The 72,089-nt window shown below is 47.5% G+C and overlaps 1 protein-coding gene across 2 annotated transcripts; it reads left to right on the top strand.

The window, feature by feature from the left end:
• The first annotated feature begins 38,564 nt into the window (after nucleotides 1-38,564).
• Nucleotides 38,565-57,835, top strand: LOC125533643 (HMG1/2-like protein). 2 transcript variants are annotated; one of them, XM_048697020.1, is made up of 8 exons: nucleotides 38,565-38,710; nucleotides 38,800-38,853; nucleotides 38,960-39,100; nucleotides 39,188-39,245; nucleotides 39,336-39,380; nucleotides 56,154-56,225; nucleotides 56,462-56,547; nucleotides 57,790-57,835. In XM_048697020.1, exons 1-7 carry the CDS (start codon nucleotides 38,649-38,651, stop codon nucleotides 56,513-56,515), a joined length of 486 nt encoding a protein of 161 aa, XP_048552977.1. In that variant the 5' UTR covers nucleotides 38,565-38,648; the 3' UTR covers nucleotides 56,516-56,547; nucleotides 57,790-57,835. The 2 variants fall into 2 exon arrangements, with proteins under 2 accessions (XP_048552977.1, XP_048552976.1); XM_048697019.1 differs by having other exon boundaries at nucleotides 38,800-38,877; nucleotides 57,790-57,826.
• The last annotated feature ends 14,254 nt before the right edge of the window (nucleotides 57,836-72,089 follow it).

Genomic DNA, 72,089 nt, shown 5'->3' with positions numbered 1-72,089 from the left:
GAGAAGTTGTGTTTCTATTGAAGTGTGTAGTTTTTTTTGTGATCGGTTCTCTTATCGAAGCATTGGTGAAGTATGTATCCAATATGTTATTTAATAAAATAATAGAATAGTGAAGTTTATGTCTTCGGTAAAAAATTGAACTAATTTGGCAAAATGATATTTTACTCCGTTGAACTTAAGGGATCATTTAGGAACGCCCTGTTGGGGAACGTAGTAATTTCAAAAAAATTCCTACGCACACGCAAGATCATGGTGATGCATAGCAACGAGAGGGGAGAGTGTGATCTACGTACCCTTGTAGACCGACAGCGGAAGCGTTAGCACAACGCGGTTGGTGTAGTCGTACGTCTTCACGGCCTGACCGATCAAGCACCGAAACTACGGCACCTCCGAGTTCTAGCACACGTTCAGCTCGATGACGATCCCCGGACTCCGATCCAGCAAAGTGTCGGGGAAGAGTTCCGTCAGCACGACGGCGTGGTGACGATCTTGATGTACTACCGTCGCAAGGCTTCGCCTAAGCACCGCTACAATATTATCGAGGACTATGGTGAAAGGGGGCACCGCACATGGTTAAGAATATGATCACGTGGATCAACTTGTGTGTCTAGGGGTGCCCCCTGCCCCCGTATATAAAGGATCAAGGGGGGAGGTGCGGCCGGCCAGGAGGAGGGCGCGTCAGGAGGAGTCCTACTCCCATCGGGAGTAGGATTCCCCCCCTTTCCTAGTTGGAATAGGATTCGGGAGGGGGAAAGAGGAGAGAGAGAAGGAAGGGGGGGGCGCCCCCTTCTCCTTGTCCTATTCGGACTAGGGGGGAGGGGCGCGCGGCCCAGCCCTGACCACCTCTCCTCTCTTCCACTAAAGCCCACTAAGGCCCATATACCTCCCGGGGGGTTCCGGTAACCTCCCGGTACTCCGGTAAAATCCCGATTTCACCCGGAACACTTTCGATATCCAAATATAGGCTTCCAATATATCAATCTTTATGTCTCGACCATTTCGAGACTCCTCGTCATGTCCGTGATCACATCCGGGACTCCAAACAAACTTCGGTACATCAAAATGCATAAACTCATAATATAACTGTCATCGAAACCTTAAGCGTGCGGACCCTACGGGTTCGAGAACAATGTAGACATGACCGAGACACGTCTCCGGTCAATAACCAATAGCGGAACCTGGATGCTCATATTGGCTCCTACATATTCTACGAAGATCTTTTATCGGTCAGACCGCATAACAACATACGTTGTTCCCTTTGTCATCGGTATGTTACTTGCCCGAGATTCGATCGTCGGTATCTCAATACCTAGTTCAATCTCGTTACCGGCAAGTCTCTTTACTCGTTCCGTAATACATCATCTCACAACTAACTCATTAGTTGCAATGCTTGCAAGGCTTATGTGATGTGCATTACCGAGAGGGCCCAGAGATACCTCTCCGACAATCGGAGTGACAAATCCTAATCTCGAAATACGCCAACCCAACATGTACCTTTGGAGACACCTGTAGAACACCTTTATAATCACCCAGTTACGTTGTGACGTTTGGTAGCACACAAAGTGTTCCTCCGGCAAACAGGAGTTGTATAATCTCATAGTCATAGGAACATGTATAAGTCATGAAGAAAGCAATAGCAACATACTAAACGATCGTGTGCTTAGCTAACGGAATGGGTCATGTCAATCACATCATTCTCCTAATGATGTGATCCCGTTAATCAAATGACAAGAACAATGTAGACATGACCGAGACACGTCTCCGGTCAATAACCAATAGCGGAACCTGGATGCTCATATTGGCTCCTACATATTCTTACGAAGATCTTTTATCGGTCAGACCGCATAACAACATACATTGTTCCCTTTGTCATCGGTATGTTACTTGCCCGAGATTCGATCGTCGGTATCTCAATACCTAGTTCAATCTCATTACCGGCAAGTCTCTTTACTCGTTCCATAATACATCATCTCACAACTAACTCATTAGTTCCAATGCTTACAAGGCTTATGTGATGTGCATTACCGAGAGGGCCCAGAGATACCTCTCCGACAATCGGAGTGACAAATCCTAATCTCGAAATACGCCAACCCAACATGTACCTTTGGAGACACCTGTAGAGCACCTTTATAATCACCCAGTTATGTTGTGACGTTTGGTAGCACACAAAGTGTTCCTCCGGCAAACGGGAGTTGCATAATCTCATAGTCATAGGAACATGTATAAGTCATGAAGAAAGCAATAGCAACATACTAAACGATCGTGTGCTAAGCTAACGGAATGGGTCATGTCAATCACATCATTCTCCTAATGATGTGATCCCGTTAATCAAATGACAACTCATGTCTATGGCTAGGAAACATAACCATCTTCGATTAACGAGCTAGTCAAGTAGAGGCATACTAGTGACACTCTATTTGTCTATGTATTCACACATGTATTATGTTTCCGGTTAATACAATTCTAGCATAATAAACATTTATCATGATATAAGGAAATAAATAATAACTTTATTATTGCCTCTAGGGCATATTTCCTTCAGTCTCCCACTTGCACTAGAGTCAATAATCTAGCTCACATCACCATGTGATTAACATCTATAGTTCACATCATCATGTGATTAACATCCATAGTTCACATCGCCATGTGACCAACACCCAAAGGGTTTACTAGATTCAGTAATCTAGTTCACATGGCTATGTGATTAACACCCAAAGAGTACTAAGGTGTGATCATGTTTTGCTTGTGAGAGAAGTTTAGTCAACGGGTCTGCCACATTCAGATCCGCATGTATTTTGTAAATTTCTATGTCAACAATGCTCTGCTCGGAGCATGGAGCTACTCTAGCTAATTGCTCCCACTTTCAATATGTATCTAGATCGAGACTTAGAGTCATCCAGATCTATGTCAAAACTTGCATCGACGTAACTCTTTACGACGAACCTTTTGTCACCTCCATAATCGAGAAACATATCCTTATTCCACTAAGGATAATTTTGACCGCTGTCCAGTGATCTACTCCTAGATCACTATTGTACTCCCTTGCCAAAATCAGTGTAGGGTATACAATAGATCTGGTACACAGCATGGCATACTTTATAGAACATATGGCCAAGGCATAGGAAATGACTTTCATTCTCTTTCTATCTTCTGCCGTGGTCGTGCTTTGAGTCTTACTCAATTTCACACCTTGTAATACAGGCAAGAACTCTTTTCTTTGACTGTTCCATTTTGAACTACTTCAAAATCTTTTCAAGGTATGTACTCATTGAAAAACTTATCAAGCGTCTTGATCTATCTCTATAGATCTTGATGCTCAATATGTAAGCAGCTTCACTGAGGTCTTTCTTTGAAAAACTCCTTTCAAACACTCCTTTATGCTTTGTAGAATAATTCTACATTATTTCCGATCAACAATATGCCATTCACATATACTTATCAGAAATGATGTAGTGCTCCCACTCACTTTCTAGTAAATACAGGCTTCACCGCAAGTCTGTATAAAACTATATGCTTTGATCAACTTATCAAAGCATGTATTCCAACTCCAAGATGCTTGCACCAGTCTATAGATGGATCGTTGGAGCTTACATATTTTGTTAGCACCTTTAGAATTGACAAAACCTTCTGGTTGCATCATATACAATTCTTCTTTAAGAAATGCAGTTTTGTTATCCATTTGCCAGATTTCATAAAATGCAGCAATTGCTAACATGATTCGGACAGACTTTAAGCATCGATACGAGTGAGAAAATCTCATCGTAGTCAACACCTTGAACTTTGTCAAAAACCTTTTTCGACAAGTCTAGCTTTGTAGATAGTAACACTACTATCAGTGTCCGTCTTCCTCTTAAAGATCCATTTAATCTCAATGGCTCGCCGATCATTGGGCAAGTCAATCAAAGTCCATGCTTTGTTCTCATACATGGATCTCATCTCAGATTTCATGGCCTCAAGCCATTTCGCGGAATCTAGGCTCATCATCGCTTCCTCATAGTTCGCAAGTTCGTCATGGTCTAGTAACATGACTTCCAGAACAGGATTACCGTACCACTTTGGTGTGGATCTCACTCTGGTTTACCTACGAGATTCGGTATTAACTTGATCTGAAGTTACATGATCATCATCATTAGTCTTCCTCACTAATTGGTGTAGTAGTCACAGGAACAGATTTCTTGTGATGAACTACTTTTCAATAAGGGAGAAGGTACAATTACCTTATCAAGTTCTACTTTCCTCCCACTCACTTCTTTCAAGAGAAACTCCTTCTCTAGAAAGGATCCATTCTTAGCAACGAATGTCTTGCCTTCAGATCTGTGATAGAAGGTGTACCCAATAGTCTCCTTTGGGTATCCTATGAAGACATATTTCTCCGATTTGGGTTTGAGCTTATCAGGATGAAACTTTTTCATATAAGCATCACAATCCCAAACTTTAAGAAACGACAACTTTGGTTTCTTGCCAAACCACAGTTCAAATTGTGTCGTCTCAACGGACTTAGATGGTGCCCTTTTAAACGTGAATGCAGCTGTCTTTAATGCATAACCCCAAAACGATAGTGGTAGATCGGTAAGAGACATCATAGATCGCACCATATCTAATAAAGTACGGTTATGATGTTCGGACACACCATTATGCTGTGGTGTTCCAGGTGGCGTGAGTAGTGAAACTATTTCACATTGTTTTAACTGAAGGCCAGACTCGTAACTCAAATATTTTACCCTTGCGATCATATCGTAGAAACTTTTATTTTCTTATTACGATGATTCTCCACTTCACTCTGAAATTCTTTGAACTTTTCAAATATTTCAGACTTGTGTTTCATTAAGTAGATATACCCATATCTGCTCAAATCATCTGTGAAGGTCAGAAAATAATGATACCCGCCACGATCCTTAACACTCATCGGATCTCATACATCAGTATGTATTATTTCCAATAAGTCAGTTGCTCGCTCCATAGTTCCGGAGAACGGCGTTTTAGTCATCTTGCCCATGAGGCATGGTTCGCAAGCATCAACTTATTCATAATCAAGTGATTCCAAAAACCCATTAGCATGGAGTTTCTTCATGCGCTTTACACCAATATGACCTAAACGGCAGTGCCACAAATAAGTTGCACTATCATTATTAACTTTGCATCTTTTGGTTTCAATATTATGATTATGTGTATCACTACGATCGAGATCCAACGAACTATTTTCATTGGGTGTGTAACCATATAAGGTTTTATTCATGTAAACAGAACAACAATTTATTCTCTTACTTAAATGAATAACTGTATTACAATAAACATGATCAAATCATATTCATGCTCAACGCAAACACCAAATAACACTTATTCAGGTTCAACACTAATCCCGAAAGTATAGGGAGTGTGCGATGATGATCATATCAATCTTGGAACCACTTCCAACACACATCGTCACTTCACCCTTAACTAGTCTTTGTTCATTCTGCAACCCCCGTTTTGAGTTACTATTCTTAGCAACTGAACTAGTATCAAATACTGAGGGGTTGCTATAAACACTAGTAAAGTACACATCAATAACATGTATATCAAATATACTTATGTTCACTTTGCCATCCTTCTTATCTGCCAATCACTTGGGTAGTTCCGCTTCCAGTGACCAGTCCCTTTGTAGTAGAAACACTTAGTCTCAGGCTTAGGACCAGACTTGGGCTTCTTCACTTGAGCAGCAACTTGCTTGTTGTTCTTCTTGAAGTTCCCCTTCTTCCCTCTGCCCTTTTCTTGAAACTAGTGGTCTTGTCTACCATCAACACTTGATGTTTTTCTCGATTTCTACCTTCGTCAATTTCCGCATTACAAAGAGCTTGGGAATCGTTTCCGTTATCCCTTGCATATCATAGTTCATCACGAAGTTCTACTAACTTGGTGATGGTGACTAGAGAATTCCGTCAATCACTATCTTATCTGGAAGATTAACTCCCACTTGATTCAAGCGATTGTAGTACTCAGACAATCTGAGCACATGCTCACTAGTTGAGCGATTCTCCTCCATCTTTTAGCTATAGAACTTGTTGGAGACTTCATATCTCTCAACTCGGGTATTTGCTTGAAATATTAACTTCAACTCCTGGAACGTCTCATATGCTCCATGACGTTCAAAATGTCTTTGAAGTCCCGATTCTAAGCCATTAAGCATGGTGCACTAAACTATCAAGTAGTCATCATATTGAGCTAGCCAAACGTTCATAACGTCTGCATCTGCTCGTGCAATAGGTTCGTCACCTAGCGGTGCATCAAGGACATAATTCTTCTGTGCGGCAATGAGGATAAACCTCAGATCACGGATCCAATCCGCATCATTGCTATAACATCTTTCAACACAATTTTCTCTAGGAACATATCAAAATAAACACAGGGAAGCAACAACGCGAGCTATTGATCTACAACATAATTTGCAAACTACTACCAGGACTAAGTTCATGATAAATTTAAGTTCAATTAATCATATTACTTAAGAACTCCCACTTAGATAGACATCCCTCTAATCCTCTAAGTGATTACGTGATCCAAATCAACTAAACCATGTCCGATCATCACGTGAGATGGAGTAGTTTCATTGGTGAACATCGCTATGTTGATCATATCTGCTATATGATTCACGCTCGACCTTTCGGTCTCCGTGTTCCGAGGCCATATCTGTATATGCTTGGCTCGTCAAGTATAACCTGAGTATTCTGCGTGTGCAACTGTTTTGCACCCGTTGTATTTGAACGTAGAGCCTATCACACCCGATCATCACGTGGTGTCTCAGCACGAAGAACTTTCGCAACGGTGCATACTCAGGGAGAACACTTCTTGATAATTAGTGAGAGATCATCTTATAATGCTACCGTCAATCAAAGCAAGATAAGATGCATAAAAGATAAACATCACATGCAATCAATATAAGTGATATGATATGACCACCATCATCTTGTGCTTGTGATCTCCATCTTCGAAGCATCGTCATGATCACCATCGTCACCGGCACGACACCTTGATCTCCATCGTAGCATCGTTGTCGTCTCGCCAATCTTATGCTTCCACGACTATCGCTACTGCTTAGTGATAAAGTAAAGCATTACAACGCGATTGCATTGCATACAATAAAGCGACAACCATATGGCTCCTGCCAGTTGCCGATAACTCGGTTACAAAACATGATCATCTCATACAATAAAATTTAGCATCATGTCTTGATCATATCACATCACAACATGCCCTGCAAAAACAAGTTAGACGTCCTCTACTTTGTTGTTGCAAGTTTTACGTGGCTGCTACGGGCTTAAGCAAGAACCAATCTTACCTACGCATCAAAACCACAACGACAGTTTGTCAAGTTGGTGCTGTTTTAACCTTCGCAAGGACCAGGCGTAGCCACACTCGGTTCAACTAAAGTTGGAGAAACTGTCACCCGCTAGCCACCTTTGTGCAAAGCACGTCGGGAGAACCGGTCTCGCGTAAGCGTACGCGTAATGTCGGTCCGGGCCGCTTCATCCAACAATACCGCCGAACCAAAGTATGACATGCTGGTAAGCAGTATGACTTATATCGCCCACAACTCACTTGTGTTCTACTCGTGCATATAACATCAACACATAAAATCTAGGCTCGGATGCCACTGTTGGGGAACGTAGTAATTTCAAAAAAATTCCTACGCACACGCAAGATCATGGTGATGCATAGCAACGGGAGGGGAGAGTGTGATCTACGTGCCCTTGTAGACCGACAGCGGAAGCGTTAGCACCGAAACTACGGCACCTCCGAGTTCTAGCACACGTTCAGCTCGATGACGATCCCTAGATTCCGATCCAGCAAAGTGTCGGGGAAGAGTTCCGTCAGCATGACGGCATGGTGACGATCTTGATGTACTACCGTCGCAGGGCTTCGCCTAAGCACCGCTACAATATTATCGAGGACTATGGCGGAAGGGGGCACCGCACACGGTTAAGAATATGATCACGTGGATCAACTTGTGTGTCTAGGGGTGCCCCTTGCCCCCGTATATAAAGGATCAAGAGGGGGTGCGGCCGGCCAGGAGGAGGGCACGCCAGGAGGAGTCCTACTCCCACCGGGAGTAGGATCCCCCCCTTTCCTAGTTGGAATAGGATTCGGGAGGGGGAAAGAGGAGAGAGAGAAGGAAGGGGGGCACCGCCCCCTTCTCCTTGTCCTATTCGGACTAGGGGGGAGGGGCACGCGGCCCAGCCCTGGCCACCTCTACTCTCTTCCACTAAAGCCCACTAAGGCCCATATACCTCCCGGGGGGGTCCGGTAACCTCCCGGTACTCCGGTAAAATCCCGATTTCACCCGGAACACTTACGATATCCAAATATAGGCTTCCAATATATCAATCTTTATGTCTCGACCATTTCGAGACTCCTCGTCATGTCCGTGATCACATCCGGGACTCCGAACAAACTTCGGTACATCAAAATGCATAAACTCATAATATAACTGTCATCGAAACCTTAAGCGTGCGGACCCTACGGGTTTGAGAACAATGTAGACATGACCGAGACACGTCTCCGGTCAATAACCAATAGCGGAACCTGGATGCTCATATTGGCTCCTACATATTCTACGAAGATCTTTTATCGGTCAGACCGCATAACAACATACGTTGTTCCCTTTGTCATCGGTATGTTACTTGCCCGAGATTCGATCGTCGGTATCTCAATACCTAGTTCAATCTCGTTACCGGCAAGTCTCTTTACTCGTTCCGTAATACATCATCTCACAACTAACTCATTAGTTGCAATGCTTACAAGGCTTATGTGATGTGCATTACCGAGAGGGCCCAGAGATACCTCTCCGACAATCGGAGTGACAAATCCTAATCTCGAAATACGCCAACCCAACATGTACCTTTGGAGACACCTGTAGAACACCTTTATAATCACCCAGTTACGTTGTGACGTTTGGTAGCACACAAAGTGTTCCTCCGGCAAACAGGAGTTGTATAATCTCATAGTCATAGGAACATGTATAAGTCATGAAGAAAGCAATAGCAACATACTAAACGATCGTGTGCTTAGCTAACGGAATGGGTCATGTCAATCACATCATTCTCCTAATGATGTGATCCCGTTAATCAAATGACAACTCATGTCTATGGCTAGGAAACATAACCATCTTTGATTAACGAGCTAGTCAAGTAGAGGCATACTAGTGACACTCTATTTGTCTATGTATTCACACATGTATTATGTTTCCGGTTAATACAATTCTAGCATGAATAATAAACATTTATCATGATATAAGGAAATAAATAATAACTTTATTATTGCCTCTAGGGCATATTTCCTTCACGACCTTAGGTCTTACATAGTGAAGTTTATCCAATATGTTAAATTGATGTTTATGCCTTTTAGGGACGCAAATATATACTTTTCTAAAGAATACTCGGCCGTATGCTCCTCTATATTATAAGTGATCGGCTAGAGATGCTCTAAGTTAGAATTTGTTTTTAAGTTTCCCTAAAAGAAATTTGTTTTTAAGCTGAGGGCAGTATTTTAGTGATTTTATTATAAGGTTATATATTATTTTATTTTGAAATTAGAATCAAAAATTGAACCGAGCAAAATCAATCAGACTGAAGATAGAAAAGCCCTACATCCTAACAAACACGCCCTTAAACCTTAGCTGCAGCTCGCCTCTGGTCTCCCACGTTTCCTTTCCTCGGAACTCCTCAATTCGGGCGCTCGATTCCTGGCATTGCCTTGCGCCGATCTCATCTGTTGTTCAGACATGACTGCTTCCAAGCAGACTGCATCCACGGGCGCCGCCGCCACGGACGAGGCCGACAGCAAGTAAGAATCAAAATTGAATCTTGTTTCTGTGATGCATAATAGAAACAAGATTCAATTTTGATCTAAGGTTATGGATCGGCGGCTCGACACACCAAAATTGAATCAAAATGAAGACATGTTTCAATATAAAAACAACCTTAAACATACCGATAATCAAGCTTTCAATGGCGTCTAGAACGCGCTCGTTAGGTTTGCGTCGCGTCGGCCGTCGGGTGAAGTGTCTGGTCGAGTGCGTGTGTGTCTCAATCAGGTCGTGCGTGCTCGACCCCATTTTTTTAGGCATAAAAGCCACTTTATTGATCAAAATTCCACAGAATGTGGGATGCAAGCCGGGTCATGTGGCTAGCCAAGCCACACAATGACACCCCTGAGCTAAAGTAAGAGCATATTTAGCTAACCTATGAGCTTCAAAATTAACTTCATAACTTTTAGAAATAAAATTACAGGAAAAAGGAGTTGATCTAGACTTGATTTCCTTGATAATGGCTCCGTACGCTCAATGGTTACCTTTCAAGATATCACTGGCCACTTGTTTTGAATCTGACAATATGATAAAGTTTTGGACCTAAAGATCTTGCGCCAATGAGATAGCCTCTCGACACGCTATAGCCTCCAGAGTTGCGGGATCAAATACCCCGGCAATAATCAAAGCAAAATTCCCCAAGAACATGCCCTGGCTGTCACGGCAGATCACGGCCGCTGAGCCTCCTCTTTATGCTATGACTCTCGCGTCTATATATGTATTTTTGCAAAATTAGCAGGTGGAGCTGGATCGAGACATCGAGTCGTGCTTGGGCGCTCGATCGAGTCGTGCGTGGCCTCGACCGATTCCTGTGCAATTAGCTGGATGCGTCGGCCCATCTCTTTCTTTAGCATAAAACTGCCAGTGGTCAAAACGAACGAGCGAGGCAGCCATAAGATACGTAGGTACATATACAATTTTGTTTTGCTCAAAACTAAGGTATGGCGGCTGCCATACCTTGCCCACCGGAGGCCTCCACCAGTGAGTACATGGATGGATCTGTGTTGTAGGACAAGGCCCCTTATGTAGCCAAGGCCCGTTTGCTCAAAATAGGCAGGGCTCGGATTGCTGACTTCAAGAAGGTTGAGACAAAGACCTAGCGCTTTTACCTATTTTTAGATGACTTTACTGTGCTAAGCTAAGCGTCCTCTGCAGATATAATGCTCTTTCATCAGATATATTATTTCCAATAACAATAGATAATCTCTTCTACTTTACCTTTCATTGGAAGAATAATTAAACTATTTGTGTTTGCACATTTAATTTTCTTTCTTGTTGATCCAGCTTCTCCTTGAACTTTTATGAATTTCTTTCCCTTGTAGAAACTGGTGTTGACGGAGGAGATGACAAACAAGATGGTGAATCTGAAAATGTGAACACACAAGATCTCTAAGATATGTCTGAATTCTGAATAGGTGATTTGCATTTTTTTCATTTTGCTATATATGTATCTTTTTGATTGGTTACTCAATTAGCAGGCAATGCATCTTCTCTTGTTTTGTTTTTTAAGGTGTCTATTGTATGGATTTAATTAATTTCTGAACTAGCTAGTTTTTAGATTTATACATATGGCTATGAGTTAGATACCATACGCTCCTGCTTTCTACTCTGTGAGCCTCTCATATGCATGTTAATACAAAGTCAGGCTCACATAGCTTGATTATCTTGAAAATTCAGTATTTAGTTATTCTCTGATGGAGGCACCCATGGTACCATATGTTGCCAAAAACAAGAGAACATGATTGTCAGCAATACAAGTAGAATGTGTGCTGACATATTAATTTACTTCTATTCTTGTTCATTCAATGTTTCTATTGTTGGTTTTGTCTAGTGATAATGCTGAAATAATTCAGCTTTCGATCGGATAACCTTTTTAATTTCCACAATGAGTTAGATACCATAGCTCTCCTGCTTACTCATCTGTGAGCCTAATTCTCACTTGACTTGAATATCAACCTGAAGCATGGGATCATATGTAGCCAAAAACATGTGAACATGATTGTCAATAAAAGAAGTTGATCTTGTACCAGCATAAATAAAATGATATTCTTCTTTCAGTATCTCTATTGTTGGTTTTGTCCATTAATGCTGAAACGATTCAGCTTTGGGTAAATTTTTTGTTATAATATTCACAATTTTCAAGTTAACTTGTGTTGTTCAAGTTATGCAAAAAATGAGAGATATAACTTCGTCAGCTTTTCCATGAATGGGCAGTAGAAGTTTGTTTTTATTATTTCCACATTGGTTTATGTTGGTGCAATACCGTTGAGCAGTGTCTACCTTATGTGAGGATCATGCAATGGTTTTATAGGTGGCATGCTATTGGAATTGGTATTGTTTTGGCCTTGTAGTTGCCAAGGAAGAAGGAACTAAGCTTAGTACTGGTTAATTTTGTCGTGTTTCTGTTCCATAGAACAAAGCAGTGCTCTTTTGCTATTGCTTACATCTTGTGTCGATAATATCATCCTTTGAACACCATCACACATCACTTATATAGCAGTTTCATTTGCTTTTGACATTTGTTTGTTATTAACTGCCATGGTATTAGACTGTATATGAGAAAGGCAAACTCTTTAAAAATGTAACTGATTGTTTACGTGTTGAAACTTTTACACGTTCCAGCAGAACTATTCATGTGTGAGCACCGGAGTATTGTTTGCTTGCAGAAATGTCTTGTTGGATGGTACAATTACTGCAACCAACTCCACAACCTGATTCTGTCTGGGCCGACACTTGGAGGGTTGAAATGCAGGTGCAGTTGAAGCTGCCATACGGACAATACTAGTACTCCCTCCGTCCCAAAATAGTACAAAGTTGAGACACTTATTTTGGGATGGAGGGAGTATTAAATATGTTTGTGCTCCTAGCTTTAGATGTTTAACTCTTTGTAATGTTTGCTTAGTAAGTACCACCACTATCAAAATGTAAGATGCTTTTTGGTTTTGCATAGGGTATGAGGGAGGGAGTAATTTTTAACGTCTGATAACTTATTTCACTATTAGAAACCCTATGATGACATTGTGAGATTGCAAGGGGATGACTGCTCAAGGTGTTTTTTTGGAGAGAGAAGCAGCTCTGCTGCTCGCTCATCTTCAAGATGTTGCTAACAGGTTGCATCAAAAGATGGGTTCATGTCTTTGAGCTTGTTGATTTGCAGACATGCAGCAATCTATGTACCCTGTAATAACGTTTAGTATAAATAAATTCATTTTCTTTTGATTTTAACAACACTTTCGCACATTTATCTTATAATCAGTAAAAACATGTACCAATGGAAGCGCGCACCAGCTGCCTCTTGTCTCTGCACAAATTACATAGATTGTTTCCAAATAGCCAAACATAGTTGTATAGAAAGGCGACATTGCTCATCTATGAATGTCAGTGACCTGAGGGCCACTATTTTCCTCTTCAGGAAGAAAGCACTTTATTAATCAAGAAATATAGTCTTTACAATAATACCTTGGTAGCTTTGGCAATACATGAAGAACTCTACACTCTTTCTCTGCTACCCTACTGCGCTCATACTTTGGCCAGTAGAGCCTAGAGGCATCAATAATACATTGCTTACAATGAAGTTACATGGGTGGCCGAATGTTAACTATACAATAAATTATAAAGATTAGAATCCAAATTGCCTCATCCAAAACACAAGTTAACTCAAACTTCAGCTGGAAAGAGCCAAGTCGGAAACCAAATCCCCCAACTAGGACCTGACGGTGCAGGTGTCTCCAGCGGCAGCCGCCCCACTGTCTGGTCTCTGATGTTGTACACATGAATTGAGAAAGTCCTCCTCAATATTGTAGGGAATACTTTGTGTGGCTTGCAACATTTTTATATACTACATAGTTCCTGGAATATGTTTACCTCGATATGGAATTTACCGATGCACTTGAATATTGCTTGGAATACATGAATGGAATATAGTTCATGGAAGCCGTTACATATATGCTGGAAACAGTATTTATTAATGCTGGAATATTTATTATACTATATGTATTTTTGCCCGGGCACAACATATTATGGAATGCCAGGTTGTTCATGGGATTGGCTCCATGAATTGGTAAAGCCTGTGAATTTGAAAATTCAAATTCAGCGTGCGACTCACACGTACGTGCTTATGGGACAGTTTGCAGATGAAACTCCTTGCTAGTTACTAATGATCATGGTTGGTTAAGTTAATATGGAGTCTTTGTTTAAACAGATTTTATTTGGACATTTATCTGCAGTTTATACAGTTTGAAATTAACTGGAATAGCATTATATAAAGGTCCCTAACCTCTAGCCTCAATAGATCATTGTGAGTGGAACCATGAAAAAGGATCGAGGAATAGGGGTTAGACCGCGTGCGTATATTTCTTACATTGGCACCAGAGCCGATTAAGGGTTTGACGATTTTGTTAGTCGTCGAATCAATTACGATGTGGATTAGTATTCCGCTGCATACTCTGTCTCTCTTTCCCCAAAAGAAAAGAAAAGGAAAAGAGGGAGGCCCGTACGTACACAAGTCAACCCAGATTAGATCGAATCGCTCGATTCCTCTGGTCCAGCGCCGCCGCTTTGCTCGACTCCGCTCGCCAAGCGCCGCCGCTTTGCCCGACCTCCACCAATCCATGCCGCCGCTTCGCCATCGCCTCCAGGCCAAGCCCCAGCTGCGCCTCCGCCTCCACCTCCCCCATCCACTTCGGGCCAAGCCTGCCACCGCCCGTGACCGACTCCTCCCCGACGTTCACGCCGCTCCCCATCGACGTTCGCCCCGTCAACCTTGCCGAGCCGGAGGGAGCCCGCCGTGTTCGTCGTCAGCTTACTGCTGCCTTGTCAAGCTCGCCCTGACCAAGTCTCGCCGTCCTGCTTCGCGTCAGCGGCAAGGACCTACATCGACAACTGTCGGCCTCCACGACAGGAACTTGAAGGTAACAGAGGAAGCGACTAATTGTTGGATATTGAATTTCAATGGCTTCCAATGGTGTCTTCGCTGAATTACTCCATGCCTACAAACTTGATGGAACAAATTACATGGTTTGGAAAAGGAAGATTATGTTCTTGCTTACGGCTGAGAATATAGATTATGTTTCTGATACCGGGGCGCCTAACGAGCCAGCAGAGGATGCTACAGATGAAAACAAATGGGAATACAGTGATGAACTAAAGCAATGGACCAAGGACAACAAGACTGCCAGAGTTTATATTCTTGGCTCGATGACTGATTCATTGGCTGCAGAATATGAGTCGGATAAAACGGCCTGTGGAATAATGCTCAGGCTGGAATAGGATTTTGGAGAAGTTTCCCTTGTCAAGGTGCTTGGTCTTGTGAACAAATTTCTGACATCAAAGATGGGTGATAAAACAGTCAGTGAACACTTCAATAAGATCTGTGTCTTGGCGGAAGAGTTAAAAACTGCTGGTTATCCGTTCCAGGAGGAAGTCCAAGTCATGGTTGTCCTGAACTCTTTACCACCATCATGGGAACAAATCAAGATTTCTTTTTGTCATTCAGAGCGCACACTCAATATGAGGAACCTAAGGCAACACTTGCTAATGGAGGAGGACCGCAGGCTCAACTCAGGCAAAGATAAAGCTTCTTATCAGCCAAAACTTCACCTTGGTGAGTACAAGAATAGTGGGAATCAGAGGAACTGGAATAAGAGAGGAGGACCAGACCTAAGAGACAAGATCAATTACAAACGTGATAGGGATCAAAGAAACTACAGAGATGACAGGAGGGACAGGGGGCAAAGCTGCAACGACAACTCTTTTCACATAACTGATAAGAGGAACTACAAGTGCCATAATTGTGATAATATGGGCCACTTCAGGTCAGAATGCACCAAGAAGAGGAAGCCAAACAACGAAAGGAATAATTTTCACAAGGATGACAGCCGCAAGGGGAATCAATCCCCTGAAGGTATTACTGATGTTTATGTTTGCACTGAATCCTTATTTACTACTACTTTTCAGAATAGTTGGGTAGTAGATTCTGGTGCAACTTCACACATAGCTAGAGAACTTAGCTCTTTTGCCACACTCAAAACAATTCCAAAAGGAACAAGACATGTCTATTTAGGAACTCAAGCTAAAGCAGACATACTAGGAATTGGAAACTATGTGCTTAAACTCCCTGATGGAGGAAACTTAGTGTTGGAAAATGCACTTTATTCACCCAATATGAGAAGGAACCTTGTTTCGGTGTCCAAGCTAGAGTCAATTGGATATAAAATTCTCTTTGCCGATGGGAAGGTGAAGATTATCTTAAATGGAAGATTAGTACATTGAGGCGATAGACATGATGGTCTCTATTTTCTAAATGACATCATGGAAAATAATTGCTTAGTAGGCGAAGATAACTCCGTTGTGAGGAATATAAATGGACAGAATAATTGTTTAGAATCTTACTTGTGGCATTTGCGTCTTGGACATATATCTAAGAACAGGATTAAGAGACTTATTAGTTCTGGAATTTTGAACTTTAAGTGGGAGGATTATGGTATTTGTGAAGCATGTATTATGGGTAAAATGACAAGGTTGCCTTTTCCCAAAGCAAATAGATCAACAGAACAGCTTGCCATTATTCACTCTGACATTTGTGGGGAATTTTCCACACCCACTTTGGGAGGGCAGAAAATCTACTTTATCACTTTCATAGATGACTATTCAAGATACGGTTATGTGTATTTGCTTAAACACAAATCGGAAGGATTTGATGCTTTTAAAGTGTTCAAAGCGGAAGTGGAAAATCAGCTAAACAAGAAAATTAAAATACTTAGAACTGACCGTGGTGGTGAATACACGTCAGGAATACTAGATGATTTCTACAAAGACCATGGCATTATTCATCACTATACCTTGCCATATACTCCACAACAGAATGGAGTGGCGGAAAGAAGGAATAGGACTTTAATGGATATGGTTAGGTCTATGATGGCTTATCCTGACTTGCCATTGTCTTTTTGGGGAGAGGCACTTCACACTGCTGTATATTTATTGAATCACTCACCTTCTAAAGCTGTAACAGTAACACTCTATGAGCTTTGGAAGGGAAGGAAGTCCTCACTTCGCCATTTGGCGGTTTGGGAGTGTAATGCTCAAATAAGGATACCTAACCAGTTGCGCACCAAACTACAATCTAAAAGTACCCCAGGAATTTTTATTGGTTATGCATCAGGTTTTAATGGTTACCGTTTTTGGGATCCTCAAAGAAAGAAATTGATTGAAAGTGGAGATGCAGTTTTTATACACCTCGCCGTGCTAAACGAGCTAGGGTGGAATTATTAGTAGAACCTGAAGATATATCTTTACCTGAAACTAGACCTCTAGTTCAGGAAAATAATGATGCTAGCCAATCTACTAACTCTATTTTGAATAGCATGCCTAGGAGAAGTGGGAGGAATACACAACCACCTGCATATTTAGATGAGTATTTTGTTTTTCTGGGGGAAGTGCACTCTAAAATTCAGAACTTAGAGGAAGAACCAAAATCATTCAAAGCTGCATTGGCAAGTCCTGAATCAAATCTTTGGATGGAAGCCATGCAGGAAGAATTAAACTCTATGAGGAAAAATAATGTTTGGGAATTAGTTGAATTACCAAACAATCGAAAGTCTATTGGTTCTAAATGGATCTTTAAAAGGAAACTGAATGCGACTGGTCAAGTGGATAAATATAAAGCAAGGCTTGTTGCTAAAGGATTTACACAAATGGAAGGAGTTGATATTATAGAAACCTTTTCTCCCGTTGCTAAATTTACCTCTATACGGATCATTAGTGCGTTAACCGCTTATTATGATCTGGAATTGCATCAGATGGATGTTAAAACAGCATTCTTAAATGGAATGTTTGAAGAAGAAATATACATGAACCAACCTGAAGGTTTTGTGGAAAGGGGGAATGAAGGGAAGGTCTGTAAATTAAACAGGTCCATATATGGTCTTAAACAAGCCTCACGTCAGTGGTATATTCTTTTCGATAATGCAATCACGTCATATGGTTTTTCAATGACGGAAGGTGACCATTGTATCTATTTTAAGATAATGGGAAATAAATTTGTATTGTTATCGCTTTATGTTGATGATATTCTCATTGCTTCAAATGATAAATCTACACTGATGGAAGTTAAAACCTGGTTATCCTCTAAATTTGACATGAAGGATATGGGGGAAGCTTCCTATGTTCTGGGAGTGGAAATACGTAGAGATAGAAGGAACAGAATGTTGGGTTTGTCTCAAAAGGCATATCTCAATAATGTACTTCAGAGATTCTCTATGGAAAATTGCAAGCCTGTTAAAGTACCTATTCTTAGGGGAACTAAACTTAGTGAGGAAATGTGTGCTAAAACTCCTGAGGAAAAGAAACAAATGAGCAATATTCCTTATTCATCTGCATTGGGTTCTTTAATGTATGCTATGCTATTTACAAGACCTGATATATGCCATGTTGTGGGTTTGTTGAGTAGATATCAAGTAAACCCTGGACCTGAGCATTGGAAACAGATTAGGAACACTTTGCGTTATGTCAAAGGAACTATGGACTATCTTTTGTGTTTTAATGGACACGGTCTTTAGCTGCAGGGGTTTACTGATGCTGATTGGCAAGGGGATCTTGATGACCGGAAGTCAACTTCTGGTTATCTGTTTACACTAGCAGGAGGAGCTATTTCCTAGAGTAGCAAGAAGCAAGATTCTGTAGCACTTTCATCTATGGAGGCTGAATATATTGCTACGTCGGAAGCTATGAAAGAAGGTGTGTGGTTAAAGGAGTTTCTTGCGTCTCTCGTGGTGGTGGAAAGCGCTTCATATCCTATTACTCTTTTCTGTGATAACCAGGCGGCAATCAAGGTCTCAAAGGATCCAAAGTTTCATAGCAAAACCAAACATATTGAGGGAAGATATCATTACATTCGTGGCGTCGTTAATAGATTAAGGACAGTTCGTTTAGATTATTTACCTAGTGTGGACATGGTTGCTGATCCACTGACTAAACCTCTTAGTCAGGAAGTATTTTGTAAACATGTTTGCAACATGGGTCTTCGTTTCTGGAATTAGAATGTTTTAGCCAAGTGGGAGATGTAGGAAATACTTTGTGTGGCTTGCAACATTTTTATATACTACATAGTTCCTGGAATATGTTTACCTCGATATGGAATATACAGATGCACTTGAATAGTGCTTGGAATACATGAATGGAATATAGTTCATGGAAGCCGGTACATATATGCTGGAAACAATATTTATTAATGCTGGAATATTTATTATACTATATGTATTTTTTCCCGGGCACATCATATTATGGAATGCCAGGTTGTTCATGGGATTGGCTCCATGAATTGGTAAAGCCTGTGAATTTGAAAATTCAAATTCAGCGTGCGACTCACACGTACGTGCTTATGGGATAGTTTGCAGATGAAACTCCTTGCTGCTTACTAATGATCGTGGTTGGTTAAGTTAACCTGGAGTCTTTGTTTAAACAGATTTTATCTGGACATTTGTCTGCAGTTTATACAGTTTGAAATTAACTAGAATAGCACTATATAAAGGTCCCTAACCTCTAGCCTCAATAGATCATTGTGAGTGGAACCACGGAAAAGGATCGAGGAATAGGGGTTAGACCGCGTGCGTATATTTCTTACATTGGCACCAGAGCCGATTAAGGGTTTGACGATTTTGTTAGTCGTCAAATCAATTACGATGTGGATTAGTATTCCGCTGCGTACTCTGTCTCTCTTTCACCTAAAGCTTTTCCTAAGGATTGCTGCTATCTATGGTGCTTATAAATGACCCAAGTTCTTCTTTTATCCTTCCGGTGAAATAAGTTTCTCGTTCCTTGTTCATATCAATCCAATCTATCATTTCCGTTAGTGGCAGAATTTCACCTCGTAGTTTTGAGATGTTCTCCATAAGCCCACTACAAGCTTAATCTTTTTGTTGTTGGTTTTCCAACAATTACGTTCGACCCTTTCTCCTAAGATGCTTTCAAGCTCATTCGAGATAAAATATATTGTTTTTTCTCCTCCGTTCATTCCATTACATTCTCTCTTTTCTTCCGGAGGCATTGTGATGTTGCTATTTTCTTCCATCTTCTTGTTTTGTCAAGATCATGTTATTTCCTATGCTTATCCATCTAACCGGAGTGTTGTGTCATCTCTTCTAGTTCTTTTCATCTTATAAAGTCTTGCGTCCCTCCTCAACCGGAGTGCTGCCCAAAGTTGTTCTTCCTTGTTCCTCTTTGCTAACGGAGTGCTTTTAACTTTGTCATCTCCGTTGTATTCTTTTCTCGAAATGGCTTAACCTTTTCAAGGTTCTTTGGTCTCACTCATTTGTCAAAGAAGCAACTTAGTTTTACCTCTTCTCTTTCTCTTCCGCTTTCCCTGCCATTCTAGATCTCGGGACGGGATCCTCTCGTAGTGGTGGAGTGTTGTAACGCCCCGAGACCGATGTGCCTGGTGTCTTCCAGTTATTCGCTGTTGTTGCCATGTCATTGCTTGCGTGTCATGCATCTCATATCATGTCATCATGTGCATTGCATTTGCATACATGTTCGTCTCTTGCATCCGAGCATTTTCCCCGTTGTCCGTTTTGCAATCCGGCGCTCCTACGTCACCCGCTGTCCCTTTCTACCTCTTTTCGTGTGCGGGTGTTAAACATTTTCGGATTGGACCAAGACTTGTCATGCGGCCTTGGTTTACTACCGGTAGACCGCCTGTCAAGTTTCGTACCATTTGGACTTTGTTTGATACTCCAACGGTTAACCGAGGAACCGAAAAGGCCTCGTGTGTGTTGCAGCCCAACACCCTTCCAAAGTGGCCCAAAACCCACCTAAGACCTCTCCATCATCTCGGTCGTTCGATCATGATCGCGTGGCCGAAAACCGCACCTCATTTGGACTCTCCTAGCTACCTCTACCTATATATATGTGATCCCCTCCCTAAAAATTCGCGCAGATGAACCCTAAGATTTCCCCCCGCATGCTGCCGGACATGTCCGTCCTGCCGCTGGACGTGTCCGCCGCCGCCACGTCGCTCCAGCCAATCGGGAGCCGCCACCTCAGCACCGCCGCCCCCCCTCCTCCACTCGTGCGCCGCCATGTGTCGCCGCCGCCTCCCCCCACCGCGCGGCCCGCGGGGCCCAGATCCGGCTCGCGCGGGCCCGGTCGCCGCCGCTGTCGCCCACAGGCGCGTGCCCGCACTCGCCTCTCACCGGAAACGCCGTGCTCCGCTGCCGACCATCGCCGGCGCCGCCACCTCCTCGCTGCGCTGCACTCCGCCGCCTTCGCCGGCCATGGCCGTCGTCCGGCGCCATCGCCCCTTCCCGCCGGCGCGGCTCCGCCGCCCCGCCGCGTTGAGCTTGCCTCACCACCGTCCTATTCCGGCTCCCGGCCGCTGCCAAGCCGCCGGAGCTCCACCGTGCCTCGCCGGAGTCGGCACCGCTCGCCGGAGCTCGTGAAGCTCGTCGGAGATCCAATTCCGACCGGATCGGGTCGCTAGGTGGATGAGATCCACCAGCACCCCCAACCAAACGCATCCTCGCCCGATCTGGATCTCGTCGTCCCGGATCCCTCCGTCCCGTTGACTTTCCCCGAGAGGTTGAAATTCTTCTAAGTCCCAAGATTCCAGTAATTTTATACATATTTCATCACATCATAACTCATCATCTGTGGCTCCGTTTTGGATGTGTAGCATATCAAAATGTTCGTCTCGACGAGTACATCATTTCGTCGCATTGCATCATTGTCATTTGAGCTCATCTTGATGCCCGAAATGCTGTTGGAAGAGGGCTATGTGATGAATATGTCAGATCTGTTTCAGCAAATGGCCTTTTGTCATTTTTGCCATGATTAATGTGTGCATGCTATGACCCTGAGCTCTACATATGTTTTGTTATATGCCATGCCATCTTTACAGGGGTGTATGCCATGTATTTTTATGATCTTTGTGGTGACTAGCACAAGCATGCAAAATAGCTTACTCAATGATGCTGATTTCAGGGACTTAGAATTTCACTGAGTCCTTGTCCTGTTTTTGTTGTTATGCCATATGTTCATGTTGTTTCCTAGTGATCCGTGCCTCTTTTGAGGATGATCAGTAAGGATGTTTTGTTAATATTGTGGTGCTCTATCCATCCATGTCTTTGTTTGCATTTATGGAGCACCCTAGCTTGAGTCAATCGAGCTCTACTTTTGCTATAAAATGTTCCTGGCAGATTGTTGACATGTTTAGCGATTTTGCCGAGGATGTTGCTATTGATCCGTGCATGCTATGTTGTTGTTCTTGCCATGTCTAGTTTCTATGCCATGTATTCTTGATGGGTGTATGCTTAGATTATCATGCAATGATTTGTAGTGAGTGCATTGAGCTCGCAAACGTGCCTACTTGTTAAGTTGTTTTGCATGCTCCAGTTTTTCAACGAGTCTAAATCTGTTTATGTTTTTGCTATGTTAACATGCTTGCAATTGTATTTTCTGATCCCTTTTGGCTCAAGGTCACTAAGGGACTTTTGTTAATTGCTTTGAGTAGCTTCATGCCATGCCTTGCTTTGCTCTGATATGTTCCTGTAGCATGTAGTTATCATGCTCTAAACATTGCTTCCTGATGATAAATTCCTGACATGCTGTTAATTCCACTAAGTCTGAAACCTGTTATCTTTTGCATTTTTGCCATGCTTGTTTGAACCTGTTAATGGATGAATTAGCCGTAGCTCAGTGTTCATCTTTTGTCAAGCATCATGAGTGGATCACTGCCATTTATTTTGTTGCCATGTTTGAGTGCTATAGCATATTTATCTTGATGCATTTAGATGGCTACTTGCTGTTTATCGCAGACCGGTGCCATGCTTGTTTTGCTTGCCATTTTCAGACCGTGCATCCGATTCCGGTGATCTTTATATCGATTTCAACCGAAATCAACTCCCCTTTCTAGTGGCACTCTTGGATTTCCATGTTGTGGCCAGGTTCAATCATTCCTTTCCAAATCATGCATATGCATCACATACCGCATCTCGCATATCATACCATGTTCCTGTGTTGGTTGTTTACTATGTTGTGTGCTTCTTTCCGGTGTTGCTTCTTCGGGTTGGTTCCGATAATGTCGCTTTTGTGAGGACCCGTTCGACTACGTCCGTTTGTCTTCTTCATGGACTCGTTCTTCTTCCTTGTGGGATTTCAGGCAAGATGACCATACCCTCGAAATCACTTCTATCTTTGCTTGCTAGTTGCTCGCTCTTTTGCTATGCCTATGCTGCGATACCTACCACTTGTTTATCATGCCTCCCATATTGTTAAGCCAAGCCTCTAACCCACCTTGTCCTAGCAAACCGTTGTTTGTCTATGTTACCGCTTTGCTCAGCCCTTCTTATAGCGTTGTTAGTTGCAGGTGAAGATTGGAGCTTGTTCCATGTTTGGAACATGGATATTTGTTAGGATATCACAATATCTCTTATTTAATTAATGCATCTATATACTTGGTAAAGGGTGGAAGGCTCGGCCTTATGCCTAGTGTTTTGTTCCACTCTTGCCGCCATAGTTTTCGTCATATCGGTGTTATGTTCCCGGATTTTGCGTTCCTTACACAGTTGGGTCATAATGGGAACCCCTTGACAGTTCGCCTTGAATAAAACTCCTCCAGCAAGGCCCAACATTGGTTTTACCATTCGCCACCTAGCCTCTTTTCCCTTGGGTTAGGCCAGCCCAAGGGTAATCTTTATTTTTTAACCCCCCGGGGTCAGTGCTTTTCTAAGTGTTGGTCCAACCGAGCGATGTCCGGAGCTACCAGGGGCAACTCTGGGCTGGCCCACCCGACGTCTTGCTCATCCGGTGTGCCCTGAGAACGAGATATGTGCAGCTCCTATCGGGATTTGTCGGCACATCTGGGTGGTCTTGCTGGACTTGTTTTACCATTGTCGAGGATGTCTTGTAACCGGGATGCCGAGTCTGACCGGATTGTCTTGGGACAAGGAATATCCTTCGTTGACCGTGAGAGCTTGTGATGGGCTAGTTGGGACACCCCTGCAGGGATTTGAACTTTCGAAAGTCATGCCCGCGGTTATGGGCAGATGGGAATTTGTTGATTTCCGGTTGTAGAAAACCTGAAGTTGACCTTAATTAAAATACATCAACCGCGTGTGTAACCGTGATGGTCTCTTCTCGGCGGAGTCTGGGAAGTGAACACGGTGTTGGAGTTATGCTTGACGTAGGTTGTTTTAGGATCACTTCTTGATCATAGTTTCTCGACCGTGCTTTTGCCTTCTCTTCTCGCTCTCTTTTGCGTATGTTAGCCACCATATATGCTAGTCGCTTGCTGCAGCTCCACCTCATACCTTTTACCCTACCTATAAGCTTAAATAGTCTTGATCGCGAGGGTGTGAGATTGCTGAGTCCCGTTGACTCACAGATACTTCCAAACCAGCTTGCAGGTTCCGAGGTTACTGTGCAGATGACGCAACCAAGCTCAAGGAGGAGCTCTTTGAAGATCTTGTCCTTTGTGTTGTTTCGTTCTAGTTGATCAGTAGCGGAGCCCAGTTGGGGTTGACCGGGGATCTGGATAGCATTTGGGGTAGTCTTCTTTTATTTTGGTTCCGTAGTCGGACCTTGAGTGTATTTGGATGATGTAATGCTTTATTCATGTATTGTGTGAAGTGGCGATTGTAAGCCAACTATGTATCTTTTTCCCTTATGTATTACATGGGTTGTGTGAAGATTACCTCACTTGCGACATTGCTTTCAATGCGGTTATGCCTCTAAGTCGTGCTTCGACACGTGGGAGATATAGCCGCATCGAGGGCGTTACAGATTATGAATTTCATCGAGTATGACGTAAGCGCAAATTATGAGCTCCGTCGCGTGAGAGCGCCGCCGCCGCCCGCTGCTTCCTCCCTTCCTCTCCTCTTCGCCGCCCCCCGCGCGGGCGGCCGAGGAGCCCAAACCTTTGCCGCCGGTCATTCCCCTTCCCACACCTCTCCTCCGCCGTTGCTGGAGGAAGCCGCCGGTCACTCCCCCTCCCATCCCTCCCCTCCTCCGTCTGGAGGAAGCTGCCCGGGCGCCGCCGCCAACTAAAATTCAGTAATTAAGCATATATTTCATTCATAGATTAAGCAGTCGTTCTTAATTTATACAAACAGTCAACTCGACAGCTGAACCGACCAAACTTTTTTCCAATTGTTGCCAACCACGTACTGAAATAGCAAGTTGAACTATATATACTAGCTAATTTTAAGTACGTTGTACAGTTCCACCACATCTATAGTCAGATGAACTGAACAAAATAGCCCCTAAATACTACTACTACGGAGGGGCTTGTACTCTTCCGGCTGCCTCTCCTCTGCCGATCGCGCTTAGTAAGAGGCAGAGGAGGAGGAGCCTACCGACGAGCTGGACAACTGCAATACGGTGTCTGCCCCTGCTGCAGCTTCAACGACGCTCACCTTGAACGCCCTCTACCGCTCCAGATGACCCCTCTCGAAGCGGTGGTTCTCCTCGTAGATCTCCTAATTCCTCACCTCTGAGACGGCGTGTGTCACGGTCACGGCGGCGGTAAGGCTCTTTGCGTGCTTGACGAGGCGCTTGATACGTCTCCGACGTATCTACTTTTCCAAACACTTTTGCCCTTGTTTTGGACTCTAACTTGAATGATTTGAATGGAACTAACCCGGACTGACGCTGTTTTCAGCAGAATTGCTATGGTGTTATTTATGTGCAGAAATAAAAGTTCTCGGAATGACCTGAAACTTCACGGAACATCTATTCAGAAATAATAAAAAATCCTTGCAAAAGATGAAGACCAGGGGGGCCACCACCTGTCCACGAGGGTGGGGGGCGCGCATGCCCCCTAGGGCGCGTCCCCTACCTCATGGGCCCCCTAGAGCTCCTCCGACCTCAACTCCAACTCTATATATTTGCTTTTGGGGAGAAAAAAATCAGAGAGAAGAATTCATCGCGTTTTACGATACGGAGCCGCCGCCAAGCCCTAAAACCTCTCGGGAGGGCTGATCTGGAGTCCGTTCGGGGCTCCGGAGAGGGGAATCCGTCACCATCATCATCAACAATCCTCCATCACCAATTTCATGATGCTCACCACCGTGTGTGAGTAATTCCATCGTAGGCTTGCTGGACGGTGATGGTTTGGATGAGATCTATCATGTAATCGAGTTAGTTTTGTTAGGGTTTGATCCCTAGTATCCACTATGTTCTGAGATTGATGTTGCTATGACTTTGCTATGCTTAATGCTTGTCACTAGGGCCCGAGTGCCATGATTTCAGATCTGAACTATTATGTTTTCATCAATATATGAGAGTTCTTGATCCTATCTTGCAAGTTTATAGTCACCTATTATGTGTTATGATCTGTTAACCCCGAAGTGACAATAATCGGGATACTTACCGGTGATGACCATAGTTTGAGGAGTTCATGTATTCACTATGTGCTAATGCTTTGTTCCGGTACTCTATTAAAAGGAGGCCTTAATATCCCTTAGTTTCCATTAGGACCCCGCTGCCACGGGAGGGTAGGACAAAAGATGTCATGCAAGTTCTTTTCCATAAGCACGTATGACTATATTCGGAATACATGCCTACATTACATTGATGAATTGGAGCTAGTTCTGGGTCACCCTATGTTATGATTGTTACATGATGAACCGCATCCGGCATAATTCTCCATCACCGATCCAATGCCTACGAGCTTTCCATATATTGTTCTTCGCTTATTACTTTTCCGTTGCTATTGCTATCATCACTACAAAATACCAAAAACATTACTTTTGCTACTGTTACCTTTTGCTACCATTACCACTACTATCATATTACTTTGCTACTAAATACTTTGCTGCAGATATTAAGTTTCTAGGTGTGGTTGAGTTGACAACTCAGCTGCTAATACTTGAGAATATTCTTTGGCTCCCCTTGTGTCGAATCAATAAATTTGGGTTCAATACTGTACCCTCGAAAACTGTTGCGATCCCCTATACTTGTGGGTTATCAAGAATATTTTCTGGCGCCGTTGCCAGGGAACATAGCTCTATTCTTTGAGTCACTTGGAATTTATATCTTCTTATCATTATGAAGAACTTGAGAGATCCAAAAACCAATATTTATCCCTCAACTACGAGGGGAGGTAAGGAACTGACATCTAGCTCCGCACTTGATTCACCTCTGTTTTGAGTAAGCTTGCGACACCTAAACCTGGTTCTGCTATTCGTTCTGATATGTCACATGTTATTGATGATGGCACTTCTGCTATTCATGATACTTATGATGAAACTACTTCTATGCTTGATACTACCGTGCCACTTGGTGAATTTCTTGATGAACAACTTGCTAGGGTTAGAGAGAATAAAAATATTGAATCTGATAATATTGATGAAAGTGATGATGAAGACTTGCCCGTTATTCCCAAGGGTTATGTTTTTGATAAAGAAGCTTCTTTAGCTATTTTAGCTTGCAAACATAGTTATCAACTTAAGAGGTTATTAGCTAAATGGAATAAGCAATCTCTAAATGCCAGGATGAAACCCGACCCTGCATTTGCTACTTCACCTATCTTTGTTACTGATAAGGATTATGAATTCTCTGTTGATCCTGATATAATTACTTTGGTTGAATCTGATCCTTTTCATGGCTATGAATCTGAAACTGTTGTGGCACATCTTACTAAATTAAATGATATAGCCACCCTGTTCACTAATGATGGGAGAACTCGTTACTTTTATATCCTTAAAATATTTCCATTCTCATTAAAGGGTGATGCTAAGATATGGTTTAATTCTCTTGATCCTGGTTGTGCGCGTAGTCCCCAGGATATGATTTATTACTTCTCTGCTAAATATTTCCCTGCTCATAAGAAACAAGCTGCCTTAAGGGATATATATAATTTTGTGCAAATTGAAGAAGAGAGTCTCCCACAAGCTTGGGGGAGGCTTCTCAAGTTACTTAATGCTTTGCCTGATCATCCTCTTAAGAAAAATGAAATACTTGATATCTTTTATAATGGACTAACCGATGCTTCCAAAGATTACCTGGATAGTTGTGATGGTTCTGTTTTCAGGGAAAGAACACCGGATGAAGCTGAAATCTATTAAATAATATGTTTACTAATGAAAATAATTGGACACTTCCTGAGCCTATTCCTAAACCAACCCCGAAGAAAAGAGGTGTTCTATTTCTCAGTCCTGAAGATATGCAAGCGACAAAGAAATCTATGAAAGAAAAAGGTATTAAAGCTGAAGATGTTAAGAATTTACCTCCTATTGAAGAAATACACGGTCTTAATTTACCGCCCACTGAAGAAATATATGATCTTAATCCATTACCTATTGAAGAAGTACATGGTCTTGATAACCCGACACATGTAGTAAAGGTAAATTCTCTCTATAAATATGATAAAGCTGAAATCCCATTTACTAAGTTTGCTAGCCCATGCTTAGATGAGTTTGATAAATTTATGGTTAAGCAAGAAGACTTCAATGCTTATTTTGGTAGACAATTGAAATACAATTCAAATATGCTCGAACACTTGGGTGATCATATGGCTAATGTTAAAGGTGAACTTAAACTTATTAGTAAACATGCTTCTATGGTTACCACTCAAGTAGAACAAGTACTTAAGGCTCAAAATGATTTGCTTAATGAATTGAATAGTAAGGATAATGATAATGCTGTTAGAGTTGTGACTAGAGGTGGTAAAATGACTCAGTAACCTTTGCATCCTGAAGGCCATCCTAAGAGAATTGAGCAACATTCTCAGAGAAATAATATAGATGCACCTAGTCCTTCTAAAAGGAAGAAAAAGAAAAAATGATAGGACTTTGCATGCTTCTAGTGAACCTATTGCTCAACCACCTAAGAATCCAAATGATATTTCTATCTCTGATGCTGAAACACAATCTGGTAATGAACCTAAAACTAGTGATAATGTTAATGATAATATTCATGATGATGCTCAACCTAGTAATGATAATGATATAGAAATTGAACCTGCTGTTGATCTTGATAACCCACAATCAAAAATCAATGTTATGATAAGAAAGACTTTGTTGCTAGGAAACATGGTAAAGAAAGAGAACCATGGGTTCAGAAACCCATGCCTTTTCCTCCCAAACCATCCAAGAAAAAGATAATGAGGATTTTGAGCGCTTTGCTGAATTGATTAGACCTATGTTTTTGCGTATGCTATTAACTGATATGCTCAAAATGAATCCTTATGCTAAGTATATGAAAGATATTGTTACAAATAAAAGAAAGATACTGGAAGCTGAAATTTTCACCATGCTTGCTAATTATACTTTTAAGGGTGGAATACCAAAGAAATTTGGAGATCCCGGTGTACCAACGATACCATGCTCCATTAAAAGAAACTATGTTAAAACTGCTTTATGTAATCTTGGAGCCGGTGTTAGTGTTATGCCTCTCTCTTTATATCGTAGACTTGATTTGAATAAGTTGACACCTACTGAAATATCTTTGCAAATGGCTGATAAATCAACTGCTATACCTGTCGGTATTTGTGAGGATGTGCATGTTGTAGTTGCAAACGTTACTATTTTAACGGACTTTGTTATTCTTGATATTCCCGAGGACGATAGTATGTCTATTATTCTTGGAAGACCCTTTTTGAATACTGCAGGGGCTATTATTGATTGCACTAAAGGCAATGTCAATTTTCATGTTAATGGTAATGAGCATACGGTACACTTTCCGAGGAAACAACCTCAAGTTCATAGTATCAACTCTATTGGAAAAATTCCATCGATTATATTTGGAGGTTTTGAATTTCCTCTTCCTACTATCAAGAAGAAATATGATATTCTTATTATTGGGGATGTGCATATCCCCGTTGAGGTAAAATAGTGTTATTCGAAATTTCTCCAGTTCCATGTTATTCAGAATGAGTTCGTTAACAAGACTTGATCAACCTTGTTAGTGGATTCCTTTTGATGAGCATGAGATGGATGAAACTAGAAGGCACAACCTTCTGTACCCTCTTCTTACTTTCTGTTATTTATATTAAATAAAATAAAAATAGTATTTTCTGTCTGTTATCTGATTTATCCATGCAATATAAAAATACCCCGAAAATAAAAGTTCTCCAAATGCCCTGAAATTTAAATATGATTTTTTCTGAAATATTTGAGAATATTTGGCACCGAGAACACATCAGGAGGAGCTGGCACCTGGCCACGAGGATCAGGGGCGCGCCCCTGCCTCGTGGGCCCAGGGTGGCCCTCCTCCACTTATTCCTGCACCCACCCACACACTCCTTCTTCCTCCCACAAACATGAATATCCAACTCAAACCCGAGTCCAAGATCATTTTGCTGCCATTTTCGATCTCCTTGCTCAAAGCACCTCTCACAAAACTGCTTGGGGGAATTGTTCCTTGGTATGTGACTCCTTCATTGGTCCAATTAGTTTTTTGTTCTAGTGCTTTATTCATTGCAAATTTGTGCTACTTAGGTGACCCTGTTCTTGAGCTTGCATGTCAAATTTATATGGTCAAATGTAGTTTTGATGCATGATATAGGATCTAGGCACTTGTAGGAGTAGTTGCTATCAATATTATTGAGCTTTGTTCACTTTTATTTTGAAGTTACTAAAAATTTCAGAATTTTTCAGAAAATAATGAAGAGATTTTTGAGGGGCTCATCGAGCCGAAGCTCGAAGGAAAAGGCACAGAAGCCCAAATATAATCTGCCTCGCACCGCGGAGGTTCGGTCGTGTGAATGGCCTTCCGATGATTTCTTGAGAGCAGCCGGGATTTATGAAGATTTTTATGAATTGGCTAAGAATGCAGGCCTCACCGCTTTCCTCCACGACCAACGCGACCAGTATCTGTTACTCACAAATATCTTTGTGCAAAACTTTCATTTCCATTCTAGGAGCTCACCACCTATGGTGGAGTTTTATTTATATGATGAGCATAAGGAGATGTCACTTTATGATTTTTGTCGGGTTTGTTTGGTCCCTTTTGAGGGCACGACAGAGGAACCACATCGCGACGATGTGGATGGGTTTATTGATACCATCACTGTAGGGGAAACGAGGAAGGTTTCTGATGCACGAATCACTAGCATACATTCTCCTGTTTTACACTACTTTGCAATATTTGCTAGTCGTTGCTTAATTGGTCGCGGAAACTATGGAAACCTTAGTGTTCCTGATATTATTATTTTGTTCCACGGTTTATTTGGTGATAACTCTGTTAGTATGGTGGTATTATTGCTAAACGGTTAAGTCTGAACCGTACAAAGGGCCCCATCTTTGGAGGAATCTATGCTTCACGCCTAGCTGCACATTTTAACATACCTATTAGGCATTATGAGAAGGAAGAAAAATTGTTGCCTCGTGTTTATTTAGATTATAAGAGTATGGTGGCACGCGATTTTATTGTTAAGAATAGGGAAGGGAAGCTTAAATACAAATTGTTCTTTCATAAACATCATCCTGAGACTTACCGTGCCTGCTCCTTCCTTGTTTGATTTATCTTCAGGCTAGTACGTTGTTCCGTTAGAGGCTATTCACGCCTACCGGAACCCTACATCAGCCACAGAGCCAGAGTCAGAACCACAAGTTGATCCTCCACGACAGTCTAATTACCATTGGGATCCAGAGATGATTGCCAACCAGTGGCAATCAGAGTCTTCTTCATCACAGTACGACTCCAATTATTATTATGGATATCCGTCAGGCCAACCGTGGCCATAGACCAACTTAGGCCAAAAGCCTAACCTTGGGGGAGTACGCATTTCTCACCGACATTACATTTATGTTCATACACTCATTGCTAGATGTCGGTGCTCGTACTTTTTCATTGTATCATCCATGCTAGTTTATTTTCCTTTTTATGCTTTCTTCTTGTGTGTTTAATAAAACCTTAGGAAATACCAAAAAAATTGGTTGTAGTTTTTAATTAGTTTACTTTCCATGCTTGTAGTAGTAATTAAAAAGAAAAGCTAAAAAGATTTCATGTTCTTCTTTTGTTTGTTAGGAGCTTTCCCGCGTAAATAGTTTTATTTCTTTTCTTTTCTTTGGGGGTTGATAGGAGAGAAGACCATGATTAAATTGTTGAAGTGGCTCTTATATGCATTATTGTTGAACTGACAAAAGAGTCCATATCACCTTGTCTTCTCTCTTGAATTGAATGCTTGCAGATTCCAGCGCAGTCCAATGCACGTGCACTATTATTATTCACATCGTTCGGTCGTGCAAGTGAAAGGCAATTATGACGATATATGATGGACTGACTGAGATGAGAAAAGCTAGTATGAACTCGACCTCTCTTGTTTTTGTAAATATGATTAGTTCATCGTTCCTGATTCGGCCTATTATGAATAAACATGTTTTCAATGACAACTAAAGATCATAGTTTCTTGTTTCATACTTGATTAGCTAGGAGCTTATAATGGTTTACCTTGCGTGCAACATGCTATTAAAATGGTTGTGATGTGGTATGATAGGGTGGTATCCTCCTCTGAATGATTTAAGTGACTTGACTTGGCGCATGCTCACGCATGTAGTTGAAACAAAATCAACATAGCCTTCATGATATTTATGTCCATGGTGGATTATGTCCTACTCATGCTTGCATTCGGTGTTGATTAATTTTAATGCATGTTCATGACTGTTGTTGCTCTCTAGCCGGTCGCTTCCCAGTCTTTTGCTAGCCTTCACCTGTACTAAGCGGGAATACTGCTTGTGCATCCAACTCCATAAACCCCAAAGTTATTCCATATGAGTCCACCATACCTACCTATATACGGTATCTACCTGCCATTCCAAGTAAATTTGTATGTGCCAAACTCTAAACCTTCAAATAAATATCCCGTTTTGTATGCTCGAATAGCTCATGTATCAACTAGGCCGGTCCGTATCTTCCATGTTAGGCGGGTTATTCTCAAGAGGAGTGGACTCCGCTCCTCACTCACGAGAAAATGGCTGGTCACCGGGATGCCCAGTCCCATGCTTTATGCAAACTAAATCAAAATAATTGCAAAAAAACTCCCCCTGGGACTGTTGTTAGTTGGAGGCACTCGTTGTTTCGAGCAAGCCATGGATTGATGCTTGTTGGTGGAGGGGGAGTATAAACTTTACCATTCTGTTTGGGAACCGCCTATAATGTGTGTAGCATGGAAGATATTGCCATCTCTTAGTTGTTATGTTGACAATGAAAGTATACCGCTCAAATATTATTCATCTCTATTTCAAAACCGAGCTCTGGCACCTCTACAAATCCCTGCTTCCCTCTGCGAAGGGCCTATCTATTTTTACTTTCATGTTGAGTCATCATCTTCTTATTAAAAAGTACCAGTTGGAGAGCACCACTGTCATTTGCATTCATTATTGTTAGTTTACATTGAGTATGACTTGACTGGATCTCTTTTACCATGAATTACAATGTCTAGTCAGTCCTTGATCTTTAAAGGTTCTCTGCATTTATGTTTTGCGGTCTCAAAAAGGGCTAGCGAGATACCATCTTATTATATTATATTATGATTGTTTTGAGAAAGTGTTGTCATCCGAGATTTATTATTATTGCTTGCTAGTTGATTATGCCATTGATATGAGTAGACTTGAGACCTAAGCGTTATTGTGAATGTGGTTAGTCATAATCTTTGTTGAAAACTTGAATGCTGGCTTTACATATTTACAACAACAAGAGCAAACAGAGTTTGTAAATTTTTTTCTTTATCTCTTTCAGTTTATCAACTGAATTGCTTGAGGACAAGCAAAGGTTTAAGCTTGGGGGAGTTGATACGTCTCCGTCGTATCTACTTTCCCAAACACTTTTGCCCTTATTTTGGACTCTAAGTTGCATGATTTGAATGAAACTAACCCGGACTGACGCTATTTTCAGCAGAATTGCTATGGTGTTATTTATGTGCAGAAACAAAAGTTCTCGGAATGACCTGAAACTTCACGGAACATCTATTCAGAAATAATAAAAAATCCTTGCAAAAGATGAAGACCAGGGGGCCCATCACCTCTCCATGAGGGTGGGGGCGCGCCTGTCCCCTAGGGCACGCCCCCTACCTCATGGGCCCCCTAGAGCTCCTCCGACCTCAACTCCAACTCTATATATTTGCTTTCGGGGCGAAAAAAATAAAGAGAAGAATTCATCGCGTTTTACGATACGGAGCCGCCGCCAAGCCCTAAAACCTCTTGGGAGGGCTGATCTGGAGTCCGTTCGGGGCTCCGGAGAGGGGAATCCGTCGCCATCGTCATCATCAACCATCCTCCATCACCAATTTCATGATGCTCACCGCCGTGCGTGAGTAATTTCATCATAGGCTTGCTGGACGGTGATAGGTTGGATGAGAACTATCATGTAATCCAGGTAGTTTTGTTAGGGTTTGATCCCTAGTATCCACTATGTTCTGAAATTGATGTTGCTATGACTTTGCTATGCTTAATGCTTGTCACTAGGGCCCGAGTGCCATGATTTCAGATCTGAACCTATTATGTTTTCATCAATATATGAGAGTTGTTGATCCTATCTTGCAAGTCTATAGTCATATATTATGTGTTATGATCCGTTAACCCCGAAGTGACAATAATCGGGGATACTTACCGGTGATGACCATAGTTTGAGGAGTTCATGTATTCACTATGTGCTAATGCTTTGTTCCGGTACTCTATTAAAAGGAGGTCTTAATATCCCTTAGTTTCCATTAGGACCCCGCTGCCACGGGAGGGTAGGACAAAAGATTTCATGCAAGTTCTTTTCCATAAGCACGTATGACTATATTCGGAATACATGCCTACATTACATTGATGAATTGGAGCTAGTCCTGTGTCACCCTATGTTATGATTGTTACATGATGAACTGCATCTGGCATAATTCTCCATCACCGATCCATTGCCTACGAGCTTTCCATATATTGTTCTTCGCTTATTTACTTTTCCGTTGCTATTGCTATCATCACTACAAAATACGAAAAACATTACTTTTGCTACTGTTACCTTTTGCTACCATTACCACTACTATCATATTACTTTGCTACTAAATACTTTGCTGCAGATATTAAGTTTCCAGGTGTGGTTGAATTGACAACTCAGCTGCTAATACTTGAGAATATTCTTTGGCTCCCCTTGTGTCGAATCAATAAATTTGGGTTCAATACTGTACCCTCGAAAACTGTTGCGATCCCCTATACTTGTGGGTTATCAGCGCTCCTCCTCCTCCCGCAGGAACTCAGTGTAGCACGCAAGGTCGCTGACGCACGTGCGGGCATCCACCTCTGCCTCCCGCCTTCGGGCGGCCATGGCGGAGCGGTAGATGACCCCGGCGGTCGACGGTGGGCTGGCGGCCACGGCAGCCGATGATGGGGTGGCGGCCAGGATCACCACCTACCGCCTTCGGGCTGCGGTGGCGGAGCGAGTGATGGCCACGGTGGCCGGTAGTGGGGTGGTGGCCACGACGAACACCTCCCGTCTTCGGACTGCGGCGGCGGAGCAGAAGATGGCCCTGCTTTTGACGGTGGTGTGGTGGCAACGGCGACCGGCAACAGCTGCCTACGGGCAGCGGCGACAGTGCTTGTGGTGGGTGTTCCGCGCACACCCAACAGGACGCCACGCGCACTACACTATGCCGGGGACTGCGCCGCCGCCGCGGTGTAGCCTCCCAGTTGAAGCTGTCCTCTGATGATGGCGGAGTGACTGAGCAATGACGACAGACCGGTGCCATTGGCGATTGTGGGAGAAGCAGACGAGATAATCTACAGGGAGGGAGGGGAAAATGCGACGCAGGACGCGTCGGCCGTGAGGGTTTATATAGCAGGCCGATAAGCATTGGGATTTTGGGGGATTTCACCGAACCGGGCAGGAAGCTTGCGCGGGAACCTGCGAGGTTGCGCGGGAACAGGCTCACCGATGATTCATTGGCGTCACCGTTTGGCCAAAAAAACGCCCCCGCGCGCTGCGCAAGCTTGCGTTGTAAACCGTATGCGGCAACGGGGTGACAAGACGTGCGAGAGAACGACGAAAGGCCACATACACATACGGTTAATAAAAAAACGTTTGTGATTTAATGATCTATTATACTCCCGTCCTGGTTTATATGCATAATTTAACTAATAAAATATAAACGCATATCGCCAAAGATTATATAGTTAGATTTATATTTAAACATAGTGTGCAATGTCCATGGCCAGGCTGTTTACGGGCGGTGCCCACTCCATGGCCGTGGCCCCTTGCGGCCCAAGAGCATAAACGGTGACGTTCTTGGAGTTCGTCTTGCTTGTGGTTAGAACGACAACAGTGTGCAGATCGTCCGACACCACCACCTTGCGGATGTCCTTGTGACACCTGAGCTCCAGGTGATCTGGGTTGATCTGTAGAGGGATTGTCTTCCCGGAGGAAGGGCTCATGAGGGAGCACCTACCGTCGTGGTCCACCAGGAAAAGCATGCTGCCGATGGACACGCGGTAGAGGACGTCGTCATCGTCGGGGACAGGCATGCGCTGGACTGCACCGTCGGGGAGGCTGAGGAAGTTGCCCTCGCGTAGGGCGAACCAGGGGAGCAGCGGGGGCAGCGGCTGCAGCCGCGCACCGGAGCGCCACGAGCGGCAAACAGCGCAGATGCGGACGCGGTCGGCGCGCGATGGCATGCGCGAGAGCACAAGGCCCAACAACTCTGGCGGGAGGTTCGGCCAAGGAGTTATCCTGATTGGCGCAGCGCATCCAAGCATCCGGCGGAGCCGGGCTGCCATCGCCGCCTTCTTTCTCAATGGACCGAGGGCGACGCCGAGCCACTGGAGCAGGAGCACCATCAAATTCTTGCTTGGCCGAACGGAAGCGAGGGAAAGGCCAAGCAAGAGCCACTGTGTCATCGCGCCCAAGATGCTTGGTTCACGGAAGGCGGTGTCAAGGGTAAAGCCGAGACAGGGCAACCGGAGCATGTTTGCGAGCGGCGAGCGCTGCCATCGCCGTCTTCTTTCGACCGTCTAGGAAAGGGTGTTGGATAAGGATCTGTCTCCCCTTCTCTTGGCCATATATATACAAGCTGGCCTTCAGGCTCAGATATGAACTCTGTCGCGTATGTCATAAGCGCAGATTATGAATTCCGTCGCGTATGACATAAGCACAAATTATGAGCTCCGTCGCGTGAGAGCGCCGCCGCCGCCCGCTGCTTCCTCCCTTCCTCTCCTCTTCGCCGCCCCCCGCGCGGGCGGCCGAGGAGCCCAAACCTTTGTCGCCAGTCATTCCCCTTCCCATCCCTCCCCTCTGCCGCCTCGAGGAAGCCGCCCGGGCTTATGGCTAGCGGAGGAGCCTCTTCTTCTCGCGCGCGAGGGTGGCGCGCACCCGGGCGAGCGTAAATGTGCCTTGGATCCAAGCCTCCGCGGCGGTGGCTCGCTCCCGGCAGCGAGCGGCGACGGATGGCCGCGGCGTTGTGGCACCTCGGCTCGGCGGCGGCGACGTAGAGGGCTTTGGTGGACTGGTCGGCTGCGGGCGTCATTGGCCCTCCGGTCAGATCTGATCTGCCCAGAGTGGCTTGCTCGCTCCGCGGCGGCAAAGATCGGTGGCGATTCGTGCGCACGATGCGAGATGGAGGTTCATCGAGCGGATTTGGATGAAAACCTCGTTCTCGGCTCGTTACCAAGACCGACGATGGTGGCACAATTTTCTGTTGTTACCTTTTAGAAGGCATCGCCGTGGAGAAGCTCCAGACCTTTGTCCGCTATCACCGGGGGAAACCCTAGATCCGTAGATCGGATGGCAGTGACGCTCTGGTGTCGTTTCCCTCTTCGGAGCGTCATTCTTGGAGATGTATACGGGCTTAAGGGACTAGTGGACGACTTCTTTGCTGAAGTGGTGCTTCATCTTACTCATTGATGGCGGCGAATCTTGGCGACGTGACGTAGTGGAGACTCGGCATCCGATGAGCGGAGACCGACTCGTGTAGAAGGAGGACGCTGTCTGGCGTCATTATGGCGTCGATGACAGAGGTCTGGCAAGGTCGGTGCGTTAGTTTCTTCTCTGAAGATAGATTGGTGGAAGACGGCGCCGATGACACATGAGAGCGCGTAGGACCGTTTTGTACCCCAAATTCAGTATGTGACTCGGTTGGGGTATCCAGGTTTAGTTGTTAGGCTTTGGTGTGATGTTTGTTTGGTATTGGGCTCGGACTATCGACACCCTTTCATCAAGTGAATAGGAGTAGCGACAGTTGTTGTTAAGATGGTGATTTTAGACTACCTAATGTACTACTTTATAAAGTCTCGGTAAATAATTAATAAAACGGATGCATACAAAGGCCAAGGGTAATCACCATTTCATAAAAAATATGAACTCCGTCGCGTATATAGTACTCCGTATAACATAAGCACACACAGAGGACAAGAAAAACCAATTGAAGTAAGGCGTGAAAAAGTAAAAAAGAATGCGTTAAGAGCATCTCCAAACTTGACGTGATATAATTCTTTTACAGTGTCAAAGTAGCTTTTTTACGTGTTGGAACAACAAAGAGATTTTTAAGATGCAAAAAACACGATGCCCAATCTGGCGGTCTCACCTGCAGCAGACCGCGCGCACAATTCAATGTCCCAAATTTACAGTCCAGCAGCTCGCACGTACATCCATGTGCTAAAGTTTTATCAAGATTGTAATAAGGCCTCTGAAGGTCAAAACGGGCCGCAATTTGCTTACTTTTTTCCTGACAGAGAGAGCCATAAGGCCTTGGCTGTATTTGGCCCAGTATTTGCCTGACCTAAGGACAAAGAGGCGCTTGGCCCGATCTCTTTTATGCCCTAGCTGCAGCTCGCCTCTGGTCTCCCTCGTTTCCTTTTCCCGGGAACTCCTCAACTCGCCTGGCGCCGATCTCATCTGTTGTTCAGACATGACTGCTTGCAAGCAGACCGCATCCACGGGCGCCGCCGCCACGTACGAGGCCGACAGCAAGTAAGAATCAAATCTGAATCTTGTTTCTGTGATGCACGAGACATCCCTAGTTTTGGTGCGTCGATCCATAACCTTGGATTCCTACGCAGGTCGGCAGCGAAGAGAGATGGAGCGGAGGAGCGGAAGCCCTCGACCAAGTGCAGGAAGGGGAAGAAGGCCAAGGGCAAGTAAGAATCCAATCGATTTGTGTGATGCAATAGAGGTTAATTTTGGTGCGCCGACCCATGGCCTTTTCGATGTTCCACGCAGGTTGGCGGTGAAGAGCAATGGTAGGGAGAAGCCCAAGACCCATGACCTTTCCGATGTTACACGCGGGTTGGCGGTGATGAGCATTGCAATGGAGAAGCCGTTGGATGAACAGCTCGCCCAGCACGCCCTGTTCATCTACCAGTGAGATTTGATCCTCCACACGTTTTCAGATTGTTGTTCTGTTTCTTGCTTTTCTGGACGGTGCTGATTTGACCATCATTTTGTAAGGAACTACTTCTGGATGGACAACTTCAAAGGCGTCTATGACAAGCCGTCCGTAGATGCTGTCAGTTCGATCCTTCAATGCCTCGTTACAGGTTTCTTTCCATTGTTTTGTGGATGAATCGATAATTTGTTTCTCGTGGAAAACTTTCAGATTAAAAGGAAAGCTGCTGAAAACTGGAAATCCTTTAGCGATTCGGTAAGTGAGTGTCGAGTGGTAGGTGCGACATATGCCAACGGGTGGCTTATCATTGTGGGAGCCAGTAAGACGTCGCCGGTGCCTGGAAACGGGATGAGGCGAAGACATGCACGCCGGCGAATCTTACCCAGCTTCGGGGACCCCCGCAGAACAGCAGTAGGGTTGTTATATTCATGGAGAGCTCCGAAGCTGGGTAAGATTCGCCGGCGTGCATGTCTTCGCCTCATCCCGTTTCCAGGCACCGGCGACATTTTACTGGCTCCCACAATGATAAGCCACCCGTTGGCATATGTCGCACCTACCACCCGACATTTGGCGCCCACTGTGGGCCAGGTGCACCGTCGTCCGGAGACCTGTTCTGGACGGGAACCCTCTTCCTCCCCAGCAAGCGTAGCCAGCCCGGCACGCCCGATGGCGCTTGCCACGACGCGCTGCAAGGCGTCACAAGCATCTGCGCGGCGAGCAGCCTCGCCAATCTCCTCGACGAAACCCTCATCTCCGACGAGCTCGCCTCCGATGCGGGCACCGACCACCTCGCCAACCTCCTCGGCCAGCTCCATGTCTCCAGCGAGCCCGCTGTGGATCTGGAGTCGGTTGGCTCCACCGACCCGATGCCTGTCGACTCCGACGCGGCCTCCTTCGACACCTTCCCCACCAACGTCGCGATCTACAACGACCCGCTTCCTCGGACCGACGGTCGCGATACTGTCACCACCGAAGTGATGGTCGTCGGGCACGGCGGCCCGGCCGACGAGAGCGCCCATGACGCCCCGCACGCGGCAGCCCACGACTTGTCCACCCCCCTCCCGGCTGATGCCGACGACGAAGCACTAGAGGCGCGCCGCCTCGCCCTCCTCGCAGAGGGCCGGAGGCTGGCTTCTGTGAGACGCCTCACTGAGGCCTACCAGCGCGAAGCTGACTGCGCCGCCTTCGGCACGCCGGCCCCGGGCGGGCCAAGCCGGTCCGGCATTGTCAAACAACGCGGCACCGTCATCGCCGACATGCTGGGAGCCGACCGCCCGGTCTATGCCACTCCGCTCGAGAACTTGCGTGCCGCCCAGGCGGCCATGGACGAGTTGGACGGCTTGGAGGCCGAAGAACTCCCCCACATGACCCGGCGCATCCAGCAACTGATTGACGCGGCCGCACGGCGGCACGAAGCCGTCGCCCGCGCGGGAAGCCCTCCCCCGCGCCGAGATCACGGCGCGACGTCCCGGACACCGACTACGAGCAACGCCCGCGCGCGGCGCGAGAAAGAGCCGGCGGCCAGCCGAAGCCGGACCCGAATCTCCATCGAGCGAGACGCGGACGGCCATCCCCGAGCCATGGAATGGCGGGGCAACCCGCCTCCGCCTCGACCCCGTGGAGAGAGATATCCCACCCCGCCGCCAGTGGCGCACCCGACTCTCAGCGGCCGACTAGGTCGCCGTGAAAGAGTCGGCGAGAACGACGCCCGCCATCGGATCGACCGCCTGGCGCGATCCCTGGCGCTGGAAGAAGAAGACGATGTCGGCCCGCCTTGTTTCGGCCCCCGCATCCGCGATGAGCCTTTCCCCAAAGGGTTCTCGCTCCCAAGAGACACGCCCAAGTACAACGGCTCCGTGAAGCCGAAAGATTGATTGATCGACTACTCCACGGCGGTCAGCATAGCCAACGGCAACCGGCGCGTTGCCGTGAAGTACGTGCCCCTCATGCTGCAAGGCACGACGCGGACCTGGCTCAACAGTCTCAAGCCTCTCAGCATCAACAGCTGGCTAGATTTCACCGAAGCTTTCATCCGCAACTTCACCAGCACCTACAAGCGGGCCCCCAAGCCCAGGCAGCTCTCCCTGTGCGTACAGGGCCCAGCCGAGTCCACTCGCGACTACCTCACGCGTTGGGCCGAGCTCCGCAATTCTTGCGAGGGGGTGCACGAGGTGCAAGCCATCGAATACTTCACTGCCGGGTGCCGAGAAGGTACCCTCCTCAAGCACAAGCTCCTCTGCGACGAGCCGACTACCCTCGACGAGCTTCTGGACATAGCAGACAAATACGCCACCGCCGACTCTTCGATGAAGACCGAGCTCCGGGTAGACGCGTCCGGGAAAGTACTCAACCCGGCGCCCAAGACGCCGGCAGGGGATTCCGGCCGACGCCCACACCCGAACGACCACAAGCGCAAGGGCCCTGCGCCGCCTCCCGCCAGTCGGCAGGTGGCCCCGGTCGAAGACGCGCTGCCTGAAGGGCGACCCGCGCCCAAGAAGCCCAAGGGCGGCCGGCCGGCTTGGCAGCCGGCTTTCTCCTACGAGCAAACTCTCGACGCCCCGTGCAAATTCAATAGCGGCGCGAAGCCGTCCAACCACACAACCCGGAAGTGCCATTGGCTCACCCGAATCTCTAAAGGCGAGGGGCTGGCGCCGCCTCCGCCTGCCGGCCCGCAGTCGGAGCCGTGCACGACGAATTCCCCGACGAGCAAGCAACCTACATCGTCTTTACAAGCCAGCTCGAAGACCGGCGCGGCAAACGCCGAGAACACCAGGAAGTCAGCGTGGTCGCTGCCAACCCCGCCGGACACATGCATTGGTCAGAAAAACCCATCAGCTGGAGCCGGGCCGACCATCCAGAGGTGATGCCGTCTCCCGGCTGTTATGCGTTGGTCCTGGAAGCCACCCTCGCGACGGACAGACGCGCTGCCCGCTTCTCCCGTGTGCTGATAGACGGCGGGAGCAGCATCAACATCCTGTACCGTGACACCCTGGAGAACCTAAATGTCAAGACGAAGCAGCTCATGCCTACTCGGGCAGTGTTTCATGGCATCGTACCCGGCTTGTCCTGCGCCCCCATTGGCAAGATCAAGATTGATGTACTCTTTGGGGACAAGGAGCATTTCCGCCGGGAAGCAATATGGTTTGAAGTGGTGGACCTGGAGAGCCCCTACCACGCGTTGCTTGGCCAACCCGCCTTGGCCAGGTTCACGGCAGTTCCCCACTATGCATACCTCAAGATGAAGATACCAAGTTCCAAGGGCGTCATCACCGTAGCCGGCGATTACAAGAAGTCTTCCGAGTGCGCTGCCGCCAGCAGCCGGCTGGCCGAGTCCCTTGTGATTGCCGAAGAGAAGAAGATGTTGGACCGGGTCGTGGCCATGGCCAGCAAGCAGTCAAACCGGTCCCTCGACCCCAAGGAGTATGATGCCCAAGGATCTTTCCAGCTGGCCAAAGAAACCAAGAAGATACCCCTTGACCCCGAGCACCCCGAGAGGTTTGCCGTCATCGGGGCAAGCCTGAACAGCAAATAGGAAGGCGAGCTCGCCAATTTCCTCCGTGAGAATCGGGACATCTTTGCATGGTCCCCCAAGGACATGCCGGGTGTTCCGAAGGAATTCGCCGAGCACAAACTACACGTCCGAAAAGACGCGAAACCAGTCAAGCAGCCCCTCCGCCGACTATCAGAGGAAAAGAGAAGGATTGTAGGGGAGGAGATAGCCCGGCTTCTGGCAGCCGGCTTCATTATGGAAGTCTTCTTTCCAGAGTGGCTTGCCAACCCGGTCCTCGTGTTAAAGAAGAACAACAAATGGCGCATGTGTATAGACTACACAAGCCTCAACAAGGCCTGCCCTAAAGATCCCTTTGCCCTGCCGAGGATTGACCAAGTGATAGACTCCACGGCCGGATGCGAGCTGTTGAGTTTCTTGGATGCTTACTCAGGATATCACCAGATAAAGCTAGATCCGGACGACCGCCTGAAGACCGCCTTCATCACGCCATTTGGAGCCTTCTGCTACCTGACTATGACATTCGGCTTAAGAAATGCCGGTGCCACTTTTCAGCGTTGCATGCAGAAGTGCCTCCTCAAGCAACTCGGCAGAAACGCTCACGTCTACGTGGACAACATTGTGGTGAAGACGGAGAAGCGCGGCACCTTGCTGGAAGACCTCAAAGAAACGTTTGAGAACCTACGCCGGTTCCAAATCAAGCTCAACCCCGAGAAATGCGTGTTCGGAGTGCCAGCCGGCCAGCTCCTAGGCTTCCTGGTCTCCGAACGCGGCATCGAATGCAACCCGGTGAAGATCAAGGCCATCGAGAGAATGGCGATCCCCACCAAGCTCCGAGACATCCAAAAGTTCACCGGATGCTTGGCCTCCTTGAACCGCTTCATCAGCCGGCTCGGAGAGAAAGCTCTCCCCCTCTACCGCCTCATGAAGAAGAGCACTCACTTCGAGTGGAACGACCAGGCCGACCAAGCTTTTCACGAGCTGAAGAAGATGCTGGCCACGCCGCCCGTCCTAGCGGCGCCGACTGAGAAAGAGCCCATGCTCCTTTACATTGCCGCAACCAGCCGGGTGGTCAGCACCGTCATCGTAGTCCAACGCCCAGAAGAAGGCCGAGCCCAGCCGGTCCAGAGGCCGGTGTATTATTTGAGCGAGGTGCTGTCCGCTTCAAAGCAGAACTACCCGCACTACCAGAAGATGTGTTACGGCGTGTACTTCACCGCCAAGAAGCTGAAGCCCTACTTTCAAGAGCATCCCATCACGGTCGTATGCACCGCCCCGCTGGCTGAGATCATAGGCAACCGGGACGCATCCGGCCGGGTGGCGAAATGGGCCATCGAGCTGGCCCCTTACACAATCTTCTACCAGCCCCGCACCGCCATCAAGTCCCAAGCACTGGCCGACTTCCTCGTCGACTGGGCCGAGACCCAGTACCTGCCGCCGGCTCCCAACTCCACCCATTGGCGCATGCACTTTGACGGGTCCAAGATGCGCACCGGCTTGGGAGCCGGCGTCGTCCTTACCTCTCCCAAAGGCGACAAGCTCAGATACACGCTGCAGATTCACTTTGCCGCCTCCAACAATGTAGCCGAGTATGAGGCACCCATACACGGGCTCCGGCTTGCCAAGGAACTCGGCATCCGCCGGATCCTATGTTATGGCGACTCAAACTTGGTGGTTCAGCAATCATCCGGCGACTGGGACGCCAAGGACGCAAATATGGCAAGCTACCGCTTCCTGGTTCAACAACTCAGCGGATACTTTGAAGGATGCGAGTTCCTCCACGTACCGCGAGCCGACAACGAGCCAGCCGATGCCCTGGCTCGAATAGGCTCCACTCGGCAAGCAATACCAACCGGCGTCGCTCTACAACGCCTCCTCAAGCCGTCCATCAAGCCATCTCCAGAGTCCGATTCCATCTTCGTACCGCCTGACCCCGACGCCGCCGGGTCCGGCTCGAAGAACCAAGCAGGCGACCCCGGGACTTCAGTAGTCGGCCCGGGGACTTCGGCAACCGGCTCGGGGACTGCCACACCCGGCTCGGGGACTGCAGTAGCCGGCCCGGGGACTGCACCAGCACAAGAGCCGGCGGCCGACTCTAGCATTTCACCACCCAGCCCGCCCACCCTGGTGGCAGTAGCCACATTGGCAGTAGGAGAAGTCGCGGCTCCGTCATGGGCTCAGTCCATCCTCAACTTCCTAGTAAACCAAGATCTGCCGGCTGACGAAACAGAGGCAAGACAAGTCCAACGTCGAGTCGGAGCATACACAATCGTCAACAGAGAACTCGTCAAGCGCAGTGTCACTGGAGTCCTCCAACGGTGCGTCCAGCAAGAGAAGGGCATTGCAATCCTCAGAGACATTCACCAAGGAGAATGCGGCCACCATGCGGCTTCAAGATCACTCGTCGCCAAAGCTTTCCGCCATGGTTTCTTCTGGCCGACTGCTTTGGATGACGCCAAAGAATTAGTTAAATATTGCAAAGGGTGCCAACTCTTCAGCTCCAAGCAACACATGCCGGCTTCAGCACTCAAGACCATTCCCCTCACCTGGCCCTTCGCCGTTTGGGGACTGGACATGGTGGGCCCATTCAAGACGGCGCGCGGCGGCATGACGCATTTGCTCGTCGCCGTGGACAAATTCACCAAGTGGATTGAGGGAAAGCCGATCAAGAAGCTGAATGGGCCGCCTGCTGTGACATTCATCGCAGACATAACAACTCGGTACGGTGTGCCACACAGCATCATCACCGACAATGGCACGAATTTTTCCAAAGAAGCCTTGGCACGTTTCTGCGCAGCCCAAGGTATCCGACTGGACTTAGTGTCCGTCGCCCACCCGCAGTCAAACGGCCAGGTCGAGCGAGCCAACGGCCTCATCCTCTCCGGCATCAAGCCCCGACTGGTCGTACCACTGGAGCGTTCAGCCGGCTGTTGGCTCGATGAGCTGCCGGCTGTCCTCTGGAGTCTGCGCACTACCCCAAACAAGTCAACCGGCTTCACTCCTTTCTTCCTCGTGTACGGTGCCGAGGCGATCATCCCAACCGACATCGAGTTCGACTCGCCCCGGGTAACCATGTACACGGAGGCGGAGGCCAAGGAAGCACGAGAAGACGGCGTCGACCTGCTGGAAGAAGGCCGTCTGTTAGCCCTCAGCCGGTCTGCCATCTACCAGCAGGGTTTGCGCCGCTACCACAGTCGGAAGGTCAGGCCAAGATCTTTCCAAGAGGGCGATCTTGTGCTCCGGCTGATCCAGCGAACAGCCGGCCAGCACAAGCTCTTGTCCCCTTGGGAGGGCCCCTTCGTCATCAGCAGAGCTCTAGGCAACGACTCCTACTACCTAATCGACGCGCAGAAGCCCAACACACGCAAGAGAGACGACTCCGGTAAGGAGTCGGAACGACCATGGAACGCCAACCTCCTTCGAAGATTTTACAGTTGAAATGCAGTATGTATCACGCTAACTTTTGTACTAAATACGAGACAATAGGCCCCCCGAGGAGGGCTCGGGGACTGCCATCTTTTATCTATGAATGAAAAGTATCATGCTTATGACCTTGTCATTTCATTTACTTGTTCCGTCCGGCACCGGGTTCGACTAGTCGGCCCGGGGACTGGCCGACTGGAGTTATATTAGAAGTCCTACCCGCGGTCAGACAAGTAGTGTGCCGACACCCAGGCTTAGCTCTTGCCAAAGTCGTAGTTCGAAGAACCGGCTGTCCGGCTGACAAGAGTCAAAAGCAGGAAAGGATGCCCACATGAAAAATGGCCAGGGACTAACGGACTAATATAACGAAAGCCGGTTTGCCGCCTACCACCGACCGACTACCAAAGTAGCCGGCCGGCCGATTTCCATTCACTTCACTTCAATCCAAGAAAGCTCGAGTACTTGCCTCCCCAAAGAGGGAAGGCGGCAAAGGAAAAAGCCTAAGGATAAAAAGCATACGCGAATGGAAACCAAACATGCACATAATAATATTTACATAAAAGACCTCCAAGAGTCCAGCATTCAACATAGTTTGGATACAGCCCCAGTGGGTGGAACTGCGAAAGCTTAATAAAGATTGTTCAAAAGGCAACAAGCAGGAAAAATAAGGACGGCAGGTCAAGCTGGCGGAGCGACCGACGAGCCGGGCTGGTCGGCGGAGACGGTTGTGCCGGCTGAAGGAGTGGCCGGCTGGCGAACCTCGGCTTGATCACTGCCTCCCGCAGAGGGCGCGCTTCCACGCGCCTCGTTGCTGGATGCACGGTCAGCCTGAGGCCGGCCGGTTGTTCCACTAGCCGGCTCGACGTCTTCACCGTCCTCTTCTTCGTTATCCTCGCCCTCGTTGCTGGAGGCGATCTCCTCTGCCGAGTCCTCGCCCACCGCCGGGTTCAGCCCGAACCACTCCTCCGGCTGGGCAACGCCGTCATCATTGATTTCAGGTGCAAAAACATTGATGTCGGTGCACTCGGCGATCGTCAAAGCACGCTGGGCGATAGCCGGCCGCACCTCCTCCAGCTCCGCGTCGGCCTCCAGCCGCCAAGTGCGCAGCTGGTCCAGGTTCAGCCCTAGGTACCAAGCTCGAACGAACTCCAACGCCCGCCCGGCTCCAAGACGGGCCGCTGACGCCTTCCAAGCTTCAAAGCGACCGACTACGATCTCCAGCCAGTCGGCAGTCCGGCTTGGGGTGCGGGGGATCGTCTCGCCGGGCCAGAGGGCGGCCAACACCTGCGCCCCGGCACGTTGGAGCCGGCGAAGCATCCGGTGAGCCGGCTGCAGCCGCGCTTGGACAGCCAAGAGCTGCTCCTCAAGCGTCCGATTCGCGTCCGGCGCGATGTTGACCCCCGCCTGACGGCACGCCTCGCGATGGGCCTCGATGGTTTGGGCGGCGAAGGCGGAGTAGCCGGGAAAGTAGTCTGCACAAGAAAATAGGCAGCAGCACAAGTCAGGCCAAAAACCAGGCGGCAAGGGGCAGGAGAGGAGCGAGGAAGGCGGTTTACCGTCGATCAAGTCCTCGATGCGGCCGAAGCCTTCATCCAGCGCTCGCCGGGTCTCAGCCCAGCTCGCCGCCTCGGTCTCAAACTCTGCCTTCAGGGCGGCCTCGCTATCCTGCGCTTTCTGCAGGGCCGCCTTGTGGCTCTCCTCTTGGTCAGCCAGCTTCTTGGCCAGGCGGTCATGCTCCTGGACCAAGGCAGCGTACTCAGCATCCTTGGTACGAAGGGCGGCCTGCGCTTCACCGAGCTCCCTCCTCAAGTCGGCGTTGGCCCCTGAAAGCACGAAAAAAAACCAATAAGGAAAAAGTCGTCAAGGAAGATCCGACCCGACTGCTCAGCAGTCGGCCCGAATCTCGGGGACTACACCCAGTGGGTGCGCTGACGCGCCCCCACAGGAGACAGACAAGATCAAGCACTTCGGCTGTTGGCCAGGTCGTTGGTCTTCCGACCCAACTCCTGAGCCTGGGAGTTGAAGGCGGCATCTCGGGAGTTATGATATTCCTGGAAGTTCAGACAGGAAGCAAAAATAAGGTAGTCGTCAAGAAAGATCCGACCCGACTGCTCAGCAGTCGGCCCGAATCTCAGGGACTACACCTAGTGGGTGCGTTGACGCGCCCCCACGGAAGAAATCAAGAGATCAAAGCGGCCAAGAATGAAAGACTCACCCGGATGGCGGCCCGCGTCGACAGGAACTCCTGGGTGTACTGCTGCAGCAGGGCGGCCTGAGCTCGAAGCCGGCTCCGGACCTCTTGAGCCGCCACATTCAGCTCGCCAGTCCCCCCGCTGGGAGTCCACTCGGACGTGGCGGTGCTGGCCGCCTCCAGAGCCTCCGCCGATTGGCCGGCGCCCGCAACTCGGCGCGACTCCGGCGGAGCGGCGCCTCCCCCTGCGCGCCGACGCGTCACCGGCTGCACCTCGAAGCCGGCTCCGTCCTCCGGCTCACCCCCGGCCGGCTCCTCTGGCGCCGCTGACGATTGGCCGCCTTGGCCCGCTCTGGTTGGCGCTGCCGGCGGCGCTCTCCCCGCGAAGACCACGAGGTCCTCCCTCCTCTCCATCAGCGGCGGGTCTTGGACGATTTCCTCCGCCAGGGGCAATGGGGTGTCAGGGGCCACGACTCGGAGGGGAATGGCGAGCAGCGGAGGCTGGTTACGCGAACCCTCCGCCTCCGTTTCCGCGGTCGCCGCCTCCGCCTGGGCCTTGGCTGCCGCGTCGGCCTGCTCCCTCGCCGCCTGGGCGGCCGCTTTTCCCGCCGCCTCACGCTCCTCCCGCGCCTCACGGGCGTTCCGCTCCGTGGCCTCCCTGAGGTCGGCGCGGGGGTCCACGCTGCAGGAGCCCGAAGACCCTCCAGTCGGCCCAACTACGGAGCCGCCCGGACCCCGCTCAAGGGAAAGCAGCGCCTTGTCCAGTGAGCGGGAAAAGGTTAGGAAGAATGTTCGAACAGGAGAGAACGATGAAAAGCATGCGACCAGGCAATCGACGACTTACGCTGAGACCGCCTGAGGCTGCTTCACTGCCTTGCGGAAGCGGGCCGCTTTCGCGGCCGCCTCATCTCGTTTGGTCGCCGCGGTGGAGGCTTTGGACTTCTTCGGCCGACTGCCAAAGAGGATTGACGCGGCCCGGCGCTTCTGTGCGCCGCCGCTGGCAGCCGGCGCGGTGGACGAGCCCGCGCCCTGATGGTCGGCCGCCGGCTGGCGACGCGGGGTGACTTCGGCTTCGGCATCATCCGGCCAGTCCTCGAAGCTGGCGGTAAGCCTTGTGCCTCCGGGCTCGGCGTCGTCCCCCACGACGGCGTCTTCCATGGCGGCCGCCCCCTAATCCGGGTCGTCGACGTCGTCCACCGTGCGGTCGGGGACGTACTGGCGTTCTATCCCTGCTGCCCTGGTCGTCGGCGGAAGAAGGGGGTTCTGCTAAGAACCGACCGATCAGAAGCCGGCCATCATAAAGCCGGCTACCAACAAAAAGAAGAAAGAGAGGAAAGCTTACCACGGGCGGAGGGTTGGCGCGAGAATACGGCACCTTGCCGTATTGCCAGTCCTCAGCGAGCTTGCAATTGGAGATATAATTTACCATGTACGACACCTCCGCATGAGGCATCTCCCTGGTGCTCAGCCAGCTTGGGTCGAAGCGGCCGCTCATCTGACACATCATGTGGGGCCGGCTTTGGAGAGGAAGTATCCGGCGCTCCACGAAGGCGGCCACCAAGTCGGCCCCGCTCAGGCCTTCCGACTGGATCATCACCCGAAGCCGGGAGACGGCAGCGTTCCCGGCCTGAGACAGTGACCTGGACCGGAAACTCCATGAGGGCTGCCTCCCAGCCGGCGGGCCGGCTACGTAAGCCGGCAGGTTGACGTGGTCTCCTTGCTGGGCGACGTTCTTCACGTAGAAGTACGACTTCTGCCAGATCTTCACCGACTGGATCAGGGGGATGGACGGGAACGGGTTGTTCTCCATGAGGAGGTCGGGCGAGAACAACCCGTCGTGGGGGATCTGGCAGAAGAAGAGCGACGCCGGTTGGTATTGCTTGCCGAGTGGAGCCTATTCGAGCCAGGGCATCGGCTGGCTCGTTGTCGGCTCGCGGTACGTGGAGGAACTCGCATCCTTCAAAGTATCCGCTGAGTTGTTGAACCAGGAAGCGGTAGCTTGCCATATTTGCGTCCTTGGCGTCCCAGTCGCCGGATGATTGCTGAACCACCAAGTTTGAGTCGCCATAACATAGGATCCGGCGGATGCCGAGTTCCTTGGCAAGCCGGAGCCCGTGTATGGGTGCCTCGTACTCGGCTACATTGTTGGAGGCGGCAAAGTGAATCTGCAGCGTGTATCTGAGCTTGTCGCCTTTGGGAGAGGTAAGGACGACGCCGGCTCCCAAGCCGGTGCGCATCTTGGACCCGTCAAAGTGCATGCGCCAATGGGTGGAGTTGGGAGCCGGCGGCAGGTACTGGGTCTCGGCCCAGTCGACGAGGAAGTCGGCCAGTGCTTGGGACTTGATGGCGGTGCGGGGCTGGTAGAAGATTGTGTAAGGGGCCAGCTCGATGGCCCATTTCGCCACCCGGCCGGATGCGTCCCGGTTGCCTATGATCTCAGCCAGCGGGGCGGTGCATACGACCGTGATGGGATGCTCTTGAAAGTAGGGCTTCAGCTTCTTGGCGGTGAAGTACACGCCGTAACACATCTTCTGGTAGTGCGGGTAGTTCTGCTTTGATGCGGACAGCACCTCGCTTAAATAATACACCGGCCTCTGGACCGGCTGGGCTCGGCCTTCTTCTGGGTGTTGGACTACGATGACGGTGCTGACCACCCGGCTGGTTGCGGCAATGTAAAGGAGCATGGGCTCTTTCTCAGTCGGCGCCGCTAGGACGGGCGGCGTGGCCAGCATCTTCTTCAGCTCGTGAAAAGCTTGGTCGGCCTGGTCGTTCCACTCGAAGTGAGTGCTCTTCTTCATGAGGCGGTAGAGGGGGAGAGCTTTCTCTCCGAGCCGGCTGATGAAGCGGTTCAAGGAGGCCAAGCATCCGGTGAACTTTTGGATGTCTCGGAGCTTGGTGGGGATCGCCATTCTCTCGATGGCCTTGATCTTCACCGGGTTGCATTCGATGCCGCGTTCGGAGACCAGGAAGCCTAGGAGCTGGCCGGCTGGCACTCCGAACACGCATTTCTCGGGGTTGAGCTTGATTTGGAACCGGCGTAGGTTCTCAAACGTTTCTTTGAGGTCTTCCAGCAAGGTGCCGCGCTTCTCCGTCTTCACCACAATGTTGTCCACGTAGACGTGAGCGTTTCTGCCGAGTTGCTTGAGGAGGCACTTCTGCATGCAACGCTGAAAAGTGGCACCGGCATTTCTTAAGCCGAATGTCATAGTCAGGTAGCAGAAGGCTCCAAATGGCGTGATGAAGGCGGTCTTCAGGCGGTCGTCCGGATCTAGCTTTATCTGGTGATATCCTGAGTAAGCATCCAAGAAACTCAACAGCTCGCATCCGGCCGTGGAGTCTATCACTTGGTCAATCCTCGGCAGGGCAAAGGGATCTTTAGGGCAGGCCTTGTTGAGGCTTGTGTAGTCTATACACATGCGCCATTTGTTGTTCTTCTTTAACACGAGGACCGGGTTGGCAAGCCACTCTGGAAAGAAGACTTCCATAATGAAGCCGGCTGCCAGAAGCCGGGCTATCTCCTCCCCTACAATCCTTCTCTTTTCCTCTGATAGTCGGCGGAGGGGCTGCTTGACTGGTTTCGCGTCTTTTCGGACGTGTAGTTTGTGCTCGGCGAATTCCTTCGGAACACCCGGCATGTCCTTGGGGGACCATGCAAAGATGTCCCGATTCTCACGGAGGAAATTGGCGAGCTCGCCTTCCTATTTGCTGTTCAGGCTTGCCCCGATGACGGCAAACCTCTCGGGGTGCTCGGGGTCAAGGGGTATCTTCTTGGTTTCTTTGGCCAGCTGGAAAGATCCTTGGGCATCATACTCCTTGGGGTCGAGGGACCGGTTTGACTGCTTGCTGGCCATGGCCACGACCCGGTCCAACATCTTCTTCTCTTCGGCAATCACAAGGGACTCGGCCAGCCGGCTGCTGGCGGCAGCGCACTCGGAAGACTTCTTGTAATCGCCGGCTACGGTGATGACGCCCTTGGAACTTGGTATCTTCATCTTGAGGTATGCATAGTGGGGAACTGCCGTGAACCTGGCCAAGGCGGGTTGGCCAAGCAACGCGTGGTAGGGGCTCTCCAGGTCCACCACTTCAAACCATATTGCTTCCCGGCGGAAATGCTCCTTGTCCCCAAAGAGTACATCAATCTTGATCTTGCCAATGGGGGCGCAGGACAAGCCGGGTACGATGCCATGAAACACTGCCCGAGTAGGCATGAGCTGCTTCGTCTTGACATTTAGGTTCTCCAGGGTGTCACGGTACAGGATGTTGATGCTGCTCCCGCCGTCTATCAGCACACGGGAGAAGCGGGCAGCGCGTCTGTCCGTCGCGAGGGTGGCTTCCAGGACCAACGCATAACAGCCGGGAGACGGCATCACCTCTGGATGGTCGGCCCGGCTCCAGCTGATGGGTTTTTCTGACCAATGCATGTGTCCGGCGGGGTTGGCAGCGACCACGCTGACTTCCTGGTGTTCTCGGCGTTTGCCGCGCCGGTCTTCGAGCTGGCTTGTAAAGACGATGTAGGTTGCTTGCTCGTCGGGGAATTCGTCGTGCACGGCTCCGACTGCGGGCCGGCAGGCGGAGGCGGCGCCAGCCCCTCGCCTTTAGAGATTCGGGTGAGCCAATGGCACTTCCGGGTTGTGTGGTTGGACGGCTTCGCGCCGCTATTGAATTTGCACGGGGCGTCGAGAGTTTGCTCGTAGGAGAAAGCCGGCTGCCAAGCCGGCCGGCCGCCCTTGGGCTTCTTGGGCGCGGGTCGCCCTTCAGGCAGCGCGTCTTCGACCGGGGCCACCTGCCGACTGGCGGGAGGCGGCGCAGGGCCCTTGCGCTTGTGGTCGTTCGGGTGTGGGCGTCGGCCGGAATCCCCTGCCGGCGTCTTGGGCGCCGGGTTGAGTACTTTCCCGGACGCGTCTACCCGGAGCTCGGTCTTCATCGAAGAGTCGGCGGTGGCGTATTTGTCTGCTATGTCCAGAAGCTCGTCGAGGGTAGTCGGCTCGTCGCAGAGGAGCTTGTGCTTGAGGAGGGTACCTTCTCGGCACCCGGCAGTGAAGTATTCGATGGCTTGCACCTCGTGCACCCCCTCGCAAGAATTGCGGAGCTCGGCCCAACGCGTGAGGTAGTCGCGAGTGGACTCGGCTGGGCCCTGTACGCACAGGGAGAGCTGCCTGGGCTTGGGGGCCCGCTTGTAGGTGCTGGTGAAGTTGCGGATGAAAGCTTCGGTGAAATCTAGCCAGCTGTTGATGCTGAGAGGCTTGAGACTGTTGAGCCAGGTCCGCGCCGTGCCTTGCAGCATGAGGGGCACGTACTTCACGGCAACGCGCCGGTTGCCGTTGGCTATGCTGACCGCCGTGGAGTAGTCGATCAACCAATCTTCCGGCTTCACGGAGCCGTTGTACTTGGGCGTGTCTCTTGGGAGCGAGAACCCTTTGGGGAAAGGCTCATCGCGGATGCGGGGGCCGAAACAAGGCGGGCCGACATCGTCTTCTTCCAGCGCCAGGGATCGCACCAGGCGGTCGATCCGATGGCGGGCGTCGTTCTCGCCGACTCCTTCACGGCGACCTAGTCGGCCGCTGAGAGTCGGGTGCGCCACTGTCGGCGGGGTGGGATATCTCTCTCCACGGGGTCGAGGCGGAGGCGGGTTGCCCCGCCATTCCATGGCTCGGGGATGGCCGTCCGCGTCTCGCTCGATGGAGATTCGGGTCCGGCTTCGGCTGGCCGCTGGCTCTTTCTCGCGCCGCGCGCGGGCGTTGCTCGTAGTCGGTGTCCGGGACGTCGCGCCGTGATCTCGGCGCGGGGGAGGGCTTCCCGCGCGGGCGTCGGCTTCGTGCCGCCGTGCGGCCGCGTCAATCAGTTGCTGGATGCGCCGGGTCATGTGGGGGAGTTCTTCGGCCTCCAAGCCGTCCAACTCGTCCATGGCCGCCTGGGCGGCACGCAAGTTCTCGAGTGGAGTGGCATAGACCGGGCGGTCGGCTCCCAGCATGTCGGCGATGACGGCGTCGCGTTGTTTGACAATGCCGGCCCGGCTTGGCCCGCCCGGGGCCGGCGTGCCGAAGGCGGCGCGATCAGCTTCGCGCTGGTAGGCCTCAGTGAGGCGTCTCACAGAAGCCAGCCTCCGGCCCTCTGCGAGGAGGGCGAGGCGGCGTGCCTCTAGTGCTTCGTCGTCGGCATCAGCCGGGAGGGGGGTGGACAAGTCGTGGGCCGCCGCGTGCGGGGCGTCATGGGCGCTCTCGTCGGCCGGGCCGCCGTGCCCGACGACCATCACCTCGGTGGTGACAGTATCGCGACCGTCGGTCCGAGGAAGCGGGTCGTTGTAGATCGCGACGTTGGTGGGGAAGGTGTCGAAGGAGGCCGCGTCGGAGTCGACAGGCATCGGGTCGGTGGAGCCAACCGACTCCAGATCCACAGCGGGCTCGCTGGAGACATGGAGCTGGCCGAGGAGGTTGGCGAGGTGGTCGGTGCCCGCATCGGAGGCGAGCTCGTCGGAGATGAGGGTTTCGTCGAGGAGATTGGCGAGGCTGCTCGCCGCGCAGATGCTGGTGACGCCTTGTAGCGCGTCGTGGCAAGCGCCATCGAGCGTGCCGGGCTGGCTACGCTCGCTGGGGAGGAAGAGGGTTCCCGTCCAGAACAGGTCTCCGGACGACGGTGCACCTGGCCCCACGGTGGGCGCCAAATGTCGGGTGGTAGGTGCGACATATGCCAACGGGTGGCTTATCATTGTGGGAGCCAGTAAGACGTCGCCGGTGCCTGGAAACGGGATGAGGCGAAGACATGCACGCCGGCGAATCTTACCCAGCTTCGGGGCTCTCCGTGGAGATAACACCCCTACTGCTGCTCTGCGGGGTCTCCGCATGATCACTAGATGGACAAGTAGCTACACAATGCTCCTTGAGCTGTTCGGTGGGAGGAGGAAGAAGGACACGGCTAGCTTGCTTCTTCTCCTTGTGTGGTGTCTAAAACTAGCTGGGGGTCCCGCCCTTTGCATGGGTGCCCCGGGGGGTTTATATAGGCCTACCCCCCGGGGGTACAATGGTAATCCGACTGGGCGCGGGGCCCAGCCGTCTGTGATTGCGCTCGCCGGCCGCTGGGGCCCGCCGACTGGTGGGTCCCGCCGGCTGCCGGCTCCTCGGTCGACAGGCAGGCCCCACTGTCCGGGACCTGGTCGGCAGCTGGCTACTGTTGCTCCATCTTGGTGACGTGGGCTTCGTTGTGGTAGGCGTGGCTACAGTACCGCCGCCCGGCGGGCGATTACTGTAGCCTCACCACGTCTTGTCTCCTTAATGGGGCGTCTCCTTCGAGGAAGATGGCAAGCCGGCTGCGGGGGGCCGGCTCTCTCTTGGGCCGACTGGGGGAGGTGTGGCCGCCTTCGGGTGTCTCTCTGCCCGAAGGGACCCACCGCCCATGGGCCGCGCTGGTAGTCCGTTGTGGATGGCGTCAGGGTCGGCGCGGCAACAGTGTTGCGCCGGGCGGGTCATGGTCACCCGTACGGCGCACTGTGCCGATCGTGCTCCGGGATTTGGGGGTGGCAGGCTTTACTGTAGCCACGCCCCGTCTCATCGCTTCTAGGTGGATGCAAACTTTGAGGGTACGGTCTCGACCGCTTTATGGGAGCCGGCTTCTTGGAGTCGGCCTCCTCGCGGCCGGCTTCTTGAAGTCGGCCCTCCCATGGCTTTCTTCATGAGGGCTACAGTCGGGCCGCCTTCCGAAAGCCGGCCTGGGTGACAGCCAACAAGGGGAAGGCGGCCCCATGTCTTGGATTCTTGAGAGCCGGACGGGCTCGTAATTTTTTCAGAAGGGCCAGGGAAGCCGGCTAGGCTACCCATGGCTACTTACTCCGACAGCGAGCTTCTAATCTTCTGTAACTTTTGCCGTGCTGATTTATTGTTGATGAACATACGTGGATGGATCTGTGTTGCAGGACAAAGCCCCTTATGTGGCCATTGCACATGTGAACAGAATACTCCTTGCTGAGGCATATGAGTTCAAGAAGGTTGAGACAAAGGCCTAGCGGTTTTACCTATCTTTAGATGACTTTACCCTGCTAAGCTAAGCATCCTCTGCAGATATAACAATGCTCATTCATCACATATATTATTTCCAACAACAATAGATAATCTCATCTACTTTACCTTTCATTGAAAGGATAATTGAACTATTTGTGTTTGCACATTTAATTTTCTTTCTTGTTGATCCAGCTTAATTTTTATAGATTTCTTTCCCTTATAGACATTGAAGTTGACGCTCGCGATGACGGACAAGATGATGAATATGAAAATGTGAACAGACAAGATCTCTAAGATGTGTTTGAATAGGTGATTTGCGTTTTTATTTTTGCTGTCTGTATCTTTTTGATTGGTTGCTCAATTAGCAGGTAATGCATGTTCTCTTGTTTAGTTTTCTATAAAATGTCTGTTGTATGGATTTGATTAATTTCTGAACTAGCTAGTTATTAGATTTATACATATGGCTATGAGTTAGATACCATACGCTCCTGCTTTCTACTCTGTGAGCCTCTCATATGCATGTTAATACAAAGTCAGGCTCACATGGCCTGATTATCTTGAAAGTTAAGTATTTGTCTTTGATGGAGGCACCCATGGTATCATATGTTACCAAAAACAGGAGAACATGATTGTCAGCAATAATAATAGAAGTAGAACGTGTGCTGACGCATTAACTTAGTTCTATTCTTGTTCATTCAATTTTTCTATTGTTGGTTTTGTCTAGTAATAATGCTGAAATAATTCAGCTTTCGATCGTATAACCTTTTTTATAATTTCCACAATGAGTTAGATACCATAGCTCTCTTGCTTTCTAGTCTGTGAGTCTAATTCTCACTTGACTTGATTATCAACCTGAAGCCTGGGATCATATCTAGCCAAAAACACGAGTACATGATTGTCTACAAAAGAAGTTGATTTTTTGGTAGCATAAATAGACTGATCTTGTTTGTTTAGTGTTTCTATTGTTGGTTTTGTCCAGTAATGCTGAAACAATTCAGCTTTGTTTTTTTTTGTTATAATTTTCATGTTAACTTGTACTGTTCCAACTCATGCAAAAATTGTGAGATATAACCTTTTCAGCTTTTCCATTAATGGGCAGTAGAAGTTTGCATTTATTATTTCCACATTGGTTTATGTTGGTGCAATACCGTTGAGCAGTGTCTACCTTATGTGAGGATTATGCAATGGTTTTATAGGTGGCATGCTATTGGAATTGTTATTGTTTTGGCCTTGTAGTTGCCAAGGAAGAAGGAACTAAGCTTAGTACTGATTAATTTTGTCGTGTTTCTGTTCCGTAGAACAAAACAATGCTCTTTTGCTATTGCTTACATCTTGTGTTGATAATATCATCCTTTGATCACCATCACACATCACTTATATAGCAGTTTCATTTGCTTTTGGCATTTGTTTGTTGTTAACCGCCATGTTATTAGACTGCATATGAGAAAGGCAAACTCTTTAAAAATGTAACTGATTGTTTACGTGTTGAAACTTTTACACGTTCTAGCAGAATTTTTCATGTGTGAGCACCGGAGTATTGTTTGCTTGCAGAAATGTCTTGGTGGATGGCACAATTAGTACAACCAACTCCACAACCTGATTCTGTCTTGGCCGGCACTTGGAGGGTTGAGATGCAGGCGCAGTTGAAGCTGCCATATGGACAATGCATAGTATTGAATATGTTTGTGCTCCTGGCTTTATATGTTGAACTCTTTGTGATGTTTGCTTAGTAACTGCTACCACTGTATCAAAATGTAAGGCGTTTTTTGGTTTCGCATAGGGCATGAAAAATGTTTTACATTTTGTTTGGGAGGGAGTAATTTTTAACATCTTATAACTTATTTTACTATTAGATACGCTATGATGACATTGTGAGATTGCAATGGGATGACTGCTTAAGTTGTTTTTTGTTGTTGTTGTTGTTGAGAGAAACAGCTCTGCTTGCTGCGTGCGTAAAATCCAATGGACCATCTGGCCGTCATGGGTTGTAGGCTCACGCTGGCCCAGATCCTCCAATCCAAAACTTCCAACAAGTATGCAAGTGTGTGGCACTCATGTTTTTAGAATGAGGCCCGTAAACTTGCCCCGGGGTGGCCACTTTAGTCCTTGTGGTTAGAAATACCTGAAATACAATCCGTAAACTTTCTATAGGGGTCACATCCGGTCCGTCCTACGGGTTCGCTGACTCCCATGTTCGCTCTGAGAAGGTTTTTTCTTTTACAAAAATGCCAGAGAAGTTTTTTTTTACAAAATGCCAGTGATTAAAAGATCTACCCCTGGTCGGACCGAGCCAGCCGTACCTTGGTCAGACTGAGCCACGCCCACTCGTGCTTCTTTCCCCACTCGCTCTTCTCCCTGTTCGTCGTTGCTATCGAGGTCACCGGCGTGGGCAAGTGTGGCGATGGCGCCATGAGCTCGTCGTCAGACGCTGAGCCGTCACTGTCCGCGCCGTTTGGGAGGGGCCTGCGTGACGTACCTCTCGCATTGACGTGGCGTCAGGACCATGCCTCGCCGCCCCCTCTACGATACGTCACCGTCGACAACACCTTCTGTGGTCGATCTGTCAGTTTTATCTTCGGGAAAGAGTGCGTGTTCGATTCAATTGCGCACACGTGTTACGGTATGGGGCCATTTCTCTCCCCTTTGCCATTGATGGTGCGTGTAGGGTTTTAGCAGTGGATGTTGAACATATTGTTAGAGCAAAGTTAGGGTTTCGTCTGGGCTATGGATGGGGTGTTTGCAGATGATGTAGGGTTTGGAGAGCAAAATTAGGGTTTGATTTTCTGTTGGATATGTTAGGGGAAGGCCATGCCCTGTCAAATTGGCCCAAAATGTTTGCTTTATATGGCCTGGTTGTTGATCATAAGGCGTTGTGCCCATGAGATGACCGTTTGCTTGTGAGATCCACCTAAAAAACATGCTTTTGGACGTGAAAGCTCATATATTTGTTCAGCGGAGGCCATGAATCAGTGCTTTTGTGCTGAAAATGTCTGAATTTTGTAATGTCTGAACCTGTCTAAAATTTCTATTTCTGAACATTGCCACTTTGGTTGGTTTGGTCCAATTACACTGTGTACTGCTTGCTTAGTAGCCATGATTCTGGCATGCTTACTTAATTTTCTGACAAAATCCAGTTATAACGTAGTAATTAACTAAACTTTCTTAGTTAACTAGGTAGTTTCTTTGATTCTTTCACAATACTTGCTATGATTCATTGTTAGTACTTTTAACTTAGCTTTTGGAGTTAACTAAAGTAGTTGTGGTTTGATGCAAAATTGCTAGTTAACTGAACTCTTGGAGTTAACTAAACATTCTTAGGTTAACTGAACTTTTAGTTTATCAGAAATGTCTGAATTAATTATTGTCTCTGTCTGTCATTACTGTCTGAACCTGTCTCTGTTTTTCTGGTTTGAACATTGTCACTTTGATTGTTTTGCAGGACCCCTAAGCGACCACTTCTATATTGAGGTCATACATGGTGGCTATTTCCTTTGTGCATGCAAGCATAGGGATTATCACAAAGGCCACTTCATTTGGTATGACTACTGTAACATATATAATTGGACACCTACTGTTGTTGCCAATCTAATGGAGGAAATTGGGTTTGAGTTTGAGGGAAGGATCATGGCTTACTGGTGCGTTCCTGGGTTGACAGTGTACAAGAATGGATTAAGAGAGATTAAGATAGGGAACAACACTATGACAGAGAACATGAAGGATTGTGCTCTAAATGGGAACTAGCTCCAGTAGATATTTCTTGATCATGACGAGAGCATGAGATCATTTATTTCATCTGTTCCTGTTCATTCTGATGATGAGGATCCTTCATTGGCCAAATTCAGTGGAATTAGGCCAAAGAAAGAGCAAGTGAAGAGGATCAGGCACATCAACAGCAAGAGGAGCATGCTGAGCAAGTTCTGGTGATACAAGAGTAGACTGAGCAAGATCAAGAGCATGAGGCACATCAAGGTCAAGTTGAAGATGCACTATCATAAAGTGAGGAAGAGTCAGAAGAAAAGGATTACATACCAGGACCACCTCAACCAGGAGAGTACATGCATACATTTCAGTTTGAGTTTAGGGACAGAAGAAAAACCTGTAGGGTTTTAAACATAGATCCAGAAGATACAGTTGGTGATTCAGTAACTCATGATTCAGATGAAGATTTCAATCCACAGCTTGTTGATTCATATATTGATCTTCAAGATGATGATGACTTGTTTGACAAAAATGTTGATTGTGAGAAAGGTAAAGGTAAAGCAGTCCAAGAAGAACGTGATGATCCCACTGGTACAGCGAGGTGCTATACAAACGGTTTTAACCCCTTTTCGCGATGACATTTTGAACCGTCGCCAAGTGAGGGTGTGCGATAGGGGGGGGGGGTCCTTCCACATGATCCAGTATCCGTCGGGGATAGGCCCTCTAGTCACACATGCTCGGCAAAATGACGTCGTGTGCGAAAATACGATTATACATACAGTTGTGCTAAAAAAAATACAATTATGCATGTCAAATCATTTCCAGTCGTAAGTACATCCTACACAGTCAGTCCCAGCTAAACGTTTCCGTTCGTATGTATATTCCACACAATCAGTCCAAGGAATACGTTTCCGTTAGTATGTATATCCCACATAGTTAATCTAAGAAGTATGTTTCCGTTCATATACACATCCCACATAGTCACTTCAAGGAAATTGTTTCCGTTCGCAGGTACATCTGTTGGGGAACGTAGCATGCAATTTCAAAATTTTCCTACGATCACGCAAGGTCTATCTAGGAGATGCATAGCAACGAGAGGGGGAGAGCATCTTCATACCCTTGAAGATCGCAAAGCGGAAGCGTTTATCAATGCGCTTGATGTAGTCGTACACCTTCATGATCCGTCCTGATCAAGTACCGAACGTATGACACCTCCGCGTTCAGCACACGTTCAGCTTGATGACGTCCTCACATTCTTGATCCAGCAAGACGGGCAAAGTAGTAGATGAGTTCCGGCAGCACGGCGGCGTCGTGACGGTGTTGGTGAAGAACAATCTCCGCAGGGCTTCGCCAAGCACAACGGAAACTATGACGGAGGATAAACTAGAGGGGATGGGGTTGTCGGCACACGGCTTGGTGATTCTTGATGTGTTCTAGGTGCTAGCTCTACCCCTCTATTTATATGTTGAGCCCTAGGGTCGAAACTTGGAGTAAAAGCCTCCTCAAAGTCGGTTTTGCCCGCAAGGAAGAGTCCTTCTCGGACTTCCAGGACCAGATGCCATGGGCCTCGGCGTCTGGCCCAGGGCCAGATGCCAGGGTCTCCGACGTTTGCCCCCCCGGCCTCCGCAAAACTCCTTTTGCACCGACCTAAAGCCCCGTGGGCTTCACCCCTTGGCCGAACCATATCATCCTATATATCAATCTTTACCTTCGGACCATTCCGAAGCTCCTCGTCATGTCCGTGATCTCATCCGGGACTCCAAACAACATTCGGTCACCAACATACATAACTCATATAGTACTATATCGTCAACAAACGTTAAGCGTGCGGACCCTACGGGTTCGAGAACTATGTAGACATGACCGAGAAACCTATCTGGTCAATAACCAATAGCGGAACCTGGATGCCCATATTGGCTCCTACATATTCTATGAAGATCTTTATCGGTCGAACCTTGTGACAACATACGTAATTCCCTTTGTCCATCGGTATGTTACTTGCCCGAGATTCGATCGCCGGTACCTTCATACCTGGTTCAATCTCATTACCGGCAAGTCTTTTTACTCGTTCCGTAATACATCATCCCGTAACTAATTCATTAGTCACTTTGCTTGCAAGGCTTCTTATGATGTGCATTACCGAGTGGGCCCAGAGATACCTCTCCGATACTCGAAGTGAAAATCCTAATCTCGATCTATGCCAACCCAACAAACACATTCAGAGATACCTATAGAGCATCTTTATAACCACCCAGTTACATTGTGACGTTTGATAGCACACAAGGTATTCCTCCGGTATCCGGGAGTTCCATAATCTCATAGTCAAAGGAATATGTATAAGTCATGAAAAAGCAATAGCAATAAAACTTAATGATCATTATGCTAAGCTAACGGATGGGTCTTGTCCATCACATCATTCTCCTAATGATGTTATCCCATTCATCAAATGACAACACATGTCTATGGTTAGGAAACTAAACCATCTTTGACCAACGAGCTAGTCTAGTAGAGGCTTTACTAGGGACATTGTGTTTTGTCTATGTATCCACACATGTATCAAGTTTCCGGTTAATACAATTCTAGCATGAATAATAAACATTTATCATGATATAAGGAAATATAAAATACAACTTTATTATTGCCTCTAGGGCATATCTCCTTCAACATCACACATAATTTTCCCCATTAAATCGTTTGTGATAACGTTGCCATTCAGACGCTATTAACAAATTTATCTTTTGCGTTATTGAATGCATCACACACGGTGCGTAGAAGAAATTGTGTGGCATAGGCTGTCCATCACACACACTTTTTATGTGGTAACCGTTTGCGCAAGGTAGCCTAACACAAACAGTTTTTAAGAGGAAGTCGTGTGTGATTGTTCATTGACCCAACACGGTTTATTCCTAGAACTGTGTGCGTTACCTGAGGTCATCACCCACGGTGTTTTCTCAATAACTGTTTGCAATAGAAAAATCAAATTAGCAGGCTAATTGTCCTATTATTAATAATACATTTATTAATCTAATTGACATTTCATATATAGCACACAATATATTTCATTTTCGTATTAAGGAAGCATGATTTCATAATTGAAATACATCAAAGTACAACATCATATAGCTTCAGCACTCAGCTACCCCATTACACAACTGCACCAGCACCAAGTTTCAGATGCAACATCTATAACCTTTCGAAATTAGCATCATAGACGGTACATAGAAAGATGAATCTCATCTGGAAAACTGCTAAAGTGGAAGGCAAATATTGAGCGTTCATTGATGTTGAAGGTCTTTGCAACTTTAGGCCAGTGCCTGTGGATGATTGACCGTCAATCCTTCATCCTCTCCAGGGACACTTCAATATTGAACCGTGGGTGTTGTATGAATACCTTCCTCGCCTCCTGTCCATACAGGTGGTTTGAGAGGTAATCATCAGTGAAATGCTTTGCAAAGGCCTGAAAACAAGGATGTGCATAAATATCTTCTCTAGATTGGAAGTGGGGCAAAGGAATAAAAAAGCCAAGGTATAATAGTTAGTACCATCCTGTAGTGAACTGATGTCTTCTTCATTGTGCAGACAAAGATCTTGTTGTTTTTTCTCGCTAATTTCTTTATCCTAAAATCTTTCTGAGTTTCTTGACTTGACTGATATTCATGGGCAACTCATTTCCCCATATGCAAAAAGGGTCGAACAATGGGTCAAAATCTCTGACAACGGGACCTACACATGCAAGACCAAATTGTTAAAAACCTAAATATTTGAATGGTTCCTGCAATTGCACAATAAGGTGCTATTAGACAAAGGACCATGCATGTGCAAACCTCGATTGTAAACCTCAGTGCTTCCCATTATTTCCCTGCAACACATATAAGGTAGTTAGTGATTAGGTTAAGTGAGGGTTTGCATGCTATCAATAAAATATATTGATGAAAAATAAGCACATTGCAGATTCATCAGATTAATTCGAGCCACATGGAAAGCCCATTTATCCAAACCAAGCATGATTAAGAACTAGGAAATATAGCAATTGTATATGTTTCTCATGTATTAAGTGCATCCAAATTCGATTTATTCCTCACATGGACAACAATACTAAATTCTACCCATGATAATTGGACATCGCATTGCAGAATTGAACCAAGCAGTTAACTAAACACCTCAACAAATGAACCAAATATTAACTGAGCACCACATTGCACAATATAACATACTCCTAATAGAAGATTAGGCAGTTAACCAAACCAAGCATGCTTAACAACTTGAAAATATAGCAATTGTATTTGTTTCTCATGTATTTAGTACAACCAAATTCGATTTATTTCTCACATGGTATACAATAACAAAATGCACCCACAATAATTGAACATCGCATTGCAGAATTGAACCAAACAGTTAACTAAACACCATAACAAATGAACCAAACATTAACTGGGAACCACATTGTACAATATATACCATACTAGAAGCTCAGATAGTTAACCAAACCAAGCATGCTTGACAACTTGGAAATATAGCAATTGTATTTGTTTCTCATGTATTTTGTAAAGATAAATTCAATTTATTTCTCACATAGAAGACAATACAAAATTGCACCCTGAAGAATTGAACATCACATTTGCAGAATTGAACCAAACAGTTAACTAAACACGACAACTAATTAACCAAACAATTAATAAGTGAGCACCACATTGCACGACATATAGAACATATACACTAGAGCAATATATTGCATGGTAAAAGTAGATAGGACAATTCACTAGAATTTGTTAAGAAAACACAGGAACATCACATGCAACAGGTTGGTTAACTGTCTGAGCATGCTTGGTTGACCTGTTGCATGTGATGTTCCTGCCTTTTCTTAACAAATTCTAGTGAATTGTCCTATCTACTTTTACCATGCAATATGTTGCTCTAGTGTATATGTTCTATATGTCGTGTAATGTGGTGCTCACTTATTAATTGTTTGGTGCTCACTTATCACATGCAACAGTTTGCTAGATCTGGGGGCCGGCGTGAATGGCAGCCATCGCGACCTCATGCACGCATGGGGGCACGATTTTCTTCTCCGCTGCCAAATGCTCCTTGAGCTCCTGGCTATACTGCGTGCACCATGGCTTAGGGCGGTGCTTATTTGGGGGAGGGGTCAGTGATTTGGGTGAAAGGTGTTGCGCCGACAGTCGGATCATGTGGGATGTGGAAGGAGGAGGATGGGTGTCGGGTGTGGATTACCTGCCCGGATTGACGAGGCCGAGCAGCGTGAAGGAGGGTTGCCGGCGAGGAGGCGGAGCTGCAAGCAAGGAGTGAAGGTTTTAACTTGGAAAGGAAGAAGGAAACAGGGGAAATGTGACTTTTGGTAAGGGGGAGGGGCGGGAAGGTAGATATTTCCATGGAAGCCGAAAATTTTGGATCGGTGCGAAAAAACTGGCACGTAAAGTGTCATAAAACACGGTCCCTTATTCAACATTGTGTATGATATGTGAACGTCACAAATAATTCATATAGCTTACCCCGTGTGTGATGAGTTTGAACGTGCAAATTTTGGTCTGAATTTCCCTGGTTATGGTGGTCATCCACGTCATTGCATAATTTGGGTACACAAAGGAGACTACAACACACCCATACTTAATCGAGCAAGTTCAGAAATTAAACAGAGCTAGCTGACTTAAACATTATTCTAACAAATTAAAGACTAGTGCTCTTAATTAAAAAAAACAAAGAGTAATACTATGACTGGTGCTCATCGATCTCCGCCTCCTCCTCCATGTCCAGTTCGCGCCCAACGATCTCCTGGGGAAGGGGCTCTATGGCATCCATCACACCATACTCAGCAAGAATCTTGCCATCCACGTCTGCCATCTCTTGGGAAAAGGCTGCCATGAGCTGGGCGTGGGCGACCGCGATCTGGGATTGTACGGGCTCCGTCGTGGCAAGGTATGCCGCGGATGAATGGACAGCTGCTCGAACGCTCTCGGCGATTGCTAACTCTTCGGCCGTGGGTTACCGACCATTGTCGGAGAAGCTTCGTTTGATTCGTGCTGTGACCACCAGGAGCTGGGCATGGGCGGCCTCGACATGGTCGTGGGCGGCCTCCATCAGGGCTAAGGCCGCCGCTGCGGAACATACAACTATTTTGCCGCTCTCGCTAGTTGCTATCCCCGAGGTAGATGTTGCCGCCACCACTTGAGAAGCAACATCGGCCGTTTGGGCTACTCTGGTCGCCCGGTCGCAGATTGCGGCCGCGCTCACACAGCTTGTTAGCACGCGCATGGCGGCTGCGGTTGCGCTCTCGCCGGAGTGGGTCGCCGAAGTTGTCCTCATGACGCGGGTCCACATCCCCATCTTTCACTGGCAATGATTGAACAGTGAAATGATATTTGGGGAGAGAGCAAGTGTGCTTGACACGCCGGCTGTGGACTGTAGTCGACGCACCTTCTCGCATAAGCCATATGCGTACTATACTCTGACGGTGCTCCAAGATATTTTGTACTATATCTCACACGGTTGGTGCTAATAAACTGTGTGCGATCTACTTGATTTTTCATCTTCATTTGAATTACATAATGGGGTCATGGCGGCAAAGGAGGGTGTTTGAATTGCTAGAACTTTTATCTGCAGTGGACATGCAACTATAGGTGTGTCGTGAAATTTTTTGGAATTATTCAGGGTTCGTTTGGACATTTGTATACATTAACTTGGTTTTCTAGACATGCTCTGGTGCACCAAAATGGGTTGTAAAATGATATATGTGTCCATGGGTTGATGTTTATGTCCCATGCAAGAAATGGGGATGAATTCAAACACCACGACACTGTGGCTCTCTAGAAAACGTTAAGGTACTTGCTTTTGTAATTCTAGTAAATCCAAAACTAATCTGAAATTCATGAACCTTGGCATGCTATCATGGAATGGCATCAACATGCTGGGGTAAAAAATATTGTCCCATTTGGGGCAGGTTATGGTACAAGCTTCTAACAAACCAAAGCTTCTCGCATGAAGTCTCATGGTTTCGGTAGGGAAACGTGTCACCTTTGTGGACAAAACGATATTCGTCGTCTCTTCTTGCTTTCAATTTTTTTTCTAGTGTCAACATAGAACAACAAGAGTGTCGTGTTAAATTTTGGAATTTTTCGGGGTTCGTTTGGACATTTTTATATGTTAACTGAGTTTTCTAGGCATTTATGTGAATAATTCAAAATTGAACTACATGCACATGCTCCAGTGCATAAAAACGGGTTGAAAAAACAAATGTGTGTCCTTGGTTGCAAGCTTAGGTCACATGCAAGAAATGAGAATGAATGTCAAACACCATGATATTGTCGCTCGGCCGCTAACATTGAGATACATGGTTTTAAAATTCTAGTACATCGAAAACTCGTCTGAAATTCATGAAACTTGACATGATATCATGGAACGGTATCAACATGCCGCGGTAAAAATATTGTCCCATTTGGGGCGTGTGTCCTTTGTGGACGAAACGATATCTGTTGCCTCTTCTAGCTTTCAATTTTTTTCTAGTGTCAACATAGAACAATAGGAATGTTGTGTCAATTTTGGGGATTTTTCAGGGTTCACTTGGACATTTTTATACATTAACTGAGTTTTCTATGCATTTATGTGCATAATTCAAATTTGAACTACATGCACATGCTCCAGTGCATATAAATGGGTTCAAAATTCAAATGTGTGTCCTTGGTTGCATGCTTAAGTCCCAGCAAGAAATGGGAATGAATGTCAAACACCTTGCCACCGTCGCTCGGCCGCTAACATTGAGATACATGGTTTTTAAATTCTAGTAACTCGAAAACGCGTCTAAAGTTTATGAAACTTGACATGCTATCATGGAACAACATCAACATGCCGTTGTAAAAATATTGTCCCATTTGGGACAGGTTGGGGTATAAGCTTCTCACAAACCAGAGCTTCTCACAACAAGCCTCATGGTTACAGTAGGGAACGTTTCACCTTTCTGGACGAAACGATATCCATTGCCTCTTTTTGATTTCAATTTTTTTTTCTAGTGTCAACATGGAACAACATGAGTGTTGTGTTAAAGTTTGGAATTTTTTGGGCTTCGTTTGGACATTTTTATACATTAACTGAGTTTTCTATGCATTTATGTGCATAATTCAAATTTGAACTACAAGCAGATGCTTCGGTGCATATAATTTGGTTGAAAAATCAAATATGTGTCTTTGGTTGCATGCTTAGGTCCCATGCAAGAAATGTGAATGAATGTCAAACAGCTTGCCACCATCGCTCGGCCGCAAACATTGAGATACATGGTTTTTAAATTCTACTAAATCCAAAACTCGTCTGAAATTCATGAAACTTGGCATGCTATCATGGAACAGCATAAACATGCCGTGGTAAAAAATTTGTTCCATTTGGGGCAGGTTTGGGTATAAGCTTCTCACATACCAGAGCTTTTGACAACAAGCCTCATGGTTCCGCTAGGGAATGTGCCTGCTTGGTGGATGAAACGATATTCGTTGCCTTTTCCTATTTTCAATTTTTCCCTAGTGGCAATATAGAGCAACATGAGTGTCGTGTTAAAATTTGCAATTTCACGGTTCGTTTGGACATTTTTATACATTAACTAAGTTTTCTAGGCATTTTATGTGCATACTTCAAATTTGAACTACATGCACATGCTCTAGTGCAGAAAAATGGGTTGACATAACAAATGTGTGTCCTTGGGTGCATGCTTAGGTCCCATGCAAGAAATGAGAATGAATTTCAAACACTAGGGCACTATTGATTGCCGACAAAATGTTGAGATACTCTGTTTCTAAATTCTAGTAAATCCAAAATTCGTCTGAAATTTATGAAACTTCGCATGCTATCATGGAATGGCACCCGACATGCTATGGTATTTTTCGTGTCCATTTTGAGAGAAGGCGCACTCAAATAACATCCAACAAAGGAATTTTGAAACAAATACCTGCCACTTTAACATCTCAAACGTTTGTATAATTTAAATCATGTGCATTCTGTTAACCATACATGTGACGCCACGCGTCACACTTTTAATGGCTAGGAGGTGCCGTGCAGACAGCTGCTTGACTGAACAAGAGGCGTGCGAGTGCAGTCCGCTGCGTAGGCTGACCGAGAGGTGTGCAAGCTGTCCTCCAATGCGCAGGCTCATCGGGAAGCATGCGAGCTATACGCTGCGCATGCTCACTGGGAAGCGAGCCCTTTGACTTCCATGGCCACCCGCCTTGCTCGCATCCTGTACAGTAATGGCGCCCGAGCCGCTGTTTAATATGGGCGGCCTTACTGTTCACCTCCCATTCCCCTCCCAACATACCTCCACCAACACCATGGCGCAGAAGATTATCTGCCACTACTCTTCTAGTTTGGTGAAGTCGATTCCGAGCCGAACGAGATAGAAAATAAGGAGGAATGGGGCCTCATGGACATGGCCCTGAACGAGCTGTCCGTGGCGGTTGCTGCCCCCGCGCCCGCACCAGCGACCATCCCAGTAGTATTGACGGGTAGGTCACCGAGCACTATCGCAGAGCTGGAAGCCACGGGCATCAGCGAGGTCTCCGCAGACCCGCATGAGCTCGTGTACATGCTAGCGCCAACGCCCGTGCCCGTGCGCGCCCCTGCACCCACCGCGGCGCCGGTCCCCGTGTGTTTGCCTGCACCCGCCGCGCCCGCGCCCGTTCACACACCCCCTCAGCGGCATGGGACGCAGCCGTCGACTGCTACCTCGTAGCGCCGCGAGTTGCCGTCCTCCCACGCCCCGCCAACATGCACGATGACATGGTGTTTAATTTCCAAGTGAAGAACATTCTGTGCTACCTTGAAGGCTTCAACAACGGCGTCCCGGAGGACGACAACTACAACGCCGGTGTGGCACACCACCGCTGGAATTAATTTTTTGGGTTTAATACTATATCTCTATCATATGAATATAAATTCACAGTGTGACTGAATGAAAGATATGGTTTGAATGAACTTGCATTTTTCTCTTTGAATGTACAGACTTATCAAACGATTTTCTTTAAAAAAGCGTCAATGATTTTTAAATATAAAACACTCATCACAAACGTTTTAGATAGAACACTCGTATGCAAAACCGACGGCTTCCCCAGGAAGCCAAGGGAAAATGTGCCGAGTAGGATTTGTGCAGCTCTTGATCGCAGACATTTTAGATAGAACACCCGTATGCAAACCGACAGCTTCCCCAGGAAGCCAAGGGAAAATATGCCGAGCAGGATTTGTGCAGCTCTTCACCGCAATCGTTTTAGATAGAACACCCGTATGCAAAGTGAGAGCTATGGTCTTCCCTAGTAAGCTAAGGGAAAATTCGCTGCGCAGGATTATTGCATCTCTTCAATGCAAACGGTTCAGACTGTATATGGTATGCAAAGCAAGAATTCGGCACTAAGCCAAGAGAAAATCTGGCACACAGGATTTGTACATCCCTTCACTACAAAAAAGTACACTTCCGTGATGATACGTGTTTGTCACAGTAGGTCGCTTTTTTTGTCATGCATGTACATCCATGACAAATTTATGACAGAATCAAGATAGTCATACCTGTGCTGTCGTAGAAGTATTCCATGACATTACCAAAATTATCATCACGGAAGTGTCCACTTCCATGACGATAAATCGCGCGTCACAGAAGTGCTTTCGTCAAGGGTGACCGACACATGGCATCCACCGTAACGGAACACCGTTAAGCTATCGGGTCGGGTTTTGGATCCGATAACCCGTTAACAGCCCCGACCAATGGGGATTTTCCACGTGTAAATCATCATTGGCTAGAGGAAACACGTGTCGGCTCATCGTTGGGACAGATGTCAACTACTCATTGGACGGAAGGCGCCTATGATACGTCGACACGTGGCACGGCCCAACAGAGGCCCATTCCTGTGAAAAGGCCGGCCCGTTTGACTTGGTCAAAAGCTGGCTAGCCGGCCCATGGAAAGCCTGTTAACGACCTGTTCGAATATAGCCCATTTACAACCCGCTAACCCAAGGCGCGTTACGCCCTATCCGAATTAGGCCCAGTAGCGTCATCTGGGCCATCCAATATGATTCCAGCCCGTTTTCACTTCTGGCCCATGTATGGCCCATGACGTCTTTCGGCCCATATTAGGCCCTATGTAACTCTTGGCCTACTAACGGCCCGTGGTGAAACTGGCCCGTAATGAACAGTGCATCACTTTACACCCATTAACGGCCCGTGGTGAAACTGGCCCGTAATGAACAGTGTATCACTTTATACCCATTAACGGCCCGTTATTCCGTTGGGCCGTTTCCAGCCCATGTTATCTTTCAGCCTTCTCAGAGCCCATTTATTCTTGGGCTCATTTCCAGCATTCGTTTACTTACGACCCGTTACTGTCATTTTCTGCTCGTGGGCCAAATTCAGCCCGTGGTTACAGTCGGCCCGTTTGTGATCTGTTAATACGTTGGGCCGTTTTCATAGCGTCATCAAATACGGCCTATTAATGATGGCCCGTTATGGTCAGCCCATGAACGGACGATTCCAACTCTAGCCCGTTTACGGCCATAATGCGGCCTGTTATTGGCCCATGTTTGGTCATCGATCATACTGCCCGTATAAGGCTCATTGATGATACGGCCCGTAGAAGGCCCATTGTTTCTACGGCCCATAGAAGGCCCACTGTTTCTACGGCCCATAGAAGGCCCACTGTTTCTACGGCCCGTAGGAGGCCCAGTGTCACTACAGTAAATATTAGCCCATGGTTATTGTGGCCTAGTTTTAAAAAATAGGTTATTGCAGCCACTAGCAAACCACGGAAAAAGAACTGCAATGACTAGAAGCAAACAAATAAACAAGACAACAAGGAAATAAATAAGAAAGCAACTTACGCTACGCTATCACGGCTATCACACATATTACATCCACTAGGCATCAAAGTTCGCCACCAGTGCAAATAAACGCGCCAACAAAAGAATATACAAAACTGAGAGCACTTCAGAAGGCACTAGGCCTGGCCAGGTCGCCCCCCCAAACAGCTGAAGAAGCTGAGTAGACCTCAGTTGTGTCAACGATAGATGCATCAACACTAGATTTAAGGCATGATGGTGCGCACGACAGTCCTCTGACATCTTCATTGCATCTTTGACTTCAAGTCAGAGCTGAGCTGAAGCAAGCCTTTCCGCTT

This window comes from Triticum urartu, chromosome 2, assembly GCF_003073215.2.
Source record: "Triticum urartu cultivar G1812 chromosome 2, Tu2.1, whole genome shotgun sequence".
Lineage (NCBI taxonomy): Eukaryota > Viridiplantae > Streptophyta > Magnoliopsida > Poales > Poaceae > Triticum > Triticum urartu.
The sequence above is the reverse complement of the archived record's forward strand: the minus strand, read 5'-3'. Positions and strand labels throughout refer to the sequence as shown.

Bases quoted from the DNA above. Each gene is read 5' to 3' on its own strand.
- LOC125533643 (XM_048697019.1), top strand. From the start codon at position 38,649: ATGACTGCTTGCAAGCAGACCGCATCCACGGGCGCCGCCGCCACGTAC. The intron at 39,101-39,187 runs GTGAGATTTGAT...TCATTTTGTAAG, and splicing joins CACGCCCTGTTCATCTACCA to GAACTACTTCTGGATGGACA. The intron at 39,381-56,153 runs GTAAGTGAGTGT...TCTGTGTTGCAG, and splicing joins GGAAATCCTTTAGCGATTCG to GACAAAGCCCCTTATGTGGC.